This window comes from Camelus bactrianus, chromosome 21 (assembly GCF_048773025.1).
Source record: "Camelus bactrianus isolate YW-2024 breed Bactrian camel chromosome 21, ASM4877302v1, whole genome shotgun sequence".
Classification (NCBI taxonomy): Eukaryota; Metazoa; Chordata; class Mammalia; order Artiodactyla; family Camelidae; genus Camelus; species Camelus bactrianus.
The window spans coordinates 31,476,524-31,548,612 of NC_133559.1; the positions used below are offsets into that span (position 1 = coordinate 31,476,524).

General features: G+C 41.8%; 1 long non-coding RNA gene across 1 annotated transcript; it reads right to left on the bottom strand.

The window, feature by feature from the left end:
• Window positions 1-2,717: 2,717 nt before the first annotated feature.
• LOC141574326 (uncharacterized) lies at window positions 2,718-29,671 on the bottom strand. The gene is made up of 3 exons (XR_012501225.1): window positions 29,457-29,671; window positions 4,089-4,176; window positions 2,718-2,876 (listed from the first exon to the last, which is right to left on the bottom strand). It is a non-coding gene; the product is annotated as an uncharacterized LOC141574326 (long non-coding RNA).
• Between the last annotated feature and the right edge of the window lie 42,418 nt (window positions 29,672-72,089).

Genomic DNA, 72,089 nt, shown 5'->3' on the forward strand with positions numbered 1-72,089 from the left:
GTGATCACAGAGCCGGGGAGCGGGAGGGGCGGCAAGATGTATGACACAGCCGCAGCTGTGCCCGCGCTTCTAGGCAGGTACCCAATCACCTCGACAAGGTGTCAAATGCTTGTGCCCACGTCCTCATCACCTGACATGTATTAACGAGAAATGAAAACTTATAAACGTCCAATAACCTCGGTGGGTACACCGTCCAAAGAAAAAGTCACAGTTTGACAACTGGCCATCCCGGTTCCCTGGGAGTCATTCATGGAGAACCTTAAAAACCACTCCTCTGTCCTCAAGAAGTGCAGCCTACTTGTCCGATCTTTGGCTCAGAGATACAGCACGTTCACGTGGACTTTTATGTCTGCACAGATTTGACTGTCTTTCTCCAGGTTCACTTGTCCATTCTGAAGAGGCCTGAGTTAAGTCCAAATTCCATAAGATCAATTCCCTCCAGTGAAAATTCAACAAGCCTGCAATTACAAGCCAACTGAACAGGAATGTCCTCAGCTAAAAATGTCACCCACCCTTCACTGCTTTCTTAATCTCCTCTCCTGGCTAATTGCAACAGACTAACACCACCCTCCACCAAGTTCCCCAACTATGTCAAATAGAAAGTAAGATCCATAAAAGAGGAGACAACTCCATAGTCACCTCTGAATTCCTACCATACAGTAATGTCAATAAATAGAACTATGATTATGGCTTCTTTCCTTTAAAACCTTTCTGGTTATTTAAATGAGACCATGGAAGGGAAGTGTTTGGGTCCAGTATCTTGATCCAGAAGACTCTGGAGGCCTTTTTCAGAATGACTGTCCACTGATTCATTCAAAACACGACTTCTCTTTCCGGGAGGAGCTGTGATTTTCTGCCAGGAGTTTGTTGTCACTCTCATGCCAGAACAGCTTTAAACTAAACCCTTACTTTGGATATGTTATTTTTCCCCTCTTCCAAAAAAATTGACTTTCCTTACTTCCTTGCCTTGAGGAATGCTTTTTTCCTTTTCTTTCTAATTCACCCTTTTGTAAAGCAGGATTCTCAGGATGTGCTTGGCCTTACAAAAGAACGGCCATCGAACTCCCAGTGTGAGACGCCTCGAGCTCACCTCCTGCCCTCCTGCCAGGGCAACTGAATCTCAGTTCAGGAGCCAACCGGCACCCCAGGGCTTCTAAGTCTCGCTTATCTCCCAGAATCCCTGCTTTCTGGTTTGTCTTGGCTTCTGAGGATTTCCCCTCACTTTCTTGACAATTAGCTGTGCAGCTTGAAAGATGAGGAAGGAAGGTTTTATCTCTTAATCAGCATTTTAAGGAACTTATGTAATGAAGGTTTTCACGAGTTTCTAGAACCCTCCATTGCTGAGACAGAAAACACACTAGATATTTTCTAAATTTAGTTATCATGTGCATTTTTTCTTTGCTTTTGTTTTCTTAACTACTAACAGACATTTTTTAATTAAAAAATAAAATAAGGCCCCAAATAGGATAGAACATTGAAGGGGAAACAAAATTAAAGGGCAAAGACAGAAAAATGATAAGTCCTCTACAAATTTAATAGAATACATACACTATGGATCAGATCAGCAATTCTCAGTAACAGCTAATTGAAACCTGACCATGAGGTAAAACGTCTCTCCTGTCAGGAGATGGCTAACAGAAAATAGAGTTAAATCAACAAACTAAAATTCTAAGTCTGGCAAGGTATAGAAGTCTACCAGCTAAATGTGTCTTCTTTTGGAAAAGAGGGAGACTGACCAGCTCTTTTCTGTGGAGCCTGAGCCCACGGGAGGATGGTGAAGTGAGCTCAGTAAGAACTCAATTAGCAAAGTGAGTGATGAATAAAGAGACGTGAGCTTTGATGACAGAGATGATACTACTATTCACTTGTCCTTTAAGTATGTCTTCACATTCAATGATCAATACCTCGGCGTCCTCAGGGATTGAGATTATAGGAAAATGCACAGCCCAGGCCCAGACCTCCTCTGTGATTGTGACACTGCACTTAGATGTCTCAAGGGCAACTCGAACTCCACCTGCAAAGAGCTGACTTCACGGTTCTCCTCCCATAGCCGTCCTGCCCAGGGCCCCTGGTCGGGGGCAAGGTCTCCCTGCCTCTCCCAGCTCAGGCCCATCACTCACAGATGTGACAGGGCCCCTCCTTAAGGGCCCAATTTCCTCAGCCACCGAATCCCACCACCCAAACCTGTCCTACCAGGTACTCACTGGCACTCACGCAGCACTGACTCTATGCTGGAGACCACGCTGCACACTGTGCACACGTTATCTCACTGGATCTCCACAGCAGTCCTGGGAAGTCGGTACATCTCTATTTCAATTTATTAGATAAATTGTTTCACTTCCTTGAGTGCGTCATCCAAAGTGACACGGCTACTGAGCCACAAACCTGGGACTGAAAATCACTTGAAAATTGAACACTGCTACACCTCACAGCCACCCTACTCTGACTTATCACATCACCTCCTGCCGAGGCTTCTAAATGTTTCTAAGCATTCTACAAGAGAAAAGTGATCTACGAGAGCACCCCACTCCCCTACTTAAAATCTGTCAATGGTGGTCCACTGCCCTTAGGAGGAAGCCCCACCGGCCTGAGCACAGCCCAATGGCCTGGCATCCGCGTTCCCTGCATGGCCGCGCCGCCTCACCCACCATGCAGCGCTACACATGCCGTGTCCAGGACAGGGATGCTGACTCCGTACAACCCGGGGCTCATCTCACTCGAACAATGATCACCTTCTTCAGTGATGACCCTCTTCATTGCTGACTCTCAGAAAAATATTTTCTCAGGATGAATCAATATCTTTTTCCTTACAACTTCCCATCATTGATAATGAGCTCCACCCAAAAGAGAGAAGACATAATCCTCAGTCTCCTTATCTATAAAGTGTGAATAAGAAGGAAATATGAAAGGTTTTAAGAGAAATAATATTCATGTGAAGCTGAGGGACAATTCCCAAGATACAGTAAGCACTCAGTATATGCTTTCTTAATATTAATAAGAATAGTTTCCATTCCAGCAACCTTAAATCAATGCTTTATGGCTTTGTCCAAAAGAGTACCGACAAACTGTTGGACGAACCGCTTTGAGCAGATCAGCACAAGTGTACTGGTAGAGGTAAGCGCTGAGTCCAGTTACAGCTACAGCCACCCAGCACTATGGGGCGGGGGCAGTTTGCCCAAACTCTTACATGTTGCTTGAGCATTTAGTTGTAGTTATTGAATAAAGACAGGTATTATTTAGTCAAAGCTCCTGAAACATAAATCTTCAAAGATTGATGCAAATTAGGTTTCAAGTACAACACTCTCACTAGAAATTATTTGAAAATTATAGTCTTAGCTCCTCCACACATCAAAAGGTCATGTTCTTAATGTACCTGACTATATACACTGAAAGGATTTTTTAAAAGAAATTAAGATGAAGCCATCCTGAATAAACTCTCAGTATAATCTGCACAAAGCCCCACCCAAGGTTCTCACTTCTCACTTCCACATAGGTGTCAGGTAGCTTAACCTGGGTCTTTGTGTCTTATAACAAGGGGGTGGGAAGAATTGTGGATAGATTTATGTAGCAAATATAAACCTGGGGTATTTGCTGTGTAGGAATCCTAGAAATAAATAAATTGATATATAGTCCCACCCTTAGGAAGCTCAGCCTTTCCATTTACAACAGCATTAAAGATAAAATGAGAGATACATTTAACAAAATTTTACAAGATTTGTACATTGAACAATTTGAAGTATCACCAAAAAAATTTAAAACATCTACATATATGGAAGACATCTCATGTTCATGGAATGGTAGACAATATTGTTAAAAATGTTAAGACTCCCCAAAGTGATCTACAAATTTAATGGAATCCCTATCAAAATTCCAGCTGACTTCTTTGGAAAAATTGAAAAACTGATGCCAAAATTCATATGGAAGTGCAAGGGGCCCAGGTCAGCCAAAGCAATCTTGAAAAAGAAGCAAAGTTGGAGGACTCACTTAAAGGTTTCTACAAATCTATAGTACTCAAGTCAGTATGGTACTGGCATAAGTTTGGATGCATAAATCTATGAGACAGAATAAAAAATCCAGGGGAAAATTACATTTACAGTCAGTTTTCCACAAATGTGCCAACAACACTCCATTGAAAGAATAGTCTATTCAACAAATGGTTCAGAGACATCTGGGTATCTGCAGGCAAAAGAATGAGTCTGGAATCTGGACCCCCATATTTTATATAACAAATAAAGATTAATTCAAAATGGATCACAGACAGAAATGTAAAAACTAAATGTATAAACTTTCTACAAGAAGACATAGTATAAATCTTTGTGGTCCTAGGATAGGCTATGGCTTCCTAGATACAATACCAAGAACACAAGTGATAAAAAAAAAAAAACCAGATAAAATAGACTTCAGCAAAATTAAAACCATTTTTTACAAAGGACATCATCAGGAAAGTGCAATGAAAGGGGAAGGGGGTAGCTCAAATGATAGAGTGCGTGCTTGTCAAAAACAAACAAACAAAAAGAATAAATCTAATTACCTCCCCTATAAAGAAATTGTTTTAATGTTTTAAAAAAGTAAAGTGAAATGACAATCTGCAGAATAGGAGAAAAATTGTGCAAAGTATATATCTAATAAGAGACTAGTATCCAAGATATAAAACAAATACTTACAACTGACCAATACAAAGAAAATCGACCCAATTTTTAAATTTCCCAAGGATTTAAATAGATACACAATTGGCCAATAAGCATATGAAAAGATGCTCAGCTTCACTAGCGAAATCAAAATCAAAATGAGATCTCATTTTACACTCACTAGGATGGTTATAATCAAAACATGGACAATAACAATTGTCGGTCATGAGGCAGAGAAATGGGAACCCACAATATGCAGCCGTTGGAAAGGGGCAATGGTGCCGCTTCTTTGGAAAAGCCTGGTGTTTCCTCAAAAGGTTAGAGTTATATGGCTCAGCAATTCCACTCCTACATATAGAGTCATCACTCAGTATCCTCGGGGGGTTGGTTTCAGGAACCCCCCACCCTGGATTCCATAATCCAAGGATGTTCGATTCCCTTTACAACCAGCCATCTGGATCCATGAAGTGGAAACTACAGATATGGCGGGCCAACTGTACAGCCAAAAGAATGAAAACATATTCTCACAAAAACTTGCACATCAATATTCATGGCAGTATCATTCAGAGTAGCCAAAGGTTACAAACAATATCCATTCATCAATGAACGGATAAACAAAATTACCAAGAATAGGCCCACAAACTTTTGGTCATTGAATCTTTGACAAAGGAGGTGAGAACATACAATGGAGTAAAGACAGCCTCTTCAGCAAATGCTGTAGGGAAAACTGGACAGCTGCATGTAAATCAATGAAGTTAGGCTACTCCCTCACAGCCTACACAATAATGAATTCAAAATGGCTTAAAGAATTCAACATGTAGACAAGACACTATAAACCTCTTAGAAGAAAACATAGGCAAAACATCTGACATACATCTCAACAATGTTTTCCTAGAGCAGTCTACTCAAGCAATAGAAATACAAGCAAAAATATACAAGTGGGATCTAATTAAACTTACAAGATTTTTCACAGCAAAGGAAACAAAAAGCAAAACAAAAAGACAACCTATGGAATGGGAGAAAATAGTTGCAATAAATGAAACTGACAAGGGCTTAATTCCCAGAATATGTAAACAGCTTTTACACTTTATAAGAAAGAAAAACAAACAATTCAATTCAAAAATGGGCAGAAGTCCTAAAGAAATATTTCTCCAATGAAGACATACAAATGGCCAATAGGCACATGAAAAAATGCTCAATATCATTATCAGAGAAATGCAAATCAAAACTGCAATCAAGTATCACCTCTCACCAGTCAGAATAGCCATCATTCAAAAGTTCACAGACAATAAATGCTGGAGAGGCTGTGGAGAATTGGGAACCCTCCTACACTGTGGTGGGAATGCAGTTTGGTGGAGCCATTGTGGAAAACAGTATAGAAGTTCCTCAAAAGACAAAAAATTGACCTCCCATATGACCCAGCAATCCCACTCCTGGGCACATATCCAGAAGGATCCGTAATTCAAAAAGACACCTTCACCCCAATGTTCACAGCAGCACTATTTACAATAGCAAGACATGGAAACAACCTAAATGTCCACTGACAGATGACTGGATAAAGAGGTTGTAGTATATTTGTACAACAGACTACTATTCAGCCATAAAAAAATAATGAAATAATGCCATTTGCAGCAACATGAATGGACCTGGAGAATGTCATTCTAAGTGAAGTAAGCCAGAAAGAGAAAGAAAAATACCATATGAGATCGCTCACATGTGGAATCTAAAAACAAAAACAAAAACAAAAAAAACCCCAAAAGATAAACTTATCTACAGAACAGAAACAGACACAGAGACATAGAAACCAAACTATGGTTACCAGAGGGGAGAGGGTGTGGGAAGGAATAAATTGGGAGTTCAAGATTTGCAGATACTGAGTATGTATAGAATAAACAGCAATTTTATACTCTATAGCACAGGAGAATATATTTAATATCTTATAGTAACTTATGTTTAAAAAGAATATGAAAATGAATACAGGTATGTTCCTATATAACTGAAGTGTTGTGCTGTACACAAGAAACTGACACAACAGTATAAACTGACTAGACTTCAATGAAAATATTTTTAAATAGACCAAAAATGAAAAAAAAAGAAAAAGGATATTATCAAACAAAAAGAATAAAGTACTGATTCAGGCTACAATATGGATGAACCTTGAAACTTTATGCTAAAATAAGCCAGACACAAAAGGGCAAATAGTGCCCTTTAAGGTGAACTGTATCTAAGCGTTTACTGTACTACTCCTGTAAATTTTCCGGGGGTTTGAAGTCTATCAATATCAAAATAAAATGGATTATTCATTAAAAACATAAAATGATTCCTCACAGAAGGGCTTTATTTATTAAATGCAGAAATGTATGTAAAGCTCCTGGAACAACATTTTGCATGTCCACACACAGTCACTGCTATCACTGCCACTCAGAGGGTGGTGCCAGCGCTGATGAGGGCTGCTTCCAGTCACTCCCCTGCAGACAGGAGTGAGGGCCTGGGCTCTGACAGGCAGGGTAAGCGTGAACCTGGGTCAGACACAGCCATGCCCCAGACTCTGTGTCACCCAAATTTCTAATACAAACTGCAACATGTAATGTAACCACGCTAGAGGGATGTATCTTACAACACAGGGAATACAGCCAATGTTTAACAGTAACTATAAATGGAGCATCTATTGTACACCTGAAACTTATATCATATTTTAAATCAGCTATATCTTTATAAAAAATTAAAAAATAATTTAAAAATATTATCACTTCAATATTCAATTCGGTTTTTAAGTAACTACTAAACAGCTTAGAATGTATAAAAGCATTTAAGTGTGCTGTTTGTTTACATATTTATTTACTTTCAGCCTCATGCTAAAAGAGAAATTAAACAATTTTTTAAAACACAGCTTAACAGACATAACAACAAAAAGGCAAAACTGAGAGTGAAGAGAAAATGGAGATTCAATACTTAAATGAAACCAGGGGGAGGTAAAGTCATAAAAATGGATTCCATGAAGTCAGGGCAAGTGTTAAAGGCCGACTAGAAATTCAGCTGTAAGATTCTTGGCAGCTAAAGCAAAAAGAAAAAGATGATGGGGCGGGTGGTAGAGCTCAGTGGTAGAGCGTGTGCTTAGGGTGCCCCGGGTCCTGGGTTCAAGCCCCAAGGCCTCCACTAACAGACAAATACACCTAATTACCTACCCTCCCAAAAGAGCCCCAAAGAAAAGAAAAAGAGAAATTTCTTTCCAAAAAAAACCTGATATTAAATTTGGATTAAATACTTAAAAACAAAAAAAGAAAAATAGAAAAGGTGAGTGACACTGTGAAGGAAAAGCCCAGCTGGGCTAACAAGCTAAGTCACATATCTAAGTGTGATAAGTGTCGGTTTACTGATCTAAGTTTTGCTGGGCTAACTCGTAAATCTGAAGTTTAGTGTCAGTTTACTGGGCTAACAAGCTAACTCGTAAATCCAAGGTCAACAATTGTCACTAACGTGATCTGTTCCAAATTGATAAGCTTCAGTGTACTGATTCCTTGCTTTTTGTTGTTTGAGCCTTATTGGCTAATAGCCCCTTACTTGTAATTAACCCTATGAAACCTCATGTGCAGGTCTTGGAGGTGCTCAGAGCTTCGGAACAGAAGCCCCTCTGAGCCCACCGGCGTAATAAATCTCAGTGCTTTTTTCTTGGCTGACCTGTTGTTTCCGTAACAACACAAGCGATAATGCCCGTGAGATAAATCTGCGATGGCTGCTGGCAGGTCCCCATGTCCCACGTGGGAAAATCTGAAACAATCTTCTCACCACTCAGAGTCATCCTCAGCCCACACCACCCGTCACCCTGTTAAATGCAGGAGCACAGGCAGGGCCCGGCCTTTGCTCTCTCTGTGTCATCACAGTGAGACAGGATGGAAGGGGGCAGGGCACAGCCATTCAAGGAAGGCCACAGCAATTAACATCAAAATGGTGAAGGATTCAACCCCCAGTAGGCCTTGAGGCTCAGGATGAAGAGATTTAACTTCTAGCAGAGCTTGAGCTTCATTATACACCCATTGTAATAGTAACATGGTGAATAACATGCCCCAGGCACCATGGCAGTCCCAAGGCTAGCCACAAAAGGTCAAAGGGTGGGAAAAGGCCAACTCCCTGGGAATCCCAGCCCCTTGCCCTTAGGCTGGTCCTTCTACTTATTAGCATAAGAAACCACCAAGCCCATGAAAACGAGCAACATAGCGCCGCCTCGCGGTCACCCCTCTCTCTCCCTCTTCGGAGAAGGCCCACACTCTGTCTGTGGAGTGTGTACTTTCTTTTAATCTGAGCACCCAAACCCCGCACCTCGTGGCCTTTCTCTTGCCTTTCAATGTGTCTCTGTGAATAAATCTACCTTTACTCAACAGTGGCTTCCTCTTGAAATCTTTCCTGCATGAAGCCAAGGACCCACGTCTGGTGGGGCACATTCCAGAGGCTCAACCAAAGCCTGGGACACAGCCCTTCTCATGCCCCACGTTTTTTATCTTGTATCAAGAGGACTGGGTTGTGAAGGGAGCTCTGAGGCCCCAGCTAAGGAACAGAAGCCGCCCCCAGGGCTCGAACTGGCGGGCAGCCTCTCCCCCAGCAGGGGCCTTGGTGTCTGCCCGGTTCTCTGTGTTTCTCTGTTGTGCTGACTCCCCAGCCAGACAGCGTTCTCCCTAGGCCTGTCCCCACAAAACCCTTCTCTCCAAAATACAAGCACGTCAGGTCACAATCCTCTTGTTCAACCAGGAAATGTTCAGCCCACTATTTCCCTCCCCATTAAGGTACCTAACTGTCCTCCCTCCCATCCCACCACTTCTTTGTGAGAACTCTGCACTCTCCACTCACCATCCTGAATGCAGGTGCCTTGCTGGCTGGGACTGAGGTGTTTCAGTCTCACACAGCCTGCGTCCTTTCATTTTCCCCTTGGTACCTTAAAAAAGCCTTTCCTGAGTCTCCCATCCCTCTGATTCTGAACTTCACAAAGTGCTGAGGTTGCAGTCACTATGTGCATACCTCCCAGGTTTTGACCAGGTTTCCTTCGCAATATCTTCACTAAGGAGCTGCATCAAGAAATTTAAAGAGGCTAGTCTTACATCTGAGCGGAGGAGCCTGCATAAAATTTAAATGGCTTTGAAGGGAGAGTTAACCAGGGACAGAGAGGTTGCAGGTCTTAGTCAACAGTGTCACAAGTCAAAATGTTCTTCAAAGGCTCAGAGTGGCTTCTGAACACGGAGTCGGCAGGGAGGAGGTGCCAGGCAGTGAGTGGGGTCAGTGACACAGGGTACGCTCCCCCAGCTGGGGAAGAATTGGGTTTTTTTCTAGTTTTCCAAACAATTTCTTACTATCTTTTTCACTTATTGTCACTTACCATTTCCTACGAATTAAGAATATCAATGTCAGTCATTTGGGCCACTTGGGAGAAGCTACACGATGCCATTCACAGGGCTGGGACATGATAGCCACACCAGTCTATGTTCAAAGACCAGTGGGGGTATTTCCATGGTGATCACGGGCATGCAGCAAACTCCCCAGCTTCAATGACCTCATCTCAAAGGTGGGGCAATAAAACTACCAAGCAAAGTGCGTGATGATTATGGCCGACAACTGTTTACTAGGTAAATGCCCGTGACAGCTGCCGCTTAATGGGGAATGAGTATGATTAACAAGGCCCTGTCTACCTGGTCACACGCTCCCTGCCTTCCTGCCTTGTTGCAGCAGCAGAGCTTGTTTAGCTGAGATGAACGCCCCAGAGCAGCCCCGACGGGAAAGCTCCCAGCTCTGCACGGCGAGGTGTGTTCCTTTCCTTCTCAGAGCTGATCACAGTTTGCTGTCATCTGTTTTTATGTTTATCCCTTTTGTAACTGCCTCTCCTCCAGAGTTTTTGCTCAAGCAGCGCAGGGCCAGGTGTGTCTTGCGGCCTCCCCGATATTCTGGGCTGGGAAACAGCCGACCCCACATCTGGCTCTGGTGCTGAACGGAGAGGGCAGAAGGCCCAGGGACCCATGCTGAACCGAGGCCCCTGCACCCAAAATTATGGTCTGACTTTGGGCAAATTACACAGTCTTATTTACCCTGAGGTTCCTCATCTGTCCATGAAAATAACTGCCCATGGCACACAGAGTTACAAGGATTAAAGGAAATCACCAAATTCACAACTTACTCAAGGGACTACCAGTGCATCCTCAACAGACAAATGCTGCCTTTATGGCTCTGACACAAGCCAAGCGTGGCGGCCGCACACAGTGAACAGTGCTAAGTGCCAGTGTGTTAAGTGCTTCATGTGTGCTATAATACTCTGTAGAACTTACAACAATCCCAGGAAGAAACGAATATTATCATGTCCATTTCACAGATTCACCAACAGGTTAAGAGAGGTTACATTCTAGTCCAAGGCCGTATGGTGAGGAAATGGCGATTTAAACCGGAATCTGGGCCCAGGCCTTGGCTCCATCTCTCTCCCATCCACCTGACCACTTGCCTATGAAATCCACCTGTCCAATACACGTTTGCAGCCGGCCAGCTCTTAAATGCAATGTTTGCCACCGTTTGTCAATGTTGGTTAATTTCCATAAACGGTTCTCAGAAACCACTACAGAAAAGACAGGTGGACTTAAGGAATTCTGCATTGCGTTCTCCTGTAATGTGCAGAACACCTTCCCTACACCACCAAATCCAAATGTATGCTTCCTCCATGTTTATGTTTGCACACGGCTTATTAAAGTAGAAGGTACCTGCAGTAATTCCATCTCGGTTGCTTTCCAAGGTTGCAGATTATCCATAATCAGTCCGTGAATGAAAATACTACAATGTGAATGAAAATACTGCAACCATGTCAGTAAACAAGGAATGCTGAAACCAAGTCATTAGCGGCTGCTGCCCCCCCTCAGCGAGGACAGGCCTGCAGCCCAGCCGCTGAAGCAACTCACAATGGTGCCCTCTGTGCAGACTCAGAATAAGAAAGGACAGAATACTGGCCCTAGGTAGCTAGGTGCTTGTCTAAAGAATGAATTCAGTGAGTCCAAAATATTTGCTTCCTCCCATACATAGAAAAGCACTATATTCTTGAACTTGAGATACCTGGCTTTCTTTAGATAACAAGCAATCTTTTATTGTTCCAACTACCTGGTCTTTGTTGTAAAGCTCCTATATATCCTAGCTCCTCCTCAACCTCTTGCGAGCAGTCCCTCAGAGAGATCTGAGAGGCTGTCATCCCGGCTCGAGTCCTCCTGGCAAATAAAACATAACTCTTAACTTTTAGGCTGCACATGTATTTCAGTCAACAGTTTTGGACACCATGAAGGGACCCAGAGCAGACTTCTCTCCACCTGAACTCTCTGAGTAACTGGAGCGTTGGTACCAGCAGTGGCACTTTGTGCCCATCCTCCTCCTCAGGGAGTCCAGATGAATTTGGGTGAGTCTCTCCTGGTTCTCGGATCTCACATATTGGTTGATAATCCTGAGTTTTATTTGGTGGTGTATCCAGGTATGTGGCACTCCAGTTGAAAGAAACTGGGGTGAATTATACACCCAGTGGAGACATACTGGGTGGGGCCTGGTTGAAAGATAACGACAAATACCCACCTTGAGGAGACGTCTGAAGTGAGGCTGGTGGAAACATATCAGGAAAATACTCACCCAATGGAGATGTCCCGAGTGGGTCCAAGTTGAAAGACACTGGGTTCAGGACTGAGTGGTTAGGTAAGAGGCTGGTCTAATGTTTTCCTAAATTTGGTTACATCCATTGAATTTTTTAGGATAAAAGTAAAACTCTTATGAGGAACCTTTCAACTCCAAAAATGGGACCCTTCTCCTGGCTGGTAACAGCTTTCTCGGGTGATAGAGAATCTTGCAGGAGTGGTAGAGGCAAAGACTTCATGCCATAGAGTTGTCCCTGCGGGAAATCTTACTAGCAAATTTATTCTGAGAACCCGACCTTACAATGGGGAATAGAACTTTCAAAAAAAAATAAAAAACAGAAAAGAAAAGAAAAAGAAATGACAGATCGCCAGCCTCCAACTATTACCCCAGCCAGGTTTATGTATGTTCAAAACTTACAGCATTAATTGGGAATTAGGAAAAAAAAAACTCACTCTGAAAGTAACTAACCAGGCCTGATAAAAACATTTTTTGGAATTCTGAACTTATAAAAACAAAATCTTGGTTAGGGGGAACTTGGATTTCTCTTCCTGTGTCCTTGAAATGTAAACGTTTTATCTTTCTCTGGGTGTTTTAAGTGTGTGTATGTATGTATATATACGTTTACTTTCTTTTTAAAGGAAACCTTGGACTCTGCCATACAAAAGGTACAAGTATTGTGTACATATGGTGGCCACGGAAATAAATTGGATTCTAAGCAGTTCTTTGATTGTACCAATTTTCAGATATTTTGCCATCTTAAACTTTGTTGCATCAGCCTGGACCATAAAGGCCTTTAGCTTTTGGATTGTAAACCTTTGAATTTTATTTAAGCAACACCCCCACTCTCATGTGGAGGAGCCTCTTCATCTTATTGGTTTAAAATCACTATATATATATATATATAAATTGATGGCCATATGATGGATCCTTTAATTTGGAAAAACTTTTAAATTTGTGAAAGTTGAAAGAGATCTCATTATAAACAGCTGTTTTATTGGTACCTATTAAAATCAAGTTTAAAGGTAGAAAAATATATCTAATGGTTAACCTAAGAACTTAGTTAAAAAAAAAATGGTTTGAAAAGCTACATTTGTGTTTTTCCTTTCCGATAAATGGTTCTAATAAAAACTTAGAATAATTATTGTTAATTAGGTTGAATAACTGGAAAAAGGATTGTAAAAATGTAGAAAAAAAAAAGATAAGGGCTTATCCCAAATGGATAAATATTTTTATATGTTTATTTTGAATGAGATAAATAAAATGGACATTTATGGATTTAGATACAAGGTTTTGATACTACACTACGTAAAGTTAAAAAAAAAAGGCCAAATAGATCACCTACTGCTCCCCAACATTAAAGTTCAAACAAGTCCATTTTATTTACCACAGTTTAAAATATGTGTATATATAGACTGAAATACTTGATCAATGATTGGGACAACAGACCAATTAATCAAATTAAAAATTGAGAAGGGCCTAAGCTCTTTGGCTGAAACTTGGGCATCCTAGAGACTTTTCTATAAAATTAGATACATTGCACAAAAAAAAAAAAAAAAAAAGGCTTCTGGCACTCCTTCTAGAAATAAGAATTATTGATTAAACCTAATAAATATTAAAATTAAAGGTATAAGAGTTAATAAAATTGAGATAAAAGTTTGTAAAATTGGTATATTTAAATGGTCTTTATATAAATCTTTTGTTTAATTATGTTGTGGGATAGATATGTTTCAATGGAAAAACGCTTCCCCTTCTTGGTATTATAAGGCTGGGCACATATCTGTCCCTCAGAAAATATTAATTGAACAAAGTAAAGGAAACCATTAGAGTTACATGAGCCGTCCAATATAACATAAAACTAAAAACTAATATTCAGTGGCTAATAAAAAAATATAATAAGAGGTTTACCCTGGGCTTAACTTATAACTCAAGGAAAAGAGACCTTACTAAATGCCTTATTCAAGCTTTGGAAGACATGATAAAGTAAACCTTAAAGTTTTAAAACATGGAATTCTTTGTTTACAGCTCTTCTCATTGATAAAAAATGCCAATTAAGGAGATAAAATTGGGTCTGGGTGACAGAGCAGTTCTCTGGGGAACTGGAAGCGTGTGTCTTTGTCTTGCAGATCAGAAATGTAAACACAGCAAACAGTGACCTAGGACTGAGCCTAATTAGCTCAACGAAATAAAACTTAGGGCCAAGAAATTTTTGGTATTTTAGAACTCAGAACTCTGACGGGTCCTTCAGACTTTGTCAAGAAATCTTAAATATCTGTTTCATAAACAGTAAGCCTTAGTGATTTGAGCAAGCAAATTCAGCTTACTCCAACTATTATTATACCTATCTTATAAGTAAGTTTTAAAGTGAAGCTATGAGATCTCTAGCTTTTCTCTGTTTAAAAGCCTGCGTACACATTATAGATGTGAGATATTTCTACAGCTTAAAAAAAAAAAAATCAAAGTCAAAGAGCTCTGCTTAATTGATGTAAAAAATAAGAGCTTACAAATTAAGTATTTTTAAAATAAAAATTGAACAAATTGACTTTCAGCGTCACGTGAACTGGAAAATATTCAATATTAAGTTAATATTTGATATTGTTTAGTTTAAGTATTTTCTAATTAATATAGACATCTTTAAAGTCATCAATATTAAGTATAATACCTTTACTGTACCTAGGTTTATTGAAAGTCAAATAAGATCCTGTTATATCTGTTGCAGATTTGTCAAGAAAAAAATAACAGTAATGTGGTGTGGTAAAATTTTAAGTAAATTAAATGCAAATGAGATGAGAGCTTTGGGTAAATTTTTAAAATATATTTTTAAAATGTATGCTTAAGATAATCTCTAAATGTTTGGTATCTTTAAATTCTAGAGTTGTGCTAAATTAAGTTAAATGAGAGGATTTTATTTAATAGCTATGCCATTTTGAGATAAAATAAGATTGAAATATGAATTACTTAACATTTAACTTCCTCTTATAGTGAAATTAAAGGTGTTTAGAAATATTAATAAATGGTTGGTGCCACCCTGAAATAGACTCTATTTTTAAGGGAATGATCTCAGTATCCTAGGAAAGTAAGATAAATGTGTAAAGGTGTGAAGGAAAAGCTGGGTTGGTCTAAAAAGATAACTCACAAGTCTAGGAATGTGGAGAGGCTGGGCTGGTCTAACAAGGTAACTCACAAATCTAAGTATTGGAATACTGATCTGAGTCCTGCTAGACTAACTTTTAAATCTAGGTTAATTAGTGTTGGTTTGCTGTTTATGTGTTTTTCTAGTCAGCTGGATTTTCAAAGATACATATCTGGCTTTGGAACTTTGGTTTGCTGCCTCCCCGCCTCCACTTTTGTGATGATAATGCTGCTAAAGCTGTTCCATGCCTATTGGCCAAATACCCCAAGCTTGTACTTTACCCTATAACACCTCATGTGCACATCTTGAAGGTGCTCAGGGCTTCGGAGCAGGAGCCCCTCAGAGCCCCCCTGCGTAATACATCTGAGTACTCCAACCCTCTGAGTGGTGCTTGTTTCTTGACTGGCCTGTCGTTTCCATAACAAAGGAAGATATAAGAATGGAATTATATTTTGTTAATGAAAAATAGTGACTTTGTCCTGAAGCTGGTTATTTCTGAATGGAAGAGAAAATAAGGGACACACTAATATGAGAATAGAAAGCTGTGGAAGGCTTGTGGAAGAGGAACACTGAGGAAAGCGTTTCTTACGTGGTCGGAATTGGCTAAGTTTAGAATCAACTTGAGCAAAGTAACTGAATCTTAGAAGTAAGCTGGTACAAGACTAGATTTGGTTTTCTCGCTGTTAAGAGGAAAAAATTTTCTTAAAATGTTAATCCACCTTCAGTAACAGATTGTAAAACTTCTTATACCACTTAAGTGATCTGTTCTGCCTTTACCTTTGACGTATTTTCTTGTTAATGAATAAGTACTACGTTACAGTGATCTATACGTTTATCTGACCAAGTGTTCTGAAATCTTTTAACAACCTCCCCAAATATCAATTTCTAATTAAAGTTCTTTTAATCTCCAGTTAAGTTTGGGATGCTACAGAGGGCCCCTGAAACATCCCAAAGAGAGATTTTAAACTAGTAAGTTTCATTTGGCATGTTAAATAACATGATATTGTCAAATGAATAATAAATCTTCTAAGGTTATATTGTATGAGAAAATATTATTAATATAGATAGTCTAGAAATTATATGGACTCCGTGAAATTCTGGTATATCTGAAATGTTACCAGTGATAATTCTGGGTATAATGACCAGGTTTCTTTATTAATTATAGTGTAACAGTGTTTAACCATGCTTTTAAATCTTTTGTCATATATAGCCAGTTAATTGTCTTCTTCTGATGATTTTGAAAATGCTTGCTCTTCAAGGAGATTTACTGATTTCTAATAAATTTCAAATTATAGCACTGAACTACATACGGTAAGAAATTTTAAATGTCAAATGAAAACTCTGATTAAAAGAATTAATTATGTGGGACTGAGAAAACTGATGAATATGGTTATAATTTTTGATTTTGTTTGAAATACTACTGGCTTTTAACCTGTTTCCCAGACATAAAGAAACTCTTCCTCTTAAGCTAGTTATGAATCACAGAAATTTGATAAATTATACCTATGTAAGCAGACTTAAAACAGTTATCTTTTCTCTCTATCTGATCCCTCAAAAGACTAAAAACTCTTAGGTCCCCAGTGGCTCTATCAGACAAATGAGGAAGATCATCACCTAACAGATATAGGAATCTCAAGGTATTTTAAGGATTTTAAAGAGAAAAGAATTTACCTAAATCTGTAAGGCAGAAATCCATGACAAGCCCTTGACATGGCTTTCCTGGCCTTAGCAAATCTTATTAACATTCTACTCTGAGACTCCGTATTAAAACTTCCAACACAGCCAATTTAAAAAAGCCTATATGATCAAATAATCAGACTTAACTTGTAAAGAAATTAATCTTGATTTGGCTATATTTGAGAAAAATGAGGGTAACTTTAGAGAGAAACAAAGATTTTATTTTAGTGGATATTAAATTCTAGTTTTGTTAATTGAGGCCTATATTGACAAAGACACTTCCCAGATCATCCCTTGCTGTTATGTCACATTGCTGTACAGTTTAACTGAATTATGACAAGGATACACTAGGTTTGTTTCTGAAGCTCAGTAATCTATCCTTGGGTAAATTTCCAATGCCTCTTGACCTGCAGCCAGGGGATTATACATACTGGAACAGGCATGACTTAGAGAACTGTCTCCAACGTGAATGGAAGGAACTTTTATCAGGTACTCTTAACTAGACCATACACACCAAAGCTGAAGGAAACGTACTTTCGGATTCATTTCCAATCAGAAAGAGCCCCTGCAGTGCACTGGTCTATAGAGCACTACTCACCTTAAAACAATGCCCAAATAGAGAAAAAGCTACCAGATCAGGATGAGAAGAAGACGACATCTGAGCTCGACAGCTGACCCAAGACACCAGACCAGGCTTGTATACCAATTACTTTGACAATTTCTCCTACATTTGATTATGAACTACTCCAATTGTTAAGTTTATGGTAAATTACCTATGTCTAGTACTTCTGTGTTACCTTGGTGGGTTTCCCTACTCCAAGGCTCTAACTAGATAGCCCTCAGAAACGTTATTCTAAAAAGAAATTATAGTTCTGTTTAGGCCACTGTTGATCTTACAAGGTGGGAGACCTCACCTGGCCAATTAACACCTGCTCTGATCCTGACCATAAATATGAACTTTCTCATAAGATCACTCAAACTCAATCAGAAATACAAGCAAAATTTTAACCCAGAAATATAACTTCTCGACTATTAAATTCTTACTCATGACTTTATTAACGTTACTAGCTATATTACTTATATGCTGTCTATTTTATAAAATTGTTGTCTGTTACATTTCCTAACGTGTAACTAGGCCTACAAGATTGATGATGGCTAAACATCTTGAAGAAATAGATAAAATTTATAATCCTGCATAAAATAAATTTAATAGTGTGATTCTAGGTATGGGAGTGAGCAAAGAAGGGCAAACATTTCCTGGATCATAATAGACTAGTAAGACAGGTGATCCAGAGAACTTTTAGTATCAACAGGGCCTGATAAAAAAAACCTAACACCTTGAATGGCAGTTCAGAAAATTCTTCACCTGAACTAGGAATGAGCCATCCTAGCACCATGGTACAAAATTGGTCATGAAGTGTCTCTGAAAATATTGGTCGAATTTAGGACCAAGAGGGAGCACTGTGATTGAAAATACTACAATGTGAATGAAAATACTACAACCATGTCAGTAAACAAAGAATGCTGAAACCAAGTCATCAGTGGCTGCTGCCAACCCCCAGCGAGGACATGCCTGCAGCCCAGCCTCTCAGCCACTCACAGTGGTGCCCTCTGAGCGGACTCAGAATAAGAAAGGACAGGATACTGTCCCTAGATAGCTAGGTGCTTGCCAAAGGAATGAATTCAATGACTCATATGTTTGCTTCATCCCATACATAGAAAAGAACTAAATACTTGAACTTGAGATATCTGGTTTTCTTTTGATAACAAGCAATGTTTTATTGTTCCAAGTACCTGGTCTTTGTTGTAAAAGTCCTATTTATCCTAGCTCCTCCCCTACCTCTTGGGAGCAGTCCGTCAGAGTGATCTGAGAGGCTGTCATCCAGGCTCGAGCCCTCCCGCCAAATAAAACATAACACTTAAATTTTAGGCTGAAAGATTATTTCAATGAAGTCCCAGAATAGACACAACTCATCAATTCTGTAATGGAACACACTGAATCAGGAACCAAAAGCATGTTCTAGTCCCAAAAAACTACGGTTTCCTCTTCTGCCTGTCATTATACAATCCCACCAGAACTCATTAATTTGCTGTCTGCACACTTGGCAACCAAACTCAGAGAAGAGTCAACTCAGCAGAGTGCCATGCTGGGGAGAACACCACGCAGCAGTATGGCGGGCTGCCTGCCCTCCCGCACGCTCTGCTGATCCCTAGTGTCCTCTGTGGAGACCAGGCCAACAGAACTGCTCCAAACAGCTGCAAAGTCCCACACATTAAATAAAAGCATTTTATTTTATACTATATGTTATATATATACCCATCTCTGAAAACAGCTTTGCCAGAAGCCCAAATCTTCAACATTAATCTGCAAAGTCAAATCCGATCCCCAAGGGAAAACAAGTCTTAAGACGATGCTAAGGCCTCCAAAGTACTCTCCAGGACCGTCAACAAAACTGCCTGCAGGTCTGCAGCTGCAGGTGGTTACATGTCTGCTTTTAAAGCAACCCCTTCCTGCCTTCGGGAATTACAATGTCCCTCTACGTCCTCCCATTTCAGGGTAAGAGCAGCCGCTGCAGAAACTTGCAGGGCAGCACTGACAGGACTGGACAAAAGGATCAGAGCTAAACTAAGCCTTCTGATGACACGAGCTTGTCACTGTGTCACTTTAAAGATGAAGATATATATAGAGAGAGGTGGGGTGATATTGCTCAAAGTCACACAGCTAATAAGTGGCAAAGTCTATAACTCTGTTCCTCCCTCCGGTGTGACGCCCCAGCTGGGACGCCCACAGGGTTCTCTCGTGCCTGCCTGACCAGTCCTTTCCTGTCACTCATGACCCACCACAGTGTCTGACCTTAGCCTGCTTTTTCAACATATTTTCCCTCCATCTCTCAGGAACAAGGCTGCTCTGGCCACTGTATGACTTCCGGCTTCCCAAAACCTCTGTGCTCAGGCTGGTATTGCCTGTGCATCCTTCCCCCTGCTCAGAGGCTCTTCCTCCCCTGCAGGAGGACGTTTCCACTCTCCGCAGGGACACCCCCTCAGGGGAGCCCTCTTCTCGCCCTCAGCACGGCAGGTGTCCCAGGTCACATCCCGAGCTGCCCCATTAGGACTGCGTGTGCCCAGGTCTGCTAGTCAGACCAGCAGCCTCAGAGCCAGGGATTATGCCCGGGTCACCCTGCAAACCTACTGCCAGCCTCACAGCCCCCAGCCAGCAGGTCACCTGGAAGTCGCAGCAAGTGCCCCACCCAATCCAGAAGTCTCTTCATTTGCCAGCACCGCTGATGACTGGTCTCCAAGCTATGGTCAGTTTCGCAAAAAACAGCACCTTCTACTGTGACCGGGGGTTTTCGCTTCTGCTCCCCATCCTTACTGGAAACGTCAAGGGAAACCAAAAGTCCATTTCTCAACACTTTTCTGATGACACCCTCCCACCCACAATACTCACATGCTCAAGAGCTTTGGGTCCACGTGATTTTGTTTCCCTTACGCTAAGTGGCTCAAAACCCTGTGGGATTTTTTCTTTTTTCAGTGTGTTTGTACTCAGTTTCTCGATTTAATCTGTTTTTGTCTCTCTCTTCAGTATCCCAAGCAGTTACCACTTCTTACTCCCTTCAGCAGCCTCCCTCCCAACATCTAGTCTAGGAAATCAGCTGTGATGAGGGGCCCGGGGGCAGTCACAGAAGATGAAACTAAGGCACAGAGAGGCTACATAATTTGCCCAAGAAGATCAGCTTCAAGCCCCAACAATGTGTGTCACGTCCCTCTGTTTAACTCTTATGCTAAGCAAGCTAACTTTTTGTAGATTATGGTTATAAACAGATGAGGTATCAAAATACATAGAAGGACACACATCAACTCTAAGATGTTCATTAACTCCACTATTTTGTTTCTATTTATTTTATTTCTATTAAAAAATAATTAAGAACCTCTGCAGTCAATATAGCAAAATATTACTGGGTTTTAATCCAGAATATAGAGGTGTTAAGTGTGTCATTACTCATACTTATTTGTATGTTCACAAGACAAAATGATTTGAAGGTCTCTCTCCCCTTCCCCTGCTCACTACTGGCTCTCACCAGAGCTCCCAGACCACACATCTAACAGCCTTTCACTTTACCCATAGCTGAACTCATCAGTTTTCCCCCAGAGCTCCCTCTGAAGATCTCCCTCCTCGGAGCACAGCGGGACCATCATTTACCTCATTAATCCACCCAGAAACCTGGGCCTTACTCCATCCTACCTTCACAGACAGCACTCATCCTTTCATTTTAACCATCTAAACATGCCTTCAATCTGTTCGCTTTTACCCACTGACCGTCCCACAGCTCAAGGGGAAGCCACCAACACTGCCCACCTGGACTCACGGGTCTCCCAAGTGGCCCTACTGCCGCTCTCCCATACTTGAGACAAATGGGATTGTGTCACTCCCGCGCTTTTTGGACTCTTTTCAAACCCACTCTTCTAAGAAGTAATTCCAATTTCTTCACCTGGTGAAGCTCTTTGCCATGAAACTGTCAGCTCAGAGAGGGGAGGACACGCCATCTCCCCTCGGCCCTGCCCTCTGGCAGAGCATCAGGTTGGGAGGACCTGCTGAGCTACACCAGCCTGTATTCTAAACCTGGTCTTGAGTTCTTAGCAAACTGCTTCACTTATCCATACAAATCCAAGGTAGATTAGAAAGATTTTAGATGTTGAGCTAGACTATTGATTTGGGGATTTTGCACTAGCAACCTGCAAGTACATGTTCTAATGATTCTGTCTTCTTAAAACCACACCCAGATTTAAGTAGTATTTGTGGAATGTCTTCGGAATAAAAGGGACTGTACTTTTACAGACTTTATGTTTTATAACATGAACAACCCGGACAGGGTCACAAATGGAACCACCTCACATGTGACAGAAGACAGGTGAGAGACATATAGCAACAGGTCACAAAGATGGTAAGAGCAAAGTTGTTTTTCCAACCCCTGAAAAAATTCCTCCAAGAACCGAAAACTCTGAATTTTGAAGTAAAATACTATCATATAAAGAAATAAAATAAATAATCCTCTTCATCAGTGTTTCAAGATCTGACTTCAGAATTTTTAGCATGCCATACTGAATCCTAGCACACAAACATCAGATGGACTAGTGGTGAGTAAGTAACAGGAAAATGGCAGTAATTCCTCCACTTGTAAGAGGACACACACTCACTTTGTCGAAGGTGATTGTAAACCACATTCTGGAGTGAAGGAAGCTAAGCATAAAAACTGTGGGTGTGCCTGCACGCGGGACATTTCACAGAAGTGGTCGGACTTGTCTGCAAACAGAAAGTCCTTCCAAGTGACTTTGCCCGTTCCCTGGGGGAACACTGCCTGCAAACAGGAATGTTTACCAGTTCCTCAAAAGGAACAGGCCCGAGAACGGGAGGGTCTGGTTGTAGTTAAGATACTTATATAAGGAAAAGTATAGAAGAATGCTTTAGGTGTAGTGCACTTGCGTCAATTCGAAAAATGCTTATTCACTGTGATTTTCAAGAATTTCTCCTTTGTCTGAATGGTATAAAAATAAAGGACCCCGACTCTCAGGGGACATTTTGGCAACACAGCAGGTCTGTGTTTCATTTCGTTGGCAAGCCTGGAGAAATTCAGAAGATTCAGGCACCACTTCCAGATGGTGACGACACGGAAGGACGGCTTGGATGCATGCTTCTAACTGAGTCACCGGCATTCTTACACTGCAGGGGGAAAAGGAGGCCCCCAGTAAAGAGCAGAGGTGTTCCTGTCATGTGTCGCAGGCCGTGCCTCGGGGACTCAGTGCCCTGCAGCAGCCCGGCCCCAGGCGAGGACCCGCAGCATGGCCCACCCAAGCAGGAGGGGCACTGTGCTTGAGAAAACCCACCCCTGATGGGGGCAAGAGGGGGTGGTGGGGTTGAGTGAACTTATAAATGCCCACAGAAATACACATGCGTTCATTCAAGTGATACAACCAACAGTAGCAGGCTATTTTACAAAATTTCAATTTTCAGTGGAAATTTTACCATTCCTTTCCGCTTGTCCCCTGCATTCTGAGACAGGCTTAGGCTCTCTCACACCTGCAGCTCTGATGCAATAGTTGTGAAGTCATTTTTGCTGCGATAGTCCTCGCTCCCCGTGTCTCTGTGTCTGTCCTTTCTTAACACAGACGGATGTCTTCCTGGATCTCTCCCTGAGTTTCTTGCTCCTGCTCCTCAGAACCTGAGATAAAGGGCAAGTGAAGACACATGATCAGAAAAGGCACTGTGGACTTGAACAAAGTCCTCAGTGGCCCCTAGGTGAGTGCTGCCCACCCCTCAACTTCAGTTTTCAAGGTTCTGCCCAGGGTGACATCCAGCCAGAAGAGTGGCCCAGGCCAATTAAAAGCTGTGTGGCTTGGGTGCGGGGACAGGTTCAGGAGCTGTTTCCTGAGCCAGGCCCCTCCCCACCTCTGCTCCCCTCTCTCCCTAGGCCCCGCTGCCAAGCCCCCAGGCTCCCTGATCTTCTGCATTTCTCTTCTACACTACTCCAAGCTCTTTTCCTCTTCCTTTTTTCCCTAATTATCCCCAGCTGGAGTGATTTTTCAATCACAGTATCTGAAAAATTTCCTGCAGCCGAAAAAGAGGTCTCCAGATGTAAATGCCCATATGCTGTTTCCTGAGTAGAGCCCCAGGCTGGGGGGACCCTCACCAACACTCCTGGGGGCATTAGACATGTTGTGGGGTCAACCACCCTCAACAAGAGTTTGCTGAGACCCCAAGGCCCGCACAGCATCCCTGCTCACAAAAATATAGTCAGCCCACTTATCGGTTATTAAGAAGCAAAAATACAAAATTGCTTATGTTTCTTACTAAAATTATTTATGAGATGGAAAAAGAAATTGTAATAAGAAAGAAGAAATCTGACTCCATGTTAGATCTGTTCCTTTAGATTTAACCCTGTGCCCTGTTTTCTAGGCTCAGACTTGCTAGCTCTGCACCTTTTGTGAAAGAAAGTTGCCTTTAGCCTGAAATATACATGAGAGCCTCTTCTCTGGGCTCTGATCTTTAAGGATGTTAGCTCCTCTGCACTTATGTAGAGAGTTTCAAGTTGCAAAATAGAGAATAACCTTTGTTTTGTTGGAGGTTTTACAGGGGCACCATGATTTGACCCACATGGACAGCTGCAAGAACAAAGGAAACCAAGGACAAACCGTACAGCAAGAAGTTTGCAACAACCAACCACACCCCCTCCCCTTTTCAGTATAAAAGGAGCCTGAATTCTGACTTGGGGAAGAGGGTTCTCCCGGATATCAGTCTGACATCTTCTGGGTCTGGAAGCTTTTCAAATAAAGTCTCTATTCCTTACCCCAACACTTCATCTCCCAATTTATTGGCCTGTCATGCAGCAAGCAGAACGAGTTTCGACTCGGTAACAAAATCCATTGGAGGTAGTATGTCTCCACTGTTTCCTCATTTCCAATATGTAGCATGCACATCATTTATGATCTAGTGAAAATAATTCATCAAAGACAACAATAACAAGAAACTCACCTAGCTATCAACACTGAAGTCGCAACCTATTAATTTTACATGCCGTTTAACAACAAAACAAAAAAACTTAATATAGAGGCTTCATTCCATAGAAATAAAATTATGTCTAGTCCTACAAAACTTTCTTTCTTTCCTATTTTCTTTTGTTTTGCTTATTGAAAGGAAAAATAAAAATCAAATCATTTTATTTCACGTATTTTTGTTATAGCTACATATTTTAAATACTACAAAGAGATTTAAATTGCAACAAAGAAATTCATATATTAGTATAAATATATATACAATCAATGGGGATTAGGAAAGGAATAGACATTTACTAAAAACCCACTGCACATCCAGTCTTTTACAAGCATATCCTGGAATATAAGCTCTATGATCCAGTGGTCCCCCACCCCCATTCTCATTGCCAACTCCCTTAGTAATCAACTACCAAGGCACCAGAATAGAACCACGTGATCAGTATTTTAGGTATAAATGAGGTAATTAGCTCTTTCAATTCTAAAACAAAAACCCTAAAATAAATACTGAACTTATTTACAGATAAAGAAATTTGGACACAAAAAAGTAAACTTTCTTCCTCAAGGTCACAAAGCTAGTAACTGGTAAAGGCAAGATTTGAACTCGTCTGCCTGATTCTAAAAACTAAGGTGGAAATCCCATTCCACTTGTGATGGTCCAGCAGCACAACCTATCACCCTATCTTTGTTCAGATATAGCCTTAGACAGCCTGAGACAGCACCCCATTCCTATGGAATTTGAGGGCAAATGATAAAAATAAGGGTTTTATATCCAGCAGTTTTCTTAGGTCTCATTTAAATAAAGTGTCAGCAGGTCAGCAGAAAAACTCTGGGAAATGTGAGTGGGTCCAGAGCTTTTTGCTGATAAGAAACTCAATCTATCAGGACAGAGTGACCTTCCCATGAGAGGCCACATGGACATAAACTAAAGGCAGCTGAGCAATGAAAACTAGCAGGACCCTGGAACTCAAGCAAGAAGGATCCCTGCCATCCCCTGCCCAGTTGCCTCTTCACCCAAGTGGACAAGATGGCAGAAGACCCAGGTTCTTGTCCAAGTTATACCATCATGGATTCTCACCCATAAAAAGTTATGACTCTATACTGTCTTAAGCCCTTTCCAACTCAAATATGATGACACCAATATCTCAGCAGAATGTCTATGTCTTCACTTTCTCTCTTCTATTAGGAGACTATATATATGGCCACAAAGCAGAAATTCAATTAAAAACACCATGCACGAAGGCTGGTGAAAGTCTGCATAAGAGACTTTGTTCTCACGCTCAGTGAATGAAAACTCAGAATAAGTGTTCCTTCTCCCTCTGCAAGTGGGAGGTAGCCTGATTGTGTGTGTGTTTGTGTGCACACATGTGTGTGTGTAAATCAAATACAATGTATTCTGGGATGTGAACAGATTTTTTTTATGTTACTGTCATTTCATAAGGATGAGCCAACCTTTAACGTAACTTGAATCTAGTGTTCTGAGAGAGTCTCAGGCTCTTTTTGTGGAGGATGGGAAAGGGGAAAGGAAAGGAGGAAAGAAGTAAATGAAGCAAAGGAGTAAGAATACTGCTAGGGAAAGGCAAGACATTAATTTTTTTCCTACTTGCATCACACACAAATTAGGGACTGGCTTTCCCCCATGTCTTGTCAAGCACTGAGTTGCAGAAGAAGAGGCGACAGCCCATTTCTCACTGAGATTGTGGCTGTACATGGCATCTTATAGACACAAATTATTTACCTTGATCAAACACTCTTCCAGCAGGCTGTAATTCTCCTGTTTTGAGAGACAAGAAAACAGGAGTTCAAAGAGGATGTATAACTTGACAAAAGTCAGAGGACCAGTAAACAAGAGAGGATGAATTCAAACTCAGATCTGAATGCAGAGTCTGATCTTCCCAATCCCAGGGCTGGAAAATCCTTAACACACAGGCTCCCCAGCTCCCCTGCATTGTTCCTGGCACCAAGCATTTCCCATGGTAATGGTCTCCAGTTCTCACAGTCACAGCGCTCTGTGCAGCCAATGACCTTGATCAGACCTTGATCATCTACCTGCCACGCCCACCAGGCTTCACCATACAGTCAGGAAAGCTGGCTTTCAAGTGCATGCAAAGCCACCCCTGGTCTAACCTGGGATCTTCTGGGGTTTCTCCAGCCTAAATGCAGCCATGAAAGTGCTCAGAGTTTGTACGTGAGCCACACTACCTCTCTCCATCTGTCTCCCCACCTGTACTACTTAGCTATGACCATTTTGAGAATGTTGGAAACAAATTTTTAAAAACAGAAAAGAAAGGATTCTGTAACAAGTACTTAATACTTACAATTTCAAATGACAAGTTACAAAGTGAGTATTTACAAACCGAATCTGCCTTCCTAGGTGTCAGTTTTAACAGTTAAAAAATACAATAGCAAAAAATTCTCACTTACAAAATTAACAAAAACATCAACAATAATCTGGAATAAACTCAAAACCAATGCCCATGTTGTACATGGAGAAACACAGGACTGTACTGAGGGGTAAAGTAAGAAGTGTGAATGTAGAGACATCAACATATTGTATGGAGGAATGCAGTTTTGTAAAGATGTACGTTCTCCTAAAGATAATTCAAAACTTACTAAAAAATCCCATGACAGCTCTTACCTGTTTTTTTTTTTTAACTTGAACAAAATATTTTGGAACTCTTCAGGAATAATAAAGCCATAATACTAGACAAGAAAATTAGGGATGGAAAAAAGAATCAAAAAAAATCGCACTGTCATTGCGATTAAATAAATTTTTACAATATGTAAGATATAGCACTGGAGTAAGAAAGTAAGATTGACAGAAATAAACCATGAGCTCAAAAAGAGACTCTGGTGTACATAAGTATTCTTTACAGGTGGGATTTCAAATCAAAGAGCAAAGTATGAATTCAATAATTGTCTTGGGACAATCAGAGAATCACCTGGAAAAAACAAATTCTATTCCAGTCATAATGACCACAAGAAAAATTACAGATAGTGATGTAAATATTAGAAAGTACTAATAACAGCAAATACAACTCTTTGCTCATAGTAATTCAACTTCTCCTCACTGTAACAAGTACTATTATCATCTCCATCATAGAGATTAAAAAATCCTACAGAGGAGATACATACCATTATAAGAAAGTATTTCTAAGAATAATATCAAGGATAAAACCCAAAAAGAAGACATTTACTGTCTTAAGATTATTTTGGGCCACAACAAAAATAAACCTACTGAACAAAGTGAAAGGCAAGAAATGACAAGAAAAAGCTCTGTGATACATGTTGATGAAGACAAGGGGTTAATTTTCATAACATAGAAAGAGCTGTCACAAAGCAACAAGAAGCTCCCTCACTTAAATGTGTGCAAAGGACAAAAGGGATCATTCACTTTTCAAAAGTCAGATGGCTAATGAGTGAAAAATGCTCAATACCTCACTGATCATCAAGTGCAAACTAAAACAATGAAAAAGCACTTTTGCTCATCATATTGGCAAATATTTTTAAAAGATATTCTAGGTAGTGTCCATCTTTGAGAGAACAAACTGTGGGTGATCTTTTTGGAGGACGACGTGTCAATGGATATGTAAACTCTGAAAAACGTGTGTACACACAGACTGAACTCCACTTTTAGGAATCGTTTCATTTAGAAAAAAATCAGTTCAAAATGATGTACTCATCAGAGCATTTACACAGCACTGTTTACAATGCTGGGAAGAAAAGCTGAAGTGAAATCATATCCAGCGATAGAGAATTGGTTACATAAGTAATTCTACATCTTTTCATTCCCCGCAGGAGAAGGAATTTCTAGAGTCACTTGAAAGGAGCCTGTGATGTATGTAATTGTCACATCCAGGGACTAAATTTCCAGAAACCTTAACTAAAGGAATACTCATACAAGATCACAGGAATGTTTGTACAAGAAGGATACCAGTCAAACACCCTTTCTGACAGTGGAAAGTGGAGAAAACTTAAGTGTCCACCATCAAGACAATGATGCGGTAAATCAAGGTGAGCTGTGGGCTCTGAGGGGGCCGGCGTTTCACCGTGGTCCAGGGCCTTGTCCACATTACTCTCCCACCAAAGGTGTCCTTACACAAGAGACCAAATCTACTGCACAACAGGAGACCCCTCTACTCTATCTGAAAGGACCGGGTGAGTCTGGAGTGGGAGGACGTCTATGATATACACCTCAGTGAATAAACCGAGCTGCAGAAAACATATAGTATGGCCTTATTTTTCAATAAAGCATATATACACACACATATACATAGATTTCTCATATACATGTATGTATGTATGTGTATATATATATGACATAGGCATAAAGGTCATGAAATATATACACCACATTGTCAGCAGTTTTTACTCTCAGGAAAAAAAGGGGAAGGGATGTAGGGAACTTTCGGTACCACCACAGATCTCTTTTCAGTATTTCAGTTAAATATACTTGGAATTTAAAAGTTTATTTAAGTCCGAAGTAAAATGGACGATGCCTCCACAAGACAGAATGCTATACTGGTCATTAAAAATCATGCCAGAGGAGATAGAATACTGTAGAAAAACGTGTAATAAGCCGAATGGAAAATGGAGGTCTCCACACAGTAAACAGGCACAGAGTGCTCGCTGGTTTTTATGACAGACGTAATACACACTGATGAAAAGAACAGAAAATAGATGTTAAAGTGTTAATTATTATCTCTGAGTAGTGGGACCAGGATAGACCCTTTTGTCCCTTTTTTCAGACTTATTATATTAAATACACATTATTTTTCATCTGAAAAAAGCATTTTTAGATGTCTAGTACCACACATTGAAAAAAATACACGAGTACTTACAGAAATAACTAGGAGACACGGCAGCAGCGTCACATAGTGTAGAACGGGCGATCCTGAATAACACCGCGCAGTTACATAAGGACCCACAAAGTGAGAGCACCTGCTGTCACAGGGCGTAGCCCCCTTATATTTGTCAGTTGTGTCTTCAGGGCTGAGGCAGTTCTGAGCACGGCCAGTGTCAGTGCTGGTGTCTGGATGGATGCCACTGGAGGTGAGGGCACCTGCAAGCCGAGAGGAAGAACAGAAAGCATCTTTTGCCTTTTCTGTCTTGTTTCCTTTTTACTGTAAAGAGAGGCACAAATAAGATAAACTGTGTACCTTCCCTACTGAAATTTCAATAATGAAACCGTTTTTAAATCCTTCACAGCTTATAATGTGCCTATAACTGTCTTTTCAACTAAAGCATCATATTTATTAAATGTTAATTAACTCAGCTAATTAACTTCCTGTTGAAACCTTCTATTAAAGAACATGAAATGCACTACGTGAAAGCACCACACCTGCAGTGACCAGTTCAGCTGTCTTGATGGCAGTGCAGTCACCCCCACCATCCCGTGGCCCTGACCTCCTGGTGCTGGTAAGAGAGCACGCTGCCGCCTCAGATGGAGAGAAAGAGTGAAAGCATATTGTGAAGTCAAAAGCACTGACAAAACATGACTGAATAGTCCCAGTCTCCTATGAGTCTGTCATTTTCTGTTTCTGGCCAATACCCGTCAATGAGCAGAACCACCCCATTCCCGAGCCATGGGACTCACGTGGGAAGGAGTTTTGGAGATATTTCCAGGTATAGAATGTAACCAACTGCACGTAGAACTGTGACAAACGAAACGACGCAATACTCTGATTTTAGAAGACACTCAAAATATTCTCCTAAGCCTTAGTAGCTGGAAAGGCTGGGCTTCCCCTAAGCCACTTATTTATTTCACAGCCAGTGAGCATTTCCCACAAACCCTGTTTCCCTGTGTCTGCTGGGAGCCTCAGGCACACACTTGCTGTCAATCTTATAAGTCACAGGGTAGAGGCGTGTGTCTCACCCTGCAACCCTCAAACAGGCTCGCATCCTAGCCTCACGGTCTGAAATTGGCCCCATTTTCTCACCTGCTTATTTGGTATCTGTTATTCTGTAAGCTGCCTGAAATGATTGTTGGAACAAGTCAGAAGAATGAGTGGGTAGATAAATGGGCAGATTGACAGGTGAGAAATGGGCAGACAGACAGAGAGACTCCAAGTAAAGGGGAACAAAGAAAATTTCCTATGCAAAACCCTCTTCCAGTCAGGGAGGAAAACCACCACGGAGAAGTGTGAAGGGGCAGGTGGCTTAGGGCTACATTTTCCTACATTCCATGAAAAGTCACACAAGGGATGAGAGGGTAGAACTATAAATATTAAAAGAAAAAAGCATGCATGTTTGGAAAAAAATCTACAATAAGTACTTTCTAAACAATAGATTCAAATCAGCAAGGCCCAATAACACAATCCTTCGATATTTACAGAAGTGAGAATCCCACCTCCAAACCACAAAGCATCCCTTTGGAGCACTGAGAGTCTACACGGGGCGGTTATAAAGCCGTCACCGCAAAAGCTATGCTATCCTGCACTTACGAGGAACGAGCAGCTGTGCTCGGGCTGCCCACGTGCGTCATTTATGCCCCACAGCACCTCTACGGGGGGGATGCCTAGTGAGCCCCGTCTCTGCAGGACAGAAAACAAGTCCGGGAGAGGCTAAGCCGACCTACCAGTTCTCCATCTCACAGGACTGGTCACTCCAGAGCAGGACTCGAACTCGGACTCACGATTGTAACCACAGTACTACCGTGCTTTATGTGTGTATAATACATTTGTTTCTGGCATGAAAGTATATTTAATAAATAATCGGTTGTCTTGTTTATCTCATTAGCTCACAATCAGTCTTTATACTGTTGAATTGTACTCTTTTCCCCTGGAGAAAGGAACGGAAAGAGCGGGGGCCAGAATAAGGTGGGGCTCCATTTTCATCTGGTACCTCATCTCATCCAAGTCCCCAACCAGGGAGAAGGAGCAAATGTTCTCTTCATCTTTTAAAGAGAGGGCTCCACTGATGGTGACTTACTCAACTCCAAAACCAAGGCTGAGGGAAGGGCACATGCAGCAACCAGAGCAGTATCACCTGTGGGAAGGCGAAAAGAGCTCACAGGAGAGCTCAGGGGGTCAGCCTGATTTAATTTCAATCGATAAAAGATTACCACACTCTAAAAATACTAGCATGCAATGGATTTGCTCTTTCTTGACATCTAGCAAGTTTCCACAGCCCACATGTAACATTATCATGAACCAGTGAAAGGAAGAGTCTACAACAAGAAAAATCAATGCCACAGGCAGTCTGAAACAAAGGCTGGAGTTTAAGAAGGGGAAGGGCATAGTTAAGAAGTGGGGAAAGGCTGGGAAAAAAATCATCACAAGGACTCTCAAGCATCATCCAACAATCATATAATCATTCATTCAAGAGAGAGTTACTGAGGTCCTATTTGTGCAAGATTGTACAGAGGGTGAAGCAAGAGCACAGAGACCATGGTGGCAGCAAGGGGCGGGGCTCAAATACACTTCTGATCCTGGTGCCTTACACACGTCCTCAGTATAAAGGCAAAAAAAAAAAAAGGAAACTAATACTCTGTAAACTCAAAGCATTGTTGAAAAAAATTAAAGTAGACCTAAATACCTGGACAGACACACCACGCATATTCCTGGGTCAGAAGACAATGCTCCTGGGATGGCAGTTCTCCCCAGAGTGATCCGTGCATTCAACGTGGTCTCGATCACAATCCCAGCGGGCTCCACTGCAGAAACTGACTAGCTGCTGCTACAAATCATATGGGAATTCGAGGGTCTCAGTAACCAAAGCGATCTTGAAAAAGTAGAACAACGTGAGAGGACTTGTAATTCTCAATTTCAAAACTTACACCTGTATCTCCAGATGAGGAGATTACAGGCCATTTTTAACTTATTTACTGTGTTTATCCTTATTTAGTAAATTCTCTACAATGAATATAACTGTTACAATAAGAAAGTAAAAAGTAATGTATCTTTTAAAACATGCACACCGATTCATTCATTGGGGAAAAAAATTAACTATAAAGGGGTAAATAAATATCTAGTGAAAAAGGAGTATTTAAAAACAAGAGTGCATTTACATTTTTCATAAATTGAAAACTGGAAAGCACAAACACATCAAGTATCTAGGGAGCCTGCTGCAACATATTAATAATTATTTTCTAAAATTCTAATTGAACAATAAAAACCCAAGAAAGGGAAAATCGTGATTGACACACAACTTCAAACACATGGAGAGCAAAGGCCTAGAAATCCCAGTCTCTGTAGCTCTGCTACTACCTCAGTAGGAGAGGAAATACCTCACTGAGGGGACAGTGGGATTCCATGCATAAGACAGGATACACAGTACAAACTGCACTAGATACGGGGGTGATTTTCTTAGAAGAATTCTAAAGGTAGAACATTGCTGAAAAACTATAAAAACACTGAAAGACAGTTTAAGACACACACCCATATATATTATATATAATTGTATGAAGTCTGCTCCCATGTTGCATAGAAATACAAAGTTACATTTGTTCATTTATGGGCACTGATTACTTTATCCCAGGTAGAATATTTCAACTAAAACAAATAATCAATAATACACCCCTCTTGTCAAATCTAGTTGATAAGTTAGTCTGCTATGTAACCATAATGTGTCAAAGATAGATCTATAATTAGTGAAAAATATCTTTGTATGGTTTCTTGAACTCTTCTCAAATTTCCAAGCTTAATTTTAAAATAGATCTGAGCAGTATTTTTATATTATCCTATCCCTTGTGAAATGAACAACACAGTCTGTTGTCAAAATTCTGTCCTTACAATGATTCACGAGCACCGTATCCTAACAATCCTGCTGGACAGCAAGGCACTAACCAGACACTGTGACCAAACAAATGAAACACAAGGAAGACAATGACCCTATTCTGGAGGGCTTATAATCTATGTCAACACTGGGGTTTTTATTTGATTGGTTAGGAAAATAAAATCAATCAAGTACTTTCTTCTTTGAGCATTCTGTAAGTCATGACTCTGTTTTTAGTGTCATGAGCAGGAAAGACTTAAGCATGACTTGATTAGGTCAACTAGCAACAATCATCACTGGAAAGTGAGTAATAAAGAAGTAAACTGATAGCAATGCTTCTGCCTACATGAGACCTAAAATAAACCTAACTGAGCTCTGCAAGTAAAATGAGAAGATGAGGTCCCCAATGAGAAAAAAACTAACAAGAAATCAAAGAAGGAAAGAATTTCATTAACGATTCCAGGAAGGAGTGGAGCATGGTGGTGAAGAGCACAGATGCTGGGGACAAACAAGAGGGTCTGAAATCCCACAGCACCACTGGGTAGCTGTGACACTGATATTCAGGGAAATTTTCTGCATCTCAGTCTCCTCATCCATAGACTCGGGACAACAACAGCACCCATCCCTAGAATGGTCCTAAGAATTCAGTTATTTTATATATAAAAGTTTAAATAAAATACCTCATATGTTAAATATGACCCTAAAGCACAAGGAACAAAGAAAACAGAGATAAACTGGAGTTCATCAAAATTTAAAACTTTGCTTCAAAGGACACCATCCAGAAAGTGAAAAAACAACACACAGGAGAAAATTTTTTGAAATCATTTATCTGATAAGGAATTTGTATTTCCAAGATAAAAAAAGCTCCAACAACTCAACAATAAAAAGGCAACTCAATTAAAAAATGAATAAAGGATCTGAAAAGATATTTTTAAGGAAAATGTAAAAATGGCCAATAAGCACAAAGAAAAGGTGTTCAATATCACTAGCTGTAAAGGAAACCAAGTCAAAACCAGTAGTAGAAACTGCTTCACACTGACTACAATAGGTTATAATCAAAAAAAGTGTAACAAGCACTAATGACACAGAGGAAGTGGGGCTCACAGCAGTTGCTGGTGAGGATGTAACATAGTATGGCCATTTTGGAAAACAGCCTGGCAGGTCCTCAGAGAGTTGAACATTTGGTTTCTGGATGATCCAGCAATTCTGCTTCCTGGGGACACACGTAAGAGAACTGAAAGCAAATGTCCCCATAAAAACTCCTACAGGAATGTTTATGACACGATTATTCATCACAGGCAAAAAGCAGAAACAACCCAAATGTCTATCACGTGATGAATGGGTAAACAGAGGGACCCAGACATACAGTGGAATATTATTCAGCAATAGCAAAGCAAGGAGTACTGAGACAGGCCACAATGTGGACAAACGTGGACAAACATTGAAAACGTTACTCAGTGTGAAAGAATTCAGTCACAATAGACGGTTCCATTAACATGAAGTGACTCGATTTACATGAAATCTCCAGCACAGGCAAATCCACAGAGAGAGGAGTGGCTGCCTGGGGATAGGGGAGGATGGGGAAGAAGGGAATGATTGCTTATGGGTACGGGGCTTCCTACTGGGGGGATGAAAATGTTCTAAGATTGACTGGGTTGCACAATTCTCGGCATAGAGTAAAAACCGCAGTACATTTTAATGGGTGAGTTGTATTAAAACTGTTAAGAACAAAGGCACCTTGGGCCAGTACCTTCCAATAGTAAATGCAAATTGCTAACTTTTATTACAAGAAGAAGAAACTGCCCTCAGCATGAAAGCAGGAGATCAGCAAATCTGAGTTAACCGAAATTGGACAAGAGCATTTCACTTGAAACAGTTGCTGAGTGTACACGAAATATTCAGAAATGACAAGGGAAATCAGTTTGAGATCACGAAGAATTCTGCTTCAAATGCAGATCAAGGATTCGGCAAGCCCAGCTGCAACAAATGACCAGAGAAGAAACCTGGTTCTTAAAACAGGCACCAGAGCCAACAAGGAAATGGTGAAGAAAGCAGGCGGACGAAAATCTGGAACACTTTGCTACAAATAATTTCTCCAATGAAATTCAAAAATAAAATGAAAGTGATGCAGTGCTGTGCTGGCCTCACGTGAATGGGCTTCCTCCGGTGCTCAACAGTTCTGTAACCCCGAATGAGAGACTCAGGAGTGTCAGCATGGCTCCCGGGTGTCCCCAGGTGACTGCCCACCAGCACGCTGACCACCATCACATTTGCCAGGGTTGAATTTCAGAGAAGAGACCAACTCCTGAAAGGCACAGGAAATGTTGACAAGGGAAGAAAAGGCTGTGGTCAGTCCTGGGACAGAGGCCCTGTGAGCAGAGGCCAGAAGGCTGCAGGTGAACTGGAGTGGCCCTGGGGCAATAAGGGACTACGGGGGAGCAGATCTCAATACTCTTCTCTCTCTCCCTCGGGTAGGAGAGATAAAGCCTGCATACTTCTCACTTGGAACTGTGGGTTCTTGCTGGCAGAAGTCTTACCGACACAGAATGGATTACTCAATACAATGTGGAAAAAGTTAACAGAGCTAGAGAGAGTAGGTAGCCAACTCCATGAGCCTCTCAAATGCTGTCATATTTATTGTGTATAATCAAAGAAAAAAGTCATTACCAGTTGTGTGATAGTAAGCAGGAACTTGGGGAAAGGCAGAATGAGATAGAGATTGTAGAATCCAAACTGAGTACAAAGGCTTAGTTTATCTTTAGGGAAGTCATGGGGTGAGGGGAACAAGATACATTGTTTAAATATGTTCATTACAAAGCAGACCACCAGACCAGCCAGGTACTTGTTTTGGGGATAATAGAATATCTAACAGCACACAAGCCCAGCGTTTATAGCTGAGGGCCTGGGTCCTTGCTTTGCAACGAGCAGAGTGCTATCTAAAACCTCAACTATGCAAGCAAAGAATTGTCTCTTCTTTTTACAGCAAGGAGACAGGAGTGTGGATGCACAAGCCCCTGCTTGCAAAGCAGTTACTAAGCACAGATTTTTCTTCTTAAAGTTGACAGGCGGCTGGGGTCTGTTATAATTTGTTAACCCAATCATGGGCTCCCACATGGAACCATTATGGCGAACACCCTGGGATGACAAATCCTGGGTCTGGGTCTTTTCCTGCCAGCTTTGGCCACTGTAGCAGGATCTAGACACCTCCCTGAATAACGATCCCGCAGAACCACTCACACTCTTAACTTCTGGTGCATGAAACTTAATTTTATCTCTACACAACTTAACGTAGAAAAGTTTCAGAAATAAAAGGTATTATATTCTTTTTATATCTCATCATAGGACTGATTTTTCTGATTGCTCTAAGCTGATTCTACTTGGTAAAGCACCTAATTCTGCAGGTGTATTCAGTACTTTCCATTGGGCATAACTAGCCAGTTTGGGCTCGCTGAATTCTATTGGTCAAATACCGATACACCTAATTGATTTCATTGTTCATCGATTTCAGCCGGGAAGAGAGGGAGTGTCTGTTCCTCAGCCCACCCTGAACTCTTTTCTCATCAGCAACTCAGGCCTCCTGAAAACAAAACAAAGCATTTTTTTCCCTTCTTCTACACTTTCCACAAACCCAACAGGAAACATCAGCCTGGAGAAAGAATTCAACAATAATGTTCAAACAAAAATCTACAAACCTGAAGCATCTCCATCTCCGAATCATGATACACAATGACATGAGAGTGTGTCAGGCACAAAGCATGCGTGAGCCTGACCACCTGATTTCTATTCTTAAAAGGAAGGAAGGTTTTCATATTTTTTATTATCACACTTTGTCATTGTTTCTGATGAAGAGAAAAATAGTTTATGAAATAATTAAGCACTGCAATAACAGATTTTTGCTGTATTAATTACAGAAGGCATTCAGAGGGGATAGGAAAATTCACCTCTTTAAAAAAAGCAAAATTTCTTCCCCTGTGAAGAACACGTATACAAAATGCAACACAGAATTCAAATTCTTGTGGAGAGGAGGAAAAGCCAAAGAATCAAAGCAGTCATTACTATGAGTCAATTCAAAATTCACTGGACAAACATGCTCAATGCATTCAAAGAATTTTAAAGGCACACTGCAAACCACTCACTTAAATTTGCAGGCTAGAGGAAGAATTTCCCTCTTTAACAGACAACAGAAATCAATAGGGAACCCCACCAAACAACGACCAAAGACCAATCAGGTTTTTAACATTTCTGATAAATCAGCATGTTCTAAAGATCAAAATTCAGAAATTTTAAACATTCATTCACACCGCAATGAAACAAGCACTTAAAAAAAAAAAAAAAAACAAAGAAACTAAGCACTTAGATTATGTACATAGATCAATGAGAACTTCTTGTACCGCTGGAAGAAGGAACAGGCTGTAGCCTTTTACTCGAAAAATAAAACTACTTTTAAAGATAACTGCTAAAACACATTTCATCATTCACGTTGCCTTGAAAAATCTGAGGCACTTGTATCTGATCAGAAAAGCAGTTCTGAGTAATAGTATGTTAAAATTCAGTGCCAGTTTGCTTTTGAAGAAAAATGAAAAGCTACTGTTTCTCATATCCTGCACAATGTGTGAAGTGCCTCCCTGTCTTTCTTCTCCCATTTTCTAAGCTCATGCTCCCTAACACTTCTGAAACAAGTATGAGAACCTCATATTCCCACCAATATGCCAAATGAAAAAAGAATATCAGTTTTTTTGTGTAAATATATGCCTACAACTTAAACTGGAGGAGAAATGTATCAGAAGGCTATATGGAACTTATTTCTACTTTCCTGAAATCACACACAAACATTCATTCAGACACTGACACAGACACATACACACTGAATTACTGGGCACTTCACAAGCTTAGGAATTCCAACTTCTAGAAGATAACTTTGTAGTTAGTTTAAAATACAAAACTGTCAGCTTTTGAAGACTTGATCATCTGCAAAACCATCCAAATATAAAAGAGACCCAATTAGCCTTCTCTGTAGAATGTAACTTCCCATGATGGCAAAACAGACCCTAAGAAGTACTGGATCCAAGACTCGTGTTTATCACTAGCTATGATCGTTTTTAAGCCCATTAACAGATTCAGAAATGTATGCCCCAACATTTATTCTTATTGAAATAGAATACGTGTTCAATTGTCTATACAGAGACTAGGTCCCATGATGGTGTTTAAGAGCTATTTTGTGTATTGCAATGTTTATTTTTAAGTGCAGACAAGGAGGGTGGGTATTACTCAGTTGTAGAGCACCTGCTTAGCATGCACAATGTGCTGGCTTCAATCCCCAGTACATACATAAAAATAAATAAAAATAAGTTCTTTTTTATATATAAGAATAAAGTTATAAAAAATGCAGATTAAAAACCACTGCAATCTAGGAGCCACAAGTATAGTAAAAAAAAACAAGTGTTTCTATAAATTACTGACTATATGCCGAACACAGAGACAACCACAAATCACACCTGACAACCATCACGTGTGATTATCAGCAACCCTACAAAGTAGACAGGGATGAGAAACCCGGCACTGTGGATGAGGAAACGGAGTTCAGAGGAGCCGGGGACACTGACCGTCCTGCTCCCCGTGACACAACGTCAGCCCAGGGCAAGCGCTGACAGAGCTGCACTGAGGGGACACCGAGCTGCATGGAACCTTGGGGGACTGGGGAGTCCCAGGAAACACTCAAAACTGTTCAGTGAATAACCAGCTCAAGTATATTACACTGTGCCACATCCTTTAAACAGGGAACATGACTGAGACCTTTTTGATGCCTCCGTGTCCTTTCTGCCATCATCAATTCCTTGCTCTCTCAGCGCGACCAGTGATGAACTGGACCCCAAATGAAGTACACTCAGATGGCAGAGCTTTTAAAGCTGTGTTTTATGTAGCTTGTAAGACTCTGTCTATGCCTCACACAGGCAGTCACCCATCACTTCTCACCAGTGTGGATGGACCACCTGAAATCACTTCTTTCTGCTTTTTATAATCCTTTCATCTAATCCAGACTTTAACAGCAAAGAGGTAGCTTAACCACAAACAGTGGACAGCTTTTCAACTAACGGCCTCGAAGGGTCCATTGGACCACCTAGAAGCCCTTTTCATCTATTAAACCCACTTCCAGGTACTTCATCATTTTCTGATTTGTAGAGTTTACTTCTGACTGTCTGGCCTACTCAGAGAGCTCCCAGCTTCACTTGCAGGGCTGGGAGACGACGCTGCTGTCGGGAGAAATCAGTGAGGAGGGGGGACATTCTCTAGCCAGGTCTGCATGGGTAGAAGTGCCACAACGTGCTCAGAAATTATACCATCAGCATCCCTGGGATCCAATGGACTGGTCTCACATTAACCAAACTGATGCAAGAAAACCAGACGTTTAACTTATTAATGTAACAGGAGACATGAAACTATGAACCAGACTGAAATATCAGAGTTGAACCATCAGTACATTTTCTCCTCAACAGCTCAATCATGGGCAGTTGATCATATGGCAAGCATGGACAGAAGCAATGCAGGGAGGGTTTCTAGGTTAACTCAATGTTATACAGACATGCTGCCTGGAAAACAACGTTAATCATGGTGCACTCTCCTGGACAGTGGCTGAGACACAACTGTGAGCCCCTGTGTAACTCTACTTCCCCTGTCTTTTCTGGGGAAACTGATGTACAGAGTTACAGAGACCCAGGCATGCAGATACCTCTAAATACTCACAGCCCATCTCTGGGAGCCTGGAAACCAGACAGCCAGGGTTTAAATGCCAGCTCTGCCACTTACTAGCTCTGTGACCTTGGCATAATTACTTACCCTCTGTGTGACTCAATTTCCACACTGTAAAACTGGGATAACAATCAAACCTTTTTTACTCGTTTGTTTTGAAGATTGAAGGATTCATTTCTATAAAATGCTCAGAAAAGAATGTAGCATGTTTTTGGTGCTCAACAAATGTTAACTTAATATTAAAGTGATTTACAAGTCTTCCTTCTAATCATCGTCAGTGTTTCCCGGCTCTACTAAGTCCCAAAGGAAATCCTTATTTCTCCTTTTATAAACTCTTGGGGAGCACCCTTCTGTTCCATCCCACCACCTGTTTAAACTGCGGGAGGGGATGCCTCCTCCCCACTCCTCTGGGCCACAGAGAATGCTTCTCCCTTCACACCCCTGACCCCTGGCCCACAGCTAGCCCTTGTCACACTAAAAGAGTGAGCTGTGAATCCGGGAGACAAGCAGGGCATGTGAAAACCTTCTTTCCTCTCCTTTGTTGGCCACCCTCGGGAAGTACCCGGGATGCTCATCTCCATGGCAGGACAGCCCTGTGCATGATGGGGCAGATCCTTTCAAGGGAAGGCTTGCTGTGGCCCAGAGCTACCTGGGACAGGGTGAGTCTCTAATTCTGGGACACAGTACCATCACACCCATTTCCCCACAGCCCTGAAGTTCATGGAGAACATGGCTTCCTCAGTAATATAGGAGATGTTAATCGCCTGCCTGCTTTTCTGTGTCATCTCTCAGTTGGCTGCTGGAGAAAACATGTGTATAAGTATTGGGTCCCCTTAAGCCCCAATGTATACTAATTAACAAAAAATTCTGTGGCTTAACGTTGGTTCAGCATGACTGTGTAATGGTCCTGACTCTGCTGATGCTAAATTATGAGTATAGGAATTATGGAATCTCTTCAAATGTCTTTCATCATAAAACCAGCTTTCTTATTTTGCTATTTCTTAGAAATTGCCAAAGACTATAAAATGATGGCTTCATACAAAACAGGAGCTAAAGTTTATGAGCCCTCTTGAGATACCCACTGTGCTAAACACTACATAATTTCTAATTCTCACAATTCTACAAAGCAGATATGAGGGCCCCCATCACACAGATGAGGGAAAAACAGAATGAACTGACTCGGGTTCGTGTGGCTCAGTGGCCGCGCTTGCATGCAAACAAAGCTACACCCCTTCCTATATATACCAAATCACCTCCCACCAATTAACACACAGCGGCGGAGTCAATACTCAGGGAACTCAGTACACTTTTCAGCTTTAAGGTGCCCCAGAGGCCGCTTCTAGCTGTTTAATAAAATCCTGGCTCACTGGTTTCTAACACTGGAAGAAAAGTCCGATTTTGCCATTGTTTGCAGAGCAAATCTGAAATGTTCACAGTGAGATGACAGAATAAAAGTAAGATCTAAGTAGAATAATTTTTCCAGGTAGACAGAGACAATGGACATTGTGCTATCCTGAAGCATTAAGCAAAGAAATCAAAATAAAATAACGTTGTTTAAGCCTTCTTTTACAAACAGGAAAATTAAGACTGTAAGAAGGTGCAACAACGCCACCTATGGCTAAAAAGCCTTTCCAGGTTGCCGGGAAAGATGCAACATAAAAATTGCCTGTAGGATCAGAAACGAAAATCAAATAAACTCAAAATGGATTAAAGACTTCAACATAAGAGAAGATACAATAAACCTCGTAGAAGAAAACATAGGCAAAACATTATCTCACATACATCTCAAAAATGTTCCCCTAGGGCAGTCTACCCAAGCAATAGAAATAAAAGCAAGAATAAACAAATGGGACCTAATTAATTTTACAGGCTTTACACAACAAAGGAAACCTAAGTAAAACAAAATGACAACCTACAGAATGGAAAAAAATTTTTGCAAAAGATGAAATTGACAAAGGCTTGATCTCCAGAATATACAAGCAGCTCATATGACTTAGTAAGAAAAAAACAACAACCCAATCCAAAAATGGGCAGAAGACCTAAACAAGCAATTCTCCAATGAAGGCATATGAATGATCAATAAGCATAGGAAAAAAATGCTCAGTATAAGTAATTATCAGAGAAATGCAAATCAAAACTACAATGAGGTATCACCTCACACCTGTCAGAATGGGCATCATTCAAATGTCCACAAATGGCAAATGCTGGAGAGGCTGTGGAGAAAAGGGTACCTCCTACGCTGAGGTGGGAATGCAGTTTGGTGCAGCCACTGTGGAAAACAGTATTGAGACTCCTGAAAAGACTAGGAATAGACTTCCTATGACCCAGGAATCCCACTTCTGGGCATATATCCAGAGGGAATCCTACTTCAAAATGACACCTGTACCCCAATGTTAATAGCAGCAATATTTACAATAACCAAGACATGGAAACAGTCTAAATATCCATTGACAGATGACTGGATAAAGAAGAGGTGGTATATTTATACAATGGAATACTATTCAGCCATAAAAATGACAACATAACGTCATTTGTAGCAACATGGATGTCCCTGGAGTATGTCATTCTAAGTGAAGTAAGCCAGAAAAAGAAAGAAAAATATCATATGAGATCACTCATATGTGGAATCTAAAAAAGAAAAGAAAGGGACAAATGAACATAAATACAAAACAGAAACAGTCATAGACATAGAATAAAAACTTGTGTTTGCCAGGGAAGAAGGGGGTGGGAAGGGACTGATGGGGAGTTTGAAATTTGTAGATATTGACAGGTATATATAGAATAGATAAACAAGATTATACTGTATAGCATAGGAAAATATATACAAGATCTTGTGGTAGCTCACAGTGAAGAACAATGTGACAATGAATATATGCATGCTCATGTATAACTGAAAAATTGTGCTCTACACTGGAAATTGATACAACATTGTAAACTGACTATAACTCAATAAAATAAAATTAAAAAAAGAAAGAAAGAAGAATCAGATAACTGAAAGCTTATCTAGCACATACTGAATTGTGCTTCGGGGAAGAGAGTGGTATTCAGCATTTAATCTGAAATTGATTATACTCCTGAATATAAACAAAAGACATAGGCATATGGAAACTCATCTTCAAAGGGGAAAGAATCCTGTCCAGCCTCTTCATTTTACAGGAGGGGAGACTGAGACCTGGGATCTGTCATCCTGGCAATCAGCAGCAAAGCTCTCCTAGTCCTCATGTCTTGCACTATGTCAAAAGCCAACAGGTCTGTACTAGGCCTATATTCATAAAACTCACATCTGCATTTTTCCAACAGTAGGTAATCTAAGTGTCTTGCAAAATAGTCTTCCCAAAGAGTCAGGAAATCATATCATTTTGTTGAAATGCAAAAAGATTAATTTATGTATTAAAACAGCTTGAGCTTTATTCTCTCCATTTAAAAAGTGACATGTCAAATCAATGTTTTAATATTTTAAAACCTATTAAGAGTACAGAAAAAAATAAAAATTTTCTCCAATCACAACAGAGATAAGCTTATTTCCTGAAAATATTTAATGTTGATTTTTCTAAATTAATGGTTCTGGTCATATTCCTACAAATTTAAAAGTTCTAGTGGATGGTTACACAGCAATATGAATTCTGAGTTGTAAAAATACACATTCTGTGTAAATAATCTTCAAGGTCGTCTGCTTAAGACAATTTAACTAGTCCCTATCTTACAAGAATGACATTGATTTCATCAAAACTTCTTGCTACACTAAAAAACAACTGAATCCTTATTACTGTAAATCATATTCATATATATCATATATATACATATAGAATATGTATCAGAAATAAGCCATCCTCTTTAGTATTCAGAGCTGATTCTCCTAAACTGTCATTGTGACAGCACATTTTTTAATTGAGCTCCGCTTGGGTGCTTTGTATACAAGGCATCGAACTCTCAGTCAAGACAAGTTAAACAGCATTACTCAAATTTCACAAATGAGGAAATGTACTTAAGCCATGAAAAACAACTTACATATTCATCATCAGGAAAGAAAAGAGTCAAGATTTTACTTTCAATATTCACTGACAATTTTTTCTTCCATACTAAAACTACATAAAACCAATTCAGACTTTGTAAATTTTTCTCTCAATAAGCACCACTAGAGAAAAACAATCAATGAGTCATTAGCAGTGGTTGGACTTTCAAAGCTCACTTTTCTTTTGCATTATAATCATTTTTAATATTTTGTTTTTAGTGCTTGCAGAACTCTAGAATAAATAACACTAACTTTTTAAGTCATTAGCCCAGAATAAAACATTTGTGAAAATGTACAATTTTAATTTATGCCACTCTGTCTCACATTCTCACTGATGTCTCTCCTTTGAAGGCCTCATCAGGCTGAGATCACTAAAATCGGTCATTTATGGACTCACAGGAGTTTGGGAAACCACTCATCAGGAGGCTGATTAGAAGAGCAATTGAGAAGGCATCCTGTGCATCCTGGTTTCCAGCCCTGAGCCTGCCACCACCAGCTGCGTGTGATTTGGGACAAGCTGCCCCATATCTCAATCCCTCAGCTGCAAAAAAGGAGACACTGATACCTACCCTCAAACACCTGCTATGAAGTAAAACACGAGGAAAGCACTTTAGTCTTTGGTCGGTGCCCATTCAGGGCGAATTTGGTCATTATGATGATGAGGATGGCTGTTAACAAATTAAGCTAGACCAAAAAGTAGAAATCACCATAAAGGAGAAACATTTTAAGTCAATGAGCTTTTCCTTTTGGATGGATTGCAGAATGTTCTATTGATTTTTTTTTTAATAAGCCACGTATTGCCCATTATTTATAGACTTCCAGGTTAATGAACAAGTCTCAAGAAAAAGAATTAGAGGCCTCTAAACTCTGAATACTAAGAAAGTAAAGTTAAAAAAAAAGTAGGGGGGAGATTATACCTCAGTTGGGAGAGCACGTGTTTAACATGCATGAGGTCCTCAGTTCAGTCCCCGGTAACTCCATTTAAAAACGTTTTTTGAAGAAATGGAGAATTAAAGCAATCACAGGGAAATATACACAAAGTGTTATGATAACTCACAGAGAAAAAAATGCGACTACAGAATTCTTTTGCAGACTCAACTCAGATTTAAGTTGGGGAAAAAAGACACCCTTTTCTCAGAGGAAATCTTGAAAACTATGTAAACCGGATCTGAGATGTCTAGTCTTTTAACATTATTCATGAATTCATATTACCAAGTCTTAAAACTGCCTGATAACCCACAGTGGTGATACTGATCACAATCACAGCTGCCAACATGGATCGAGCTCCGGCTAGGACTGCTCTGTTCTGACATCTCTGTCCCTGAGGCCTCACCAGGCTGAGAGCATTAAATCCAGTCATTCATGAGCATCTCATGTAAGTCCTCCATTTGTGCTTCTCACTCCCCCCTCACCAGCCCCTCTGAGGGAAGCACTGTTATCATCTTCCTTACCCACAGATAAGGCCACTGATGCACAGAGACTAAACCTGCTTCAGGTCACATCGGCATTAAAGGACGTCTGTATTTCTTCTGTTTTGCTTTTGACAAAGGAATCTGAGATATCAATTCAAGAGAGACTTAAATAATCAAGTCTGTCTGGTCTTCACTTCAAAGAGCAGATACTATGAATTCCTGATGTAGGATGAGGCTGCCGCCACAAACTGACTCAGCTTGTAATTAATATCCAAGATGAAGCAGCGGATACACATAAATATTCACAATTGTCAACTCCGCTCACGGGTCTGGGCCCTTCACTGCCTGAACGGGGGTGAAATCCCCACCCCTGTCAGGGAGGGAAGCGCGGCTCTTCCGGGACTCACCCAGGCTTCACGGGCTGTTTCCCCCCACAGACTGTCCTCAACGATTGAAAAGCTCTCAAGACTTTTACACCATGCAAAACTGAAAGACATTTCTGCAGATGGAGCACTTTCTCAGGCTTAAACCTTTTTTGCCTACACTCAGCAGGGGGGGAAAAAGAAACATGACTCTGCAAAGTCTCTGAGCCTCACCACTCACAGGAGTAGAACGGCCTCAGCACAAGATGACTCTTCACATTGCAGGGTGAGAACAAAATTAAGCTGCCCCAACCACAGGCACTCCCAGAGACAGCGCTCAGCAGTCTTCTGCACACTCACGGTTGTGCAGCCCTCACCACCATCTATTTCCAGAACACTCCATCACCCCAGAAGAAACCCCCTGTCCAGTAGCAGTCACTTCCTAACCCCCCTCCATCCAGCCCCTTCCAACCATCACCTGCTCTCTGCCTCTGCATGTACCTATTCTGGGCATTTCAGATCACTGAAATCAACAATATGTGGCCGTTTGTGTCTGGTTCCTTTCACTTAACTTGCTGTTATCAAGGCTTGTCCATGTTGAAGTGGTATCTTCATCTTCATCTTTTTCTTTTTTTTTTTTTTTGAAAATGTTAAAGTTTATCAGAAGGTGGTAAGTACTATCAAAAAGAGTAGAGTGGAGCATAAGGGGTGGGGATTCAAAGGGAAAAGGGCGGGTTGAGCAGTCAGGGTGGAGTTCCAAGAGCAGGTGGCCGTTTTCATCTTCCCCTTTTTTTTTCTTTTTCTTTTTTTTCATTCTTATATCTGAATAATATTGCACTACATGGAGATACTACATTCTGTTCATCAATTTAGCAGCTATATATGGATGAGGTCCGGAACAATATGTGTCAGAGGTGACTAAAAGGGATGGCATTTAAGCAAAGGGCAAGATGTGCTTTTAAAAAAGGCCAACAAACAGAGGCACAAGGAAATTCAGTGCATTTCTGAGAAAGTGCATGCTTGCTTCAGAAGGACTGCTTTGCAGGGCTGTGAGGGAGTGTGACAGGATACACAGTGAGGGAGTCACCTGAGAAGCTTCCCCACTGCAGGCAGCTCAGACAATTCTCCTCCCTCATCCTGTATTTTAGAGCCATTTTTCTAGGCTTCCTCTTATTTCAAGTAACAGCACTTTAACTACACATCTGATCATCTGCATCAGATCACCTTACCTCCAAGCCACAGAAAGCCATTCACTGTCTGGAACAGCTCCAGGACAAATGGTGCTGGACCAGGGAGTCCTAAAGCATCCCGGCCAGGTGATGTCCAGAAAGTAAAATGCACAGAAATGTCTCACTGCTGGTGCACGACATCTGCCCCAAACTTGCCCCGAAAGCATGCTGGCAAAGCAATACTCAACTCCCTCACTACAAAAAAAAAAAAAAAAAAAAAGCTAAGAAGGCAAATTTAGGCTCTGCCATTGAAAACCAGCAACCTTCACTGCCAGTATCTCAGCTGGAATGGTCCTGACTTCAAAAAACACTGTGCAGTTATTTTTCAAACATGAAAGACATATATGTATTTCACATACTTAATATTATTGTAGGAGTTTTCTTTCCAAAATTTCCAGTCACAACATTAGCACAAGAATGTTTATGTTTCAGCTTTAAAAAAAAAAAAATCAAGTATGTTCCAATTTCTTTATTTTGAGCCTTTTGCTATTTTATAAAGAGAGCTATGCTGCATATTATAAACCGACTGTTTGGATTCTGCAAACAAGACCTTTATGACCTCACTATTTCAGAGCAAGCTTTAGTGATGCTTTGAGAGGTGGGGCCTGGGGCACTCACTAACAGCTCTTTAAATACTGACAAAGATTTGCTATTAAGTAATGCAAAGGCTCTAACTCTACATTAACTCAGAAGCCAAAGAAATTACACCAAAGCCTTACTTTATCATTTTTAAATATTCCTATTATTTGAATATTAAATTTCTTTAAAGATAAGATTTTGTTTTTGAGAAAAACAGTAGCTGTATTCAATTTCCTCTCACTAAGAAAGCAATTTTTATGAAGAATAAAAACCCCTATGGAAATGCAAAAGACGGGGCATTTCTAGCTAAGTGAACGTGCAGATCTCAACACACACATAAATCCTATCAGAGCTCACTCAAACGATCTCAGCAAACTCCTGGGCTACCCTGGAACTTAGCTCTTCTGTTCCAAATGTTGGCTGAGCAAAGATCATCACAGAAGGCAGGGAAGGAGAGAAGAGGAAAGTCCACCTGGTGACCTCCATCTGTTTTCTTCCAGCCACAAGGCGCCGCTAGGGCGGCCCCGCTAACAAGCCTTCCCCATATGGAGATACTGCATCTGCACTGCCCCTGCCATCCCCAGGCAGCTGCGATACCCCTCTCCCACTGTTCATCTCCCAGCCTATTTAATGTATTCTAATGACCTTCTCACTTGGTGGCACCCTCCCCTTGTTCCCAACTGCACATACACACACACACACACACACAGCCAGAGCAGCCTTCCCAAAACACAAATTTGATTACATCACTCCCCTGCTTCAAGCCCTTCAGGGGTTCCCTAGTAGAGTTCTAGCCCCACCACTGCCCCTAATTGCCCAGCCACACTGCAGTACACAGGTCCCCAGGGACCTCAGGGGCCCCCTGACCACCTGCTTCTTCCCACTCGCCTCCAGGCTCATTTTCACTATATGTAAAGGAAGACTTCCCTGCCTCCAAACCCCGCACTTTTAGTTAGGTGCCCCTGATGTTTTCCTAGAACATTCTAAGCTGGGTCAACTTCTGAAACTGCTAAGCTCGCAAGAGGCAAGTACGATTTGCTTACTACAGTGGGTCCAACCCTCTCCCCTACACACTCAGAAGGGCACATGTTATGAATAAGTTAATGAAGGGGTGGGTCTCAAAGGGACAGACAGAGCTGCTATCTCCCGTCCAGAACCCTTCATTCTGTAGAACATCAGAAGCAAAACCAGGAGTTCCTGAGGGTCACTTCCTGCTGAAACCTTCACTGCCTCCTGTGTCAGTTCTAGTAAAACCCAAGCTCTTCCAAAGCCCTCCACCCCAGGCCCTCTCCAGTGTCCTCACCAGCAGGGGCACCAACCACCCTGGACTGCACAAGGCACTCTCCCCGAGTCCCCAACCACAAGCCTCCAGGCCTCTGCCTGGGCTGCTCCTGCCACCTGAGCCACCCTCTTGATTCCTTCTCCTGGCTGACACTTACTCTGTACTCACAACTGAATGTAGAGCCCATTTCTTCCAGGAAGTCCTCTCTGATAATATTCTTTAGGTCTTGGCTGGGCTCCCTCTTCAGCAGCACTGCATGGTGACAAACTGGGTGTTTGCCCGCTCCTTTGAGACCACCTCTTGGGGGCCACGTGGGAAGGAGTGAGAGATTACAAGAGGGGTGGGAGAAGCAAAAAGCAAAAATCACAGCCCAAGTCCCAAATTCAAGGATTCTTTCTCAGAAAAAAGAATAAAATATTTCACACATGTGCGATTTGGCTACTATATTTGTGGCCTGTGGACAGCAAGAGCTGATGTTCTGGTCCAAAACCCAGGTTACATGCAAAGAAATGTATATATTCATATCCAAAGGAAACCAGAGCTGCTCAACAACAGTTTGCAGTTAGAATTGAAAGGAACTTTGATAAAGGCAATCTCTATCTCTCTCTTCTTTCTTTTCTGGCATCATATAATTTTAGAAGTATTTGCGTGACTAAGAGATGGCTACAGCCCGTGATTCTGCACTGGAGTGTTTGGGGCTGAGGAAGCCCAGATTACATTCACTGTGTAAATGCAATCACACCAACACAAAGACAGGCGCCCTGGTGGTGGAGCTGATGTTCCAAAGCAGGCAACCATATGCTGTAAGAGAACTCTAAATAGAAAATAACAAATGCAATGTTCTGTACTCAGTTTCATTTGCTATATGGGCCATTAACTGATAGTATATCTTGTCTAATGAAACCCCAAAATAAATTGTCAACGTCGATTTTCTCCATCTGACTCTTCTTTGCTAACTTTGGATATCAAACCCTCAGTCCATGTGGAAAGCTCGGGCCTACGCTGCAGCACAGTTACATCCCATGGAAGAATGTCTATCAAGGGAGAATTAGAGAGTTTCCCTTCAGAAGCTGCTAAGTCTGGTTTTGCACCTGTACATCATTTGCAACCACGTCATCGTCAAAGGAGTAAGACCTTACATCTGTGGGGCGTAAAGCACTGCGGTGCTTCCTAACCATCAAAGAACACTGAGCTTTGTGAAACAGTCCTGAGGCACTTAAATCACACTTTTTCTGAAAGGCTCCAAAACTGACCCACTTCACCATTCCAGGTACAACAGGGAGGTACCGGAATTAGTAGAGAAAACATGCCCTTGAAGTCTGACAAGGCCCTGCTTGAATCCTGCTACAGCATTTACTAGCCGCTAAACGGACCAATTCCTTAACTCTTCTGAGAAGGCTTGTCAATCCGCAAAAGGGGGCTGCCACTGCCCACCTGGGAGGCATGAATGTGAATGCAACACGCAAATAGGGCCGCCAACTGGTAACTGACACAGGCTAGTTTCCCTGGCTAGTTTCCCTCCGCTGCCCTTCTCCCCCTTTAAACTTGCTCTGTTCCCCCGGTAAGGATCAAGTCCCCGGAACAGACTTCCCGAATCTTCTGTGTATCCCTGGATACATTACTTACCGTTAGGAGGACAGAAAAAGAACTGTCTCCTCCCCAGTCACTATCACTGTTCTTAAGAGTCTGAGTATTTCTAACTCTATTTTACAGGGAGACTATTCCAGAACTGTCCAAGCACCATTCCCCAGGTTGGCTCCTCTCCCAGCGCCCATCCCTTCTCACCTCAGATACTCTGTCTGATTGCCTTCTGTTCATGGGAAAGCGAATCCGGTAAGGTGGGGACTCTCTAGGCCTCCCTCCCTCCCTCACAGGTGAGTGTGACTACCTTCTCCCCACTCCCCACTCTGACTCCAGCTTCTGAGGAGTCTCCCCTGCCAGACCCTGCAGCCTCTGTATCGTCCCAAGACGAGCACACATGGCCACAACCCTCCCTTCAGATTTATTCACGGGTGGCCCTCCCCACCCCCTGGCCCCTTAAGGATAAATGGCATTTCTATGAAAATCGCAAATGCTGCTGACTGACACACCAAAGCTGCATGGTCTGGGCTTTCCTCCAACCGAGGCACAGCCCTGTACCCCCTCAGCCTTAGCCTGCACCTCTCAAGATGAGCTAATCCACATAAAAGGCTGTGAACACCAGCTAAGAATGACGACTCCCAACTTGTATCTCTAGTCCGGCTCCTTCACCTCAGACCCAGGCTCATAGACCCGAGTGCCTTTTTGAAGTCCTAACTTGGATGACAAATGGCATCTTAAAATGCCTCATGTCTACAATTTACTCTGGAATTCGATTCCTGGCAGGTACCTCGCAGGCTCCCCATTTTAGTAACAGACCCATGACCCACCTAGGTGTTTGAGGTGACATTCAATTTCCCCTGTTCCCTCACCCCAGCCCTGCCCTGGAATCGTTCCTGTCACGTCCATCGCTAAGCCCATCTCAAGTGTGGTTCTGCAGAGACCGCGGCCGGAACCCCACAAGCTCACAGCAAGGTGCACTGAGTCACAGTCTTCCGAAGGGTGCTTATTGGAAGGGGAGTCATCTCCTGCCGCCGGTCACCTCAGAAGGCACTGGATTCTCACAAGGGAGGCCCAGGAGAAGGGACTCAAGGTTCTCCCATGGTCTGAACTTTGAAGGACCCTAGGTCTGGGGTAGTTCCTAATAAGCAGACACACTTGCCAGTGAACAGATGAGGATGGAGGAACCCAGGCAAGGCTGTTCTCAGTTCGACCCCTGGGCCCTCAGGAGCCACGGGAAAGGCCTGTGTCCAGGGCACAGCCCAGCCATCACAGATCCCAGCCTGCATTTGCCAACCTGGACAGCCTAGACTCCTTCTCCTTGTGACACTTACTTCTGTTCTGTTCCCCCCAAGACTGTGATTGACTCTTTCAGAAAGTCTGGCCTGTCTCAAGAGAGACCAAGTCAGTGAAGGGTGAAGTGTCCACATTTGGACCAGAGCATGAAAGGAGAAACAAGGCCTCATGGCCTCATGGCCAGCATGACGGTGGTGGCCAAATCCTTCCCCTGGGTGAGATGAACCAGGGTGGGGGTGAGAATCCAAGGTCCTAGGTCGGTCAAAGCATCTCCCTACACGGCTGACTGGGGGTTGGAGACTCACTACCGCAAACTAACTACACGGCCGTCAGAGGTGGACGTCAGCTGCAACAGACACAGAGTCAGCTATTTACTACCAACATGGGTTAAAAGTAAAGGCCGGTGCAGGGAGGCCTGCACAGCGGCTGAAGCAAACCACAGACCCGGCTCTGAATGCCCACTGGCTGAAGCAGAGAGGAAGCTACGGTCCCCGTTAGCAGTCCCTGTGTCCACCAGATCCAAGTGAGGCAGCTCCTTAGCAGAAGGCCACATTTTCCTGATTCTCAGAGAAACCAGTGTCATAAAGGGAACAAAAGAGTGACATGGATTTTAGACCCACTTTTCCTCCTTTATGAAGGCAAAGTAAAATAAATGGCATGGGAAGGCAAAAGCAAAAGGAAACTGCTTTCTCCAACAGCGCCCCTTGTGGGCTGCTCACCCCCCCCAGCCGGCCACGTCCTCCCCAGTGACCGCCGGCCAGGAAGCCCCGTCAGATTCGTTACACAGCGACGGCCAGGAACCGCGTGCGAGTAAAAGCCAGAATCAAGCAAGGTACTACATGCTTTGACTTTCCAAGTGAAAATACCCATGAAAAACTTCCCTCAGAAGCCACCTAAATCAATTCGCATCTCACTTTCTCAAAACAAACAAACAAGCAAAATTAATAATGGCTCATTTGTCACCAATATAAGGAGGACCAAACAGGCTCTTCCAAGCAAGGAGTTTAACAGGTATCAAACACCAGTGCGTGATGTGTTAACAAAGCAAAAATTCCAAAACATTAGAAAATAATAGGATGACTAGGATAATAAGTGGATCAAGGCAGCTGTTAAATTTTTGCTTTTTAAAGTGATGGAGGCAGCACGAAGTGAAATATAGGTATTTCCGATGCAGGGTGTGCACAACCCACCTTTTCAGACCCAACAGCATGCTCACAGGGTGGTACGAGAGAAAAAGGAAGAGATGAACAAGCAAAAGTTAGAAATACACAACAACCAAAATAATTTTGACAGCATGAATATAAGAATTTACGTGAGTGTGATGAGGCTAGAGACGCGGGGAGAGTGAGACCCACCCTCACCTCCTGCTCCGGGGAAGCCAGGGGCCTGAGGGGAGCGTCACTGCCATGGGGACCCCAACGTCATCAGCACCCCAAACCAAAACTCCGCCTACATGCGCCTAGACAGCTTTTGATCTACAATACTTGGTCGCATTTCAGGCTTGACAGTTTTGCTCACTCCCACCAAGAGTAGCAGGAGAGAATTACTCTCTGCTCCTGCAACAAAGCATTGTTTTAAAAGTTGGGTGACTATGGAATAAAAGCAACAGTGGAGTAACTGTGATGGGAGGAGAACGTGTTTGACTGGAGCTCACTGGCTGCGTTATCTCACTGACGTTCAGATGCTGGCCGAGCGCTTCTGGTACCAGAACAGACAGATCCAACAGGAGGGAGGTTTAATGCGCTGCTGTATTTTGATGCCCAGAGCTGTGCCTGGTAGACGAGGTTCTGGGTAAACAATGGTGACTGTGTCAATCACTATGCACTAAGCACACTGTCCTGAAACTAGCTCCTCCACCAAATCCCGAGGACAGACTTCCAAAGGCAAAAACAAGCTGGCAATTTCCGGTGGGTCCGCAGACTCATAGCCAAGCAGTTGCTGAGCAAAAATGTCACCAGAGCCTCCTATGACAAAAGAGGAGGAACTGGCCAGGGGGCTGGAGCAGGGCTCCAGGCTTCCACCGCTCACCCATCAGTCTGTCCAGGGGGAGAAGGTGGTCCCTGCTGACGCTGTAGCGCTGTGCGCACGTGCAGCCCCACCTTAGTGCATCACCAATGTACCTCTCTCGCCTAACGCCTGGGGGCTCAGAAGGAGGTGACAGGTGAGGTGGACAGAGCCAGCCTGGTAGTGGCCTAGTGCTGGCAGCTGTGCCCTCAGCAGTGCCCAGGACCATAAACGTGACACCTCATCCCCAAGGAGCAGAAGGGAGTTAGGTGTGTAGATCACAGAGCCCTGCGAGGACAAGTACACATCATGGCCACAACATGTCTCGCCATTTCCTTAAGCCATAGAGGCATGTCCGGGGAGGAACTGAAAATTCATCCAGAGCCCGCCAGGCACCACACGCAGGTGGGACTCGGGTCCCCTGTGCCTTTCACTCGCAGGGCTGGCCGGGACTTTCTTTTTGTCAATTCTCTGGTGTCTTCTCCTCCAACTTACCAAAACCCAGAAAGTATGGTCTGACCTTGGATAAGTCCAAGAATTACGGAGCCTCGACTCTACAGCGGGCCCGGTAGGATGTGCAAGGACCACCAACTGTCACCTATGAGACCGCTTTGCATGCTTTCCAGCGCAGGGAGAGCAGACTCAGGGCCCAAAGCCCGAGGCCGGAGGACACAGCTTCCCTAGCTCTCCGCAGCAAAGGGGGACCACCTCTCAGCAAAGGCATCTCACCCTCTTCTGCCCGAGGGACGGCACGATGGCCACACAGTGAAGCAGAGCAGAGGGTGGCGGAGGGGGCACATGGCCCAGAAGAACTCGTCTGCAATTCCGTGGCAAAGTGGGGCCAGTGACCTAATCACAGGGACAAAGTGAGAACGAACTTTTCCATACTCTGTCCCATACTCCGTGACACGCCTTCCCCTGAGTAAGGAGCTCCTTCGGAAATCCCTGGCGGTGTTTCTGATGTCCTACCTGGCATGCTGGCTGTTGGACAGGAAGAACAGCCTGGGAGGCAGGAGACACAGTCTCCAACCCCAGCTCAGCTAGTGCCTCGATCTGCTGCGTCTCGGGATTCAGCCCCTCACCTATACATCAAATGGACAAGACTGTCCCAGGACAACGGGAATGCAATGAGAGTCACACAAAGAAAGTTTTCCAGTTGCCACATTTAAAAAAGTAGAAAAACAAACACTTTAAAGTGATTCTAAGAACAGATCTAGTTTAATGTAATATGTATTATAGTATCATTTTGACATGTAGTAAATATAGAAATTATCAAGAAGTTTACATTCTTTTTTCTAGACAAGTCTCAGTGTCTGATGTCCATTTGACCTTCTGCACGTCTCAGCTTAGACCAGCCTCCTCCCCAGCACTCCCAGCCTCTTTGGCTGTGGCTACCCTATTGGACAGCAACTCCAGGGGTCCCACCAGGGGTCTTGGTTGGAAAGGGGGAGTAAGTATCCAAACTAACCCTAAATGGATCTCTCTGAACTAAAGATGAATTCATTTTTAAAACTATGAAAACCGTCAGGCTGCATCTCCCTCCCCCCTTGGCTGCAAGACAGCTCCCCTTCTTGCTGATCCCTTTCTGGATGTAGGAAAGCAACCCAGGCACACAGCCAGGGCAGCCGGGACTCCACATAGGCTTACCTGCTGTCTGTGTCCAGTCCCACCAAGTCCTTCTTAAATGAGATGCAGAGGAGGGGGATCTTGTCCCCAAAATTGTTGGCGGCCCTGTCCAGGTGCTCAGACTCGAGCACGATGAAGAGAGACTCGATAAAGTCCTTGATCCTCTTCTCCACCATCCCACAGTCCTTGTAGCTGGGGTACAAGGCCACATCAGTGCGCAGCTGTTCGGCGAGCTCGCCCTTCAGCACAAAGACGAAGAGCCACGAATCGTCCTGCATGTTGCCACACATCTCCTCTGCACAGGGAGCTCCTCGATCTGCAGCCAGTCCTTGGCCAAGCGGTCAGTGATGGTGACGAGGCCCATGACCCTTCGGTGGGTCTTGAAGTCTACCCACTCGTTCTTGTGTGGGTAGTGGTACCAGCAGCGGATACAGAATGACTACTGGAAGCTGCACAGCCTGACCTGGCTCACTGAGGATATCTGTTTATAGATGCATAAGAGATTCTCCTCCAAGATAAACCCCATGTGCTGGACCACCATGGGGAGAGTCTGGTGGTCCTCAGCACACTGCATGTCATCAGCAATGCTCATGTTGCAGGCTCTGCCAAGAGGGGAGAGGAGACTGCAGTACACGCTATGCTGTGGGCTGCAGGCCCCTCTGGGATGCAGTGACCTGTGTGTACCAGCCAGAAGGGAAGGGAAGCCCAAGCAAACCTGGGGGTGCAGTCTGTCCTCAGAGTCTGTGCATGGCTACCATGGCTAGGATCACATTATCCTTCCTGTTCTTGGTCTAGGCTTCCAGCCCCTGCAGAAAAGGGTCATTTCTTGTTTTCTGTTTCCAACATCTAGCCAGGCCCTGATGCTCAAAAATGCTGAATAAATGAATGAACAAAGGAACTGCTTCCACACCCCTCAGCAGAATATAATGAAAAGAACCACAGTGGGATCGAAAGATCTGGATTTCAACTCCAATTTACTTGAACTCCTATGCTGCAAAATAATGGATAAGAAAACTCTCCCTGGGGAGGAGGGTACAGTTCAGGGGTAGAGCACATACTTAGCATGCACGAGGTCCTGGGTTCAATCCCAAGTATCTCCAATAAAAAAATGAAACAAAAAATAAACTTAATTACCCCATAAAAATTAATTAAAAATTAAAAAGAAAAACATTGCAATTAACACAACATTCTAAACTTGACTACACTTCAATTAAAAACAAAACAAAACAAAACAAAACAAAACAAAAAACAAACCTTGCTTTACAAGAATATATCTACATCAAGGCAGATTGCAAATGTAAAATGAATAGGGTACAATCTGCATAAAAATTGGAGGACTGTACACATGTACTATCCCTCCTTTATGAGCTATATTTCCTTTGCGGGGGGTTATAACCTCTCAGAGCTACATTTCTCAGATTAAAAAAAAAAGAAAACGTTAGCTGATTCTCAGTACTGCTGAAGAATCAGATAACCCTGTGATAGATTCTGACCCACAGAGGTTACTCAATAAATGTTTGTTGAATGAATGAATAAACACGCAAGTGAATGCTGCCCCTGCCACAGACCATCACAATGGTACTGCCTGGAAATCCTTAGCCCACGTTCCACCCGACTCTACACTAACCATGTGGGTGACCTGGGCAGGCCTGTGTGCTACTCTAAACCCCAGTTTATTCACAAATAGAAATGGGAGTAATAACACAAACCTCAAAGGGTTAGTGAGTCAATAATGAATTGTACCCCACCCTTGCAAGATGGAAACATTAAGGAAAATTGGGCAAAGAGTACATAGGCTGTCTCCGTATCAGCTCTTACAACTGCATGGGAATCTTCACTACATCTCAAGATAAAAAGTCTAATTTTTTAAAGAGGCTATTGAGATTAAATGAGCTCACTGTCTTAAATAAGGAACACACAGTACAAATAGGACAATGCGCAGCCTATGATATACACTCAGTAAACATTCCCACTGAACCTACTGGTCCCTCCAACTCCAGAGCACAAGGATGGTTCCTCATGGCCAGAGGCCACTGTACCTGAAGCTAACAGAGATAATTGTCCCCACTTCCAAGAGCCCCTGCCACCACCCTAGGTATAATATTGTATTTGTAACTTTGTTTTCTTTTTCTTAAATATGAACCCCCAATTGCATAGCCTTCAGGTCACCAAAACCTGACCACGGAAATCATGACAGCAGCCCTCCCCAGTGAAACAATAAAATTAAAAGCCATATCCACAAGAACTCTGTGTAATTTTAATGGCAGGAACTTCATCCTGGACTGAGAGGAAGAGGACTGGGGAGGAGGGGGCAATCTGGGGCACACAGACCCAGGCACCACCTTTCACATGATGGACTTTAGACTCAACCCTCACCCTCCAGGAACTTCAAAATACACATCAACAGCATGCTATGGACACGGTTTTTTTTTTTAAAGAAATCCCTGACTCCCTAACAGGTCATGTTTCTACTGAGAAACTAATGACTTCTGTGTATATTGTTTCATGAAAACCCTAAAATAATAACATTCCAACTTGACACATGAAGAAACGGAGGAAAAGAGAGGCTTATCACATTGTGCAAGATTAGAGAGAGGCCAATTCGGAGGCTGTATTTAAACCAAAGCCCCTGCTCCAGCGCTTATACCAATAAGTTTGACATACTGACCCTCTCCTGCACCCTCCCTGAAATAAATCTCTGAAGTCTTTTCTGCACCACTTGGAAAGAACCAAAATCATATCAACTTTCCACAAATAGCTGTGTCACCCCTTGGAGGACGTATCAAAATCTGAAGAGTTAGGGTGGGGGAGGGATTTGAGTTCTTGGTTTCTCCAAAGGAGACATGGGTTTAAAAGAAACCAAAAAGCACTTATCTAGTCCAAGCTCTCACTGTGCAGAGAAGGAAATGGAGTCTCAGAAGAGATGAGGAAAGGGACTTATTAACAAATATTGCCTCAGTGCAGCACCAAGCCAGCCCTGAGCGCTGCTGGGGGAGGATCTGGGAGGCCCAGGATAATGAGTGTTAGAAAAAAGGAAGCCCTGTCTCTACACTGCCATACCATGAAGTTCCATCAAATGATCCACTACAGGTGCAGCCAATATTAAGGTGGGATAAGCATAGGTTACAGAAACCCAGAAGTCTAAATCGTACTGGAAATTCCAAACTTTACTATGTTTTTTCCCAGTTGAAGCATGAGCTCAGCGGGAGTTCCGTGCCAGGCACTACACGAGGCCTGGAGTTCTCCCAAATACAGATCTCTATGAACACATGTGCAAACCAAATGCAGGCCCACCAGAAGAAAAACACCTACAGATAAGTTGGAATTAATGAAAGTGAAGGCAGCCAACCAGCATATATTACTAGCAAAAAGGATGCTGCTAGAAATACTCATGGACATAGCAAACTGTGGTCAGCAGGTGGGAAAGGGGGGAGGGACAGATTAGGAGTTTAGGATTAACAGATACACATAACTATATATAAAATAAATAAATGACAAGGATCTACTGTATAACACAGGGAACTATATTCAATTTCTTGTAATGAGTTGTACTAAAAACACTCTGAAAATTATATGTGTACATATGCATAAATATAACTGAATCACTGCTGTACTCCTGAAACAAACATTGTAAATTGACTACACTTCAATAAAAAATAAGAATTTAAGAAACAAATAAATAAATAAAAATAAAAGCAACACCATTAAAAAAATTAAAAGAACTCTGTAATCTCCTTAGCTGTAGGAGGGAGAGAACACTGGTTGCAAGCACCAAGTCCACTGGATCACTCCAGCACTGGCTGTCACTCTTTCTGACCATCAGGGAGGCACTTGGCTTCACTGAGGTTAGTTTTCTCTTCTGTGAAAGGCTACAGTCACAACTAATGATGTATATAATCTCATCATTCACAGACCCAACAATTAGTAAGGACTTCCCATGGGCCACGCTCTACAGAGATAAAAAGATAGGGTCCCAGATATACTCATGGATAGAAAAAGTTTATGTCATAAAGACATTAATTCTCCCCATTCTAATATATAGATTCAATGCAATTCTGATTAGAATTCCCCCTAGATTTTTCATGGAATGTAACAAGTTAATATATGCTCAGGAACAGCCAAGAAACTTCTTTAGAACTGGGGAGGGTTGGATGGGTCATTCATTTCCACAGCTCTTTTTGAAGCAATGAAAACATTCTGGAATAATGATGGTTTCACCACTGTGAATATGCTAAAAGCTGCCAAATTGTACCATTTAAATGGGTGGACTTCATGGTGTGTGAACAAAATTGCAATGAAACTGTTATATGAAAAAAATATTTCCTGACATCTATTTTTCCCTCTATACTAGTAGTATGCCCCACATTTTAAGAAAAACAAAAAACCAAAACCGAACAAAAATTTTCCAAGAGATCTTTAAGACTGCAATATTCTTGGGTCTCCAATGCCTCTGGTGGTGATGCTCCTGTTAACATACACTAGTTGAGCTGGGCTAGTTAGGGACTGTGACTATCTTTTCAAAATTGACAGTCATGTTTCACCCAAGGAGGGGAGAGGATGGAGGATGTCTCATCCCTCTTGCACTCAGCTCATTTTTAACTGAACCAAGCCCTGCTTTCAACACTGTAATACCTCTTGCTATAAAAACACATGACATTGGAGTTTAGAAGCAAGATGGAGGAGTGGAAGAATGCTCGTAGCTCACTCTCTCCAACAAATACACCAAAACTCACATCTACAGATCCACTCAGCCAACCAGAGCACCTCCTGAACGCAGACAGAACATCACCTTCTTCGAAAGACAAAGAAGTGAAAAAATCTGTTTTATTCCTGCATAGCCTTTAGGTAGATAAATAAATACACTCCTTAAGGACCACAATAGATAACTGATACTCCTTAAGTCACAATGCCAGAGAGGTATGAGCAATATGAAGAAGCAGAGGAACCACTCCCAATTAAAAGAGCAAGAGAAATCCCCTGAAAGCACAATCAAGGAAATAGACATTGATGGCCTACTAGATCAAGATTTCAAAGAAAGAAGTGATCAAAGTACTGAAGGAACAAAAAGAGATAGTGTTTAGAGATATAAAATATGTCAAAAACATAATAGAAACTATAAAGAGAACCAAGTATATTTGGTAAACTCATTGGCTGAAATGAGAAGTGATCTAAAAGCTGTACATAGCAGGCTAGATAATGCAGAGGAATGAATAAGTGACCTAGAAGACAGGACAACAGAAACCACCCAATCAGAACAGCTGAGAGAAAAACAAATAAAAAACAATCGAAACAATAAAGGGACATATGGGATAATACAAAGCACACTAATCTATGCATAATAGAGTTTCCAGAAGGGGAAGAAAGAACAAACGGGATTGAAAAGGTATTTGAAGAAATTATGACTGAAAACTTCCCAAACCTAAAGAAGGAATCAGATATCTAAATACAGGAGGCTCAGAGGGTCCCAAACAGGAAGAACCCAAACAGACTCACACCAAGACACATCCTAATCAAGATGGCCAGAGTCAAGGATAAAGAAATGATCCTAAAGGCAGCAAGAGAAAAAACAAATGTGAGTTATAAGGGAACCTCCATAAGGCTCTCAGTTGATTTCTCTACACAAACACTACAGGCCACAAGGGAGTGTCAAGATATATTCAAAGTCCTGAATGAAAAAATATGCAGCCTAGGATACTCTATCCAGCAAGGCTATCCTTTAGAATAGAAGGAGAGATAAAGAACTTCACAGATGATCAAAAACTAAGAGTTTAACCACACTAAACCCATGCTAAAAGAAATATTGACAGGTCTACTCTAAATAGAAAAGAAGCAGGATGCTACAGAAATGAGAAACTCACAACTGGAAGGGAGATGACTGCCATGAATTACAAATAGAATAAATACAAAATTGTAAAAGAAGACATCTAAATCATTAAGAGTGGGAGAGGGAAGCAAGAAAACATACAGTATTTTGTTTTTCTTTCTTCTTTAAAAAATATGTGTTCTCGGTAGGATGGGTTTGAGCTAATATTACTATCTGTTTAGTACAAACATTTACAGTAATAAGTTAATAGACTTACAAATAAGGGTAACCACAAGCCAAAAGCTTACAAGTGAATCAAACAAACTAAATGAAATCCAAGATAATACACAGGAAACTTACCAAATCACAAAAGGAAGAAGAAAGGAACAAAGAGAAAATGCTAAATCAAATGCAAAAATAAGTTAAAAATGGCAATAAATACTCATCTATCATTAATTACTGTAAATGTTAATGGACTAAATTCTCCAGTCAAACGACGTAGTGTGGCAGACTGGATAATAAAGCAAGAATCTTCAATATGCTGCATATAAGAGACACACTTTTGGGAGAAGGACACATATAGATTAAGAGTGAAAGGATGGAAAGGATATTCCATGCAAATGGAAAAGCCAAAAAAAGCAGGTGTTGCAGTACTGATTTCAGACAAAATAGACTTTAAAACAAAGGCCATAAAGAAAGATAAAAAGGACATATTATAATGATTAATGGAGTAATACAAGATGACATTACAATCATTAATATATATGCACCCAACATAGGAGTACCTAAGTACATAAAACAACTACTAACAGAGATAAAGGAGGAAATTGATGGGAATACAATCATTGTTGGAATATTTTAACACCACATTAACATCACTAGACAGATCTTCCAGACATAAAATAAAGAAGGCAACAGAGAAATTAAATGATACAATAGAAAAATTAGATTTGGTGGGTATTTTCAGAGTATTGCATTCCCCAAAAATAGGATATACATTCTTTTCAAGTTCACATGGAACATTTTCTAGGATTCATCATGTACTTGGGCACAAAAGAAGCCTCAATGATTTTAAGAAATTATCTCAAGCATCTTTACTGACCACAATGCCATTGAAATTATAAATCAACTACAGAGAAACAAAGAAGAAAAAGAGGAAAGCATGGAAATTAAACAACATGCTATTAAAAAACCAATGGATCACTGAGGAAATCAAACTTGAAATTAAAAAATACCTTGAGACAAATGAAAATGAAAACACAACCACACAAAACTTATGGGACGCAGCAATGTCAATGCTAAGAGGGAAATTTACAGCAATACAGGCCTTCCTTAAAAAAGAAGAACAATCTCAAATGAACAATATAATCCACCAGCTAAAAGGACTAGAAAAAGAAGACCAAAAACACCCAAAAGTCAGCAGAAGGAAGGAAATAATAAAACTCATGGAGAAAATAAATAAAATAGAGATTAAAAAATAGAAAAAAATCAATCAAACCAAAGGCTGGTTTTTTGAAAGAGTAAATAAAATTGACAAACCTCTGGCCAAACTTACAAAGAAGAAAAAAGAGAGAGCACAAATAAGCAAAATAAGAAAGGAAAATGGAGAAATTACAACCAATAAACATGGAAATACAGAGTATCTTACGAGAATATTATGAAAAACTGTGTGGAACCAAAATGGATAACCTACAGGAGATGGACAAGTTTCTGGAAACATACAGTCCACCAAGACTGAATCAAAAGAGACTAACCACTTGAACAAACTGATCACTAGAAATGAAATTGAATTAACAATAAAAAACCTCCCTACAAATAAATGTCCAGGACCGGACAGCTTCACAATGGAATTCTACCAAACATACAAAGAGGAACTAATACCAGTCCTCCTCAAATTCTTTCAGAAGACTGAACAAGAGGGAGTATTCCCAAACTCATTCTATAAAGCCACCATCACCCTGATACCAAAACCAGCAATGCCACCACCAAAAATAAAATAGAATTACAGACCATTATCACTGATTAACATAGATGCAAAAATCCATACCAAAATACTAGCAAATAGAATCCAACAGCACATTAAAAAGAGAACACATCATGATCAAGTGGGGTTCATCCCAGGGACACAAGGATGGTTCAGCATATGCAAATCAATCAATGTAATACTCACATCAACAAAAGAAAGGAAAAAGAAATGATCTTCTCAATAGATGCAGAAAAAGCTTTTGATAAAATTCAACACCTATTTATGATAAAAACTCTCACCATTGTGGGTATAGAGGGTACATATCTCAACATAGTAAAAGCTACAGCCACCATAGTACTCAACAGTGAATAGCCCAAAATCTTCCCACTAAAATCTGGGACAAGACAAGGCTGGCCACTATCACCACTCCTATTCAATATAGTCTTGGAAGTCCTAGCCACAGCAATCAGGCAAGAGAAAGAAATAAAAGGGACCCAGATTGGAAAAGAAGAGGTAAAACTGTCACTATACGCATATGACATGATACCACATATAGAAAACCCTAAAAGGTCCACACAAAAACTACTCGAAATGAAGAATTCAGCAAGGTAGCAGGTTACAAGATTAACATTCAAACATCAGTTGCATTTCTTTACACTAATGGTGAATCAACAGAAAAAGAAAGTAAAGAAACAATTCCCTTTAAAATGGCAACCAAATTAATAAACTATCAAAAGTAAATCTAACTAAGGAGGTGAAAGACTTATACATGGAAAATTATACAAACACTGATTAAGGAAATTAAAGAAGACTTAAAAAAAATGGAAAAAACATCCCATTCTCGTGGAGTAGAAGAATCAATATTGTTAAAATGGTTACCCTGCTCAAAGCAATCTACAGATTTAATGCAATCCCTATTAAATTACCCAGGACATATTTCACAGAACTACAACAAATCATAATAAAATTTATATGGAAGCACAAAAGACTTAGAATTGACAAATCATTACTGAAGGAAAAGAAAGAAGCTGGAGAAATAACCCTCCCAGATTTCAGACAATACTTTACAGTTACAGTAGTCAAAATAGCATGATATTGGTACAAAAACAGACATATGAACCAATGGAACAGAATAGAAAGCCCAGAAATGAACCCACAAACTTTTCATTAACTAATATTTGACAAAGGAGGCAAGAACATATAATGAAACAAAGACAGGCTCTTCAGCAAATGGTGTTGGGAAAACTGGACAGCAGCATGTAAAGCAATGAAGCTAGAACACTCCGTTACACCATACACAAAAATAAACTCAAAATGGATCAAAGACTTAAACATAAGACAAGATACAGTAAACCTCCTAGAAGAAAACCTAGGCAAAGCATTATCTCTCATACATCTCAAAATGTTCTCCTAGGGCAGTCTACCCAAGCAACAGAAATAAAACAAGAATAAACAAATGGGACCTAAGTAAACTTACAAGCTCTTGCACAGCAAGGGAAACCATAAGCAAAACAAAACAACAACCTACAGAATGGGAGAAAAGTTTTGCAAAAGATGAAACTGACAAAACTTGATCTCCAGAACATATAAGCAGCTCATACGATTTAATATGAAAAAAACAAACAATCCCATCCAAAAATGGGCAGAAGACCTAAACAAGCAATTCTCCAAAGAAGAAATACAAATGATCAATAGACACATGAAAAAATGCTCAATATCACTAATTATCAGAGATTTGCAAATCAAAACTGCAGTGAGGTATCACCACACACCAGTCAGTATGGCTATCATTCAAAGGTCCACAAATGACAAGTGCTGGAGAGGCTGTGGAGAAAAAGGAACCCTCTTACACTGCTGGTGGGAATACAGTTTGGTGCAGCCACTGTGGAAAACAGTATGGAGATTTCTCAAAACTCTAGGAACTGACTTACCATATGACCCAGGAATCCCATTCTTGGGTATATATCCAGAAGGAACCTGACATCAAAAAGACACCTGCACCCCAATGTTCACAGCAGCACTCTTTACAATAGCCAAGACATGGAAACAGCATAAATGTCCATAGAAAGATGACCGGACAAAGAAGTGATATACCTATACAACGGTGTACTATTCAGACATGAAAATGACAATATAATGCCATTTGCAGCAACATGGATGTCCCTGGATAATGTCATTCTAAATGAAGTAAGCCAGAAAGAGAAAGAAAAATACCATATGTTGCTCATATGTGGAATCTTAAAAAAACAAAAAACAAAAAACAAATAAACTTAAATGTAAAACAGAAACAGACTCACAGACATAGAATACAAACTTGTCATTGCCAGGCGAGAGGAGGGTGGGAAGGGACAGACTGGGAGTTCAAATTTTGTACATACTGGCAGGTATATATAGAATAGGTAAACAAGTTTATACTGCATACCACATGGAAATATATACAAGTTCTTGTGGTAGCTCATGGTGGAAAAGGATGTGACAATGAATAAGCGTATGATTGAAAAATTGTGCTCTACACTTGAAATTGACACAACATTGTAGACTGAGTATAACTCAATAAAAAAATAAAATAAAAAGAATTAAAAAAAAAAAAGAAACAGTTGTCCTGGGGTCCCCTACTCCTCCCAATGCCAGAACCTTAGGCTGGGGAACCTGATGCTGGGCTTATAATTCCCACTTCTGTTGGAGGTTCGTTGTGACTTATTCTTCACCTTGTGAGTTGCCCACAGTGAGGGATATGGGGTCCACCTATATCATGAGAATGCCCCTCCTACCATCCTGCTGTGGTTCCATCTCTGTGTTTCCACTGAAGATCTTCTTTTGCTAGGATCCAGTCTTTTTTTTTTTTGATACTTGTTTAGCAGTCAGTTGTGGTTTCACTGTAGTCATGAGGAGAGGCAAATAGTGGAAGCCTATCATCTGGCTTTCAGCAGAGTCACTGCAGGCCAGAAGGAACAGCCATGATATATTTAAAGTACTCAAAGGAAAAAACCTGGAATCTAGGCCACCTACTCAGCAAAGTTATTAATCAGAATTGAAAGAGAATTAAAAAGCATCTCAGATGAGCAAAAACTAAGAGTTCATCATTCCTAAACTGACGTTAGAAGAAGTATTAAAAAGGTTTCATTATGTGAAAAAGAACAAGAAGTAAGAACTTATGTGAAGGGGGAAATCCCACTTTAAAGGCAAAAATGGAGCAATGGCTGTGAATCAAACACTTAAACAAGCTACTACAAACACTAAAAGACAAAATTTGTAAAAACTATACTTACAATAAACACTTATAGGATGCATATGAAGATGTAAACAATACAATCAAAAAAGGAGTGGAGAAGGAGTAAAAGAGGAGATCTTTTTTGAACTTATATTACCTTAAGTGACAATCACTTTAAAACAATCAGATATTGTAACAAAGCAACTTATATGAACCTCATGGTGTCCATAAATCAAAAACCTACATTAGATATGCAAAAACAAGTGAGAAGCACAAATGTAACAATAAAGAAAGTCAACTACCCATAAGGGAAGAGTATGAAAGAAGGACAGAGAAGAACTACAAAAACATGTAGCAAGGTGGCAGGATACAACATTAACTTGCACAAATCAGTTGCATTTTTTTACACTAACAATGAAATAGTAAGAAAAGAAAGTAAAGAAACAATCCCCTTTAAAATCACAACCAATAAATGATAAAATACTTATGAATAAATCTGACCAAGCAGGTGAAAGACTTATACATGGAGAACTACAAAATACTGATTAAAGAAATTAAAGATGACTTAAAGAAATGGAAAGAAATACTATGCTCTTGGATTGGAAGAATCAATATTGTTAAAATGGCCGTGCTGTTCAAGGCAATCGAAGGATTTAATGCAATCCCTACCAAGTTATCCAGGACATTTTTCACAGAACTAGAACAAATAATCCTAAAATTCCTATGGACTCATAAAGACCCAAAATTGCCAAATCAATATTGAAGAAATAGAATAAAGCTGGAAGAATGACCTTCCACAACTTCAGATGAATCTACAGAGATACAATAATCAAACAGTGTGGTACTGGCATGAAACCAGACATATAGATCAATGGAACAGAACACAGAGCCCAGAAATAAACACAGACCTACAGTAAATTAGTCTTCAGCACAGGAGGCAAGCACACACACTGTAGTAAAGGCAGTCTCTTCTGCAAATTTTGCAGGGAAAACTGGACAGCTGCATGCAAATCAATGATGTTAGGACACTCCCCCACACCACACAAAAAAACAAATTCAAAATGGCTTAAAGACTTAAATATAAGACAAGACACTACAAGCCTCTTAGAAGAAAACATAAGCAAACCATTCTCTCACATTCTTCTCAGCAATGTTCTCCTAGGGCAGTCTACTCAAGCAATGCAAATAAAAGCAAAAAATAAACAAATGGGACCCAACTGAACTTACAGGCTTTTTCACAGCAAATGAATCCTTAAGCAAACAAAACGGCAACCTACTGGATGGGAGAAAATATCTGCCAATGATGCGACTGACAAATGCCTAATTTCCTGAGTATATACACAGCTCACACAAGTTCATAACACAAAACAAGCAACCCAATACAAAAATGGGCAGAAGATATAAACAAGCTATTCTCCAATGAAGATATAAGGCCAATGGGCACATGAAAAAATGCTCAATACTTCTCATTATCAGAGAAATGCAAATCAACACTACAATCAGGTACAACCTCACACCAGTCAGAATGGCCATCATGAATGAGAAATGCTGGAGAGGTTGTGGAGAAAAAGGAAGCCTCCTACACTGTCACTGGGAAATGTAGTTTGGTATAGCCATTATGGAAAACAGTATGGAAATGCCTCAAAAAACTAAAAATAGACTTACCCTATGAATCAGCAATCCCACTTCTGGGAATATATCCAGAGGGAACTCCAATTCGAAAAGGGACTGTACTCTAATATTCACAGCACCACTATATACAACAGGCAAGACATAGAAGCATCCTATAATGTAGCAACAGATGACAGGATAAAGAATTTGTGGTATATTTATGCATTGGAATACTACTTTGCCATTAAAAAGGATGAAATAATGTTATTTGCAGCAAGGTGGATGGACCCAGAGAATATCATTCTAAGTGAAGCAAACCAAAAGGGGAAAGAAAAATGCCACATGATATCACTCCACATGATATCATGTGGAATCTTAAAGAAAAAGAAGAAAGAAACAAGGTCACTATGAATTCATCTACAATACAGAAACAGACTCGTACACATAGTTAACAATCTCATGGTTACCAGGGAAAGGGGGTGGGAAGGGATAAATTTGGGAATTTGAGACTTACAAATGTTAGCCACTATATATGAAAATAGATTTAAAAAAAAGTTTCTTCTCTATAGCACAGAAACTTACATTCAATATCAGGTAATAACCTACACTGGAAAAGCCGCTACTGCCACCACCTGAGGAAGCAAGAGAAGAAAGGAGAGTGAGTTACCCTGGGCTAGAGCCCGGTCCTCCACAAGTCCTTGCCCGCTGTTGATGCTGCCCTAGACAGCACTGCACCCTCCTCCCAGGAGCGGGCTGGCATGAATATGTGTCTCCGAACCCGGGGCAGCAGTGGCCGCCCCGAGAACAGGCCCTGGAGGAGATGGGAGCAAGTCCACCTGCTCCCCCTGAGGACAGGTACCCCTCTTCTCAGCCGCCGCCCACTGACTGCACCGCACCAGACTCCAGGGAGCAGGCCATGGTCTGAGGGCTGGTTGGAGATGTTCCGGGGCCACACCCACTTTCCCAAACCAGGGAATAAGAGTCAGGGCAGACACGGGGTTCAGGGACTACTAAGGAGAGGGGACAGCACCACGAGCCAGGCTGCGGCCTCAGACCCTCCTCAGGGTCCTAATGGGCCTCGTGGCCCGGGACTCAACTAAGCACCCCTACCCATGCGCCTCCCCAGCTGCGCAGCTCAGGCCGCACTCGCCGGCTCCGTGCCCCATCCAGCGCCCCTTCACCTCCCAGGCGGCGGCAGCGGAGGAGACTGTAAGCGTCGGCCCAGACTCCAGGCCGCGCTCCTTTTCAGGGAGCTACTCCAGGAACACCCGGCTCCCACCTGGCTGCCACACGCTCTGCGCGGGTTCCGCTGTCCGCGCGTCTGTGCGTTTGAGCATGCACACCCTCCCCCACCCCGTCCCGCCGGCATCGGGGACTTTTGGCTGGGGCTACTGCTATACCGGAAGTGGCACCTGGGGCCAGGAGGACCTGGGTCAGGCCCTGCGGTGGGACGGTGGGCTGGGACACCACCCTTCTGCAGGCCCACTCTCCTGCGGGCCTACCCTCCTGCCCGCCATTCCCCAGATCTCCATCCCCAGAGCCCCCATACCGCCACCAATGGGGTCCTGGCGCTCAAAATCAAAACCACCCTGGGCCGGGCCACAGCCCCAGGCCCACTCCCCTTGCTAGCCTCTCCCTTCCCGATACTATCTTCCCATCCTGGACAGGCCCAGTCTCCCACCAGACCCCGAAGATGGGGCTCCTTCTCCACACACTGAGGTCCCTGCCACATACTCCATCCTGCTAGGTCCTAACTTATGGCCCGTACACCCCAACTTTATGCCTCACCACAAGACCTCCAACATCCCTAAGTGGTCCCCCTCACCCCTCAACTGGGTCAGTTCCTTCTGAGCAGCCCGTCACCTCTCAGCCTGTATCCCCTTCACTGCGGGTTCCCCCCTCACTCCTAGTGCACCCCTACCTGGAGTTGACTCTCTTACTACTCACCCCGTGGTAGGGGTTTGGTATTCTGGACTCCAGTCCCCATGGTGACTGCCACCAGCGAGGGTTCCAGCCTAGTGTGCACCTGCATAGCTAGTGTCTGAGGCTACAGGGCGAGGCGGGCCGAGCTGGAGGCAGATACAATTCCCGCCCTGGTGTCCTGAACCCTGCACGCTGTGCCTCATCTGAGTCTGAGTGTCAGGGTGATATCTGGCTGCCCGCAACTGGCCTGTGGACCTGGGGTGGTTGATGGTCCTGATGGTGATCCAGACCCCTAGGGCAGAAGCACTGGGAATGCAGACCTGCAGGGGTTGGGGAGTTTGGAGGTTGCAGCTAAGCCCAGAGATGGAGAGCAGGCAGTTGGCTCTGTGCACAGGGCTGTGTGCATGGCGTGGGCTCAGCCCATGTGGGTGCAGATACCTTGTTCATTCACACTGGGCAGAAGGGAAGAGGGATGGGAACTTTTAAAGTGTTCATGTTAGGAAGCCAAGGCTGGAGAACAAAGCAGGCAGCTTCGATGGCCAGGCCACCATGGAACTCGCCATGTTGCTGGTCCCTTTCATCAGGGGAGACTGACCGTTGACTGGCCTATGAGATGTCCCTTGCCATGGTACGTTTTACAGGCAATTGAAGGGACTTTCACTGCAATTTTAATCACCAATAATTGTTACTTTCTCTGCAGGAGATCAAGTCCACATTCATGGTGAACCTGGAAGGACTCCTGCCTGAACCCCAGCCTGGAGCAGAGGAGGACCCACCTGTAAACATCCTCTTACCTCTCAACAAAAGGCACTGTAATAGAAAAGAACAGATCTGAATCCATATTAGATCTGTTCCTTTTCCTTTAAACCTGCCTTCTGTTATCTAGGCTTATTCTTGCTTGCTCTGCACCTTTTGTAAAACAATGTTGCCTTTAGCCTGAAATGTGCATGAAAGCCTATTCTCAAGGCTCTGACCTTTAAGGATATTAACACTTTTGCCCTCCTATAAAGATAACAAGTTGCAGGATAGAACATAACCTTTGCTTTCTTCGAGGTTTTACAGGGATACCATGATCCAACCCACGTGGACCGCTGCAAAGGATTCCAAGAACAAAGAAATCCTATGCCAAGAAGTTTGCAGCAATGAACCACAGCCCCTCCCCTTTTCAATAGAAAATGAAACTGAAGTCTGACATGGGGAAGATGGTTCTCCAGGACGTAGTCTACCATTTTCTTGCTCTATAGCTGTCCACGTGGGTCAGGTCATGCTGCCCCTGCAAAACATCTAACAAAACAAGTTATTTTCTATTTGGCAACTTATTGTCTTTATATCAGTGCAAAAGTGTTAATATGCTTAAAGGTCAGAGCCTTGAGAACAATCTCTTTCATTTACCAGAGAGGCTAAAGGCAAAATTGTTTTACAAAATGTGCAGAGCCAGCAAGACTGAGCCTAGAAGACAGGGTACAGGGTTAAAGACAAAAGAACAGATCTAATATGGAGCCAGGTTTGTTCTTTTCTATTAGAGTAACATCTAGTTATATGTTTTAAGTTTACAAGAATAAAGTTTAGGCTTTTCCCATTTAAAATTCTGCAATTAAGAAGCATTAAGTGCACTCATAATGCTGTGAGACCAACACCACTGTTTGGTTTCAGACTATTTCCTTCCTCAAAGTAAAAACTTGTATTCAAGGCACAGCCCACATCCTCCCTCCCCCAGCTCATGAAAAACCCCAATCCCCTTTCTCTTTCTGTGTCTTTACCTATCCTAGAGGTTCCCTGTTAATGAAATCATATAAAAGGTGACTTTTTGTGTGTGCCCACATAACTTAAGAGGGGACTGGTGATTTTTTTGTGTGTGTTTACATGAATTAGCATGTTTGTATTTTGAAAGGAAAAATTCAGATGAATTAAAGACGATATGTACAAAATAAAGCCCTTTTAATAACTCTGTGCATTGTCTGGGGGTAGGCACTGCTGTTCTAATTATGAAACCAGAGCCAAAAGGGAGATGCTTCACTCTTCCTGTGGTGAAACAAATCAAACAAAACCAAAAAACAAACAAAGGCCAAGAAAGACAGCTGGAAAGACAAACCACAACGTGGAAAAAGCTTTCCTCAT